Source organism: Somniosus microcephalus, chromosome 16, assembly GCF_052327205.1.
Source record: "Somniosus microcephalus isolate GS21.2 chromosome 16, FLI_Smic_1.0, whole genome shotgun sequence".
Taxonomy (NCBI): Eukaryota; Metazoa; Chordata; class Chondrichthyes; order Squaliformes; family Somniosidae; genus Somniosus; species Somniosus microcephalus.
This window is the reverse complement of record NC_141002.1, coordinates 70,291,610-70,363,698: the sequence shown is the minus strand read 5'-3', so window position 1 is coordinate 70,363,698 and position 72,089 is coordinate 70,291,610. Positions and strand designations below refer to the sequence as shown.

The window sequence follows — 72,089 nt, the reverse complement described above, 5'->3', positions numbered from 1 at the left end:
TCTAGCATTTTCCCCACTACAGATGCCAGGTTTACCGGTCTATAATTCCCTGTTTTTTCTCTACCAATTTTTTAAATAGTGGGGTTACATTAGCTACCCTCCAATCCATGGGAACTGTTCCAGAGTCTATAGAATTTTGGAAGATGACCAGCAATGCATCTACTATTTCTAGGGCCACTTCCGTAAGTACCCTAGGATGTAGATTATCAGGCCCTGGAGATTTATCGGCCTTCAATCCCGTCAATTTCCCTAACACCATTTCCCTACAAATACTGATTTCATTCAGTTCCTCCCTCTCATTAGACCCTATGTTCCCCGACATCTCTGAGAGTTTATTTGTGTCCTCCTTTGTGAAGACAGAACCAAAGTATCTATTTAATTGGTCTGCCATGTCTTTGTTGCCCATTATAAATTCCCCTGATTCTGACTGCAAGGGACCTACGCTTGACTTTACCAATCTTTTTCTCTTCACATATCTATAGAAGCTTTTACAGTCAGTTTTTATGTTCCCCGCAAGCCTACTCTCATACTCTATTGTCCCCCTCTTAATTAATCCCTTTGTCCTCCTTTGCTGAATCCTAAACTGCTCCCAATCGTCAGGTTTGCTGCTTTTTCTGGTCAATTTATATGGCCGCTCCTTGGATCTTATGCTATCCCTAATTTCCTTTGTTGCCACGGTTGAGTCACCTTTTTTGTTTTATTTTTATGCCAAACAGGGATGAACAAATTCTGTAGTTCATCCATGCGATCTTTAAATGTTTGCCATTGCCTATTCACCATCAACCCTTTAAGTAACATTCCCCAATCCATCCTAGCCAACTGACGCCTCATACCATCATAGTTTCCTTTATTTAAATTCAGCAACCAAGTCTCTGAATAAACTACTTCACTCTCCATTTTAATGAAGAATTCAATCATATTATGATCGCTCCTCCCCAAGGGGCCTCACACAACAAGATTGCTAATTAATCCTCTCTCATTACATAATACCCACTCCAAGATGGCCTGATCTCTAGTTGGTTCCTCGACGTATTGGTCCAGGAAACCATCCCATATACACTCTAGGAATTCCTCTTCCACAGTATTGTTACTAATTTGGTTAGACCAATCTATATGTAGATTAAAGTCACCCATGATAACTGCTGTGCCCTTATTACACGCATCTCTAATTTCCCATTTAATGCCATCCCCAACCTCAGCATTACTGTTTGGGGGTCTGTATACAACTACCACTAATGATTTCTGCCCCTTGGTATTTCTCAGCTCTACCCATACAGATTCCACATCATCAGAGCTAATATCCTTCCTTACTATTGTGTTAATCTCCTCTTTAACCAGCAATGCTACCCCACCTCCTTTTCCTTTTTGCCTGTCCTTCCTGAATATTGAATACCCCTGGATGTTGAATTCCCAGCCTTGGTCACCCTGGAGCCATGTCTCCGTAATCCCAATGATATCATATCCGTTTACATCTATTTGCGCAGCTAATTCATCCACCTTATTACGAATGCTCCTCGCATTAAGACACAAAGCCTTCAGGCTTGTTTTTTTAACACTCTTAGACCTTTTAGAATTAATGATTATTGTGGCCATGTTTGATTTACACCCTTGATTTCTCTGCCTTCCACTTTTGCTTTTCTCCTTCCTGTCTTTTGCTTCTATCCTTGCTTCCTTTTCCTCTGTCTCGCTGCACAGGTTCCCAACCCCCTGCCCTTTTAGTTTAAACCCTCCCCAACAGCACTAGCAAATACTCCCCCTAGGACATCGGTCCTGGTCCTGCCCAGGTGCAAACCATCTAGTTTGTACTGGTCCCACCTCCCCCAGAACCGGTTCCAATGTCCCAGGAATTTGAATCCCTCTCCCTTGCACCATTCCTCTAGCCACATATTCATCTGAAATATCCTTCTATTTCTACTCTGACTAGCACGTGGCACTGGTAGCAATCCTGAGATTACTACCTTTGAGGTCCTATTTTTTAATTTACCTCCTAACTCCCTATATTCAGCTTTTAGGACCTCATCCCATTTGTTACCTATATCGTTGGTACCTATATGCACCACGACAACTGGCTGTTCACCCTCCCCCTCCAGAATGCCCTGCAGCCACTCCAAGACATCCTTGACCCTTGCACCAGGGAGGCAACATACCATCCTGGAGTCTCGTTTGCGGCCGCAGAAACACCTATCTATTCCCCTTACAATAGAACCCTCACTATAGCTCTCCCGCTCTTTTTCCTCCCGTCCCGTGCAGCAGAACCACCCATGGTGCCAAGAAGTTGGTTGCTGCTGCCTTCCCCCGATAAGCCATCCTCCCCAACAATATCCAAAGCAGTATATCTGTTTGAGAGGGGGATGGCCACAGGGGACCCCTGCACTACCTGCCTGCGCCTACTACTCCGCCTGGCGGTCACCCATTCCCTTCCTACCTGTGCAGCCTTTACCTGCGGTGTGACCAAATGATTAAACGTGATATCGCAATGCTCCAGTATGTATCCATTCGCAGCTCCAGCACCGCAATGCAGTCTGCCAGTAGCTTCAGCTGGATACACTTCCCACACACATGGTCGTCAGGGACACAGGAAGTGTCCCTGATTTCCCACATAGTGCAGGAGGAGCATGCCACGGGGCCGAGCTTTGCTGCCATAACTTACCCTTTATTTAAATTAAATTAAATCAATACCACCAATTATACTACAATTAAATGATATACTCAAGGGCCCTTGTTTCCTAGCACTCCCCGCTACACAACAGAGACCTTAGAAACTATAACCACAAAATTAAGACCTTCTAAACTTTATAAACTATGAACCTTAACTGTCAAACTGTAGAGTAGTATAAATACTCACCTGGCCGTACTCATCCAATCAGCTGCTTCCTCCTGCCCACATCACGTTTTGAATCATGATGTGGCTCTGGAACGCCGCCGCCAGTCTGCGAGATTGGTAAGCCTTTGTAAAAAAGCCCGCGAAAGTGAGTTTAAGTACTCACTGTACCGCCACTCTCTGCTACTCCCGACAATGGCCTCTGTAAAAAAGCCCACGAAAGTGAGTTTAAATACTCACTGAGTCTCCGCTCTCACCGTTCCCGACAATGGCCTCTGTAAAAAGCCCGCAAAAGTGAGTTTAAATACTCACTGAACCTCCGCTCTCACCGCTCCTGACACAGGCCTCTGTAAAAAAAAGCCCGCGAAAGTGAGTTTAAATACTCACTGAACCTCCGCTCTCACTGCTCCTGACAATGGCCTATGAAAAAAAAGCCCGCGAAAGTGAGTTTAAATACTCACTGAACCTCCGCTCTCACCGCTCCCGACAATGGCTTCAAAGCTACCTGTATACTGTCCCATCAAACATTTTCAGGTCAGGAACAGCATGGGTAAGGTATGCAGTAAAGTTTCCTCTACACTGTTCCATCAAACACTCCCAGGCAGGTACGGCACTGGTTAGAGTCTAAAGCTTCCTCAACACTGTCCCATTACACAGCCGACTCAGATACAGCATGTGTTCAATGCAGCATACAGCCCCCTTGATACTACCCAATGAAGCATACCAGCACGGGTACAGCATGGGATCAATACAGAATAAAAATCCCTCTACATGTAAGCATCGGGCACTCCCAGGTGAGGTATGGGCAAGACTCACATGCAAGTAGAGCTCTGTTCTACTCGTCACATCAAAGGCCGAGCCTTATGGCAGATGTCCAACAAATCCAAGTAGTTGGTTAGTGCCTCACTTTGGCAAAATCATGGACTGATGGGATTCTCAGTAGAGTTCTGTACCTTTTCAATCATTGTTGAAGCTTCCTGTTCCATCCTGTCTTCGACACTGGGGGTTTTGGTCCCACCAGATCTGCTCTGTGAACCCAGATCCATTTCTCCAGTCCCGGTTTAGTGTGGTGATGATTCGACTCCTCACTGTCCACCTTCCTGTTATACTTCTCACTCAAAGAAACTTCTGATATAAAAATGATTATTAAATCTATAATCTGTAACTGGAATACAATGGGACTATTTTATAACAAAGATTATGGGCTGGAATTTGCTGAAAGAATTACGATGTGTGAATGACACCGCTATTATTAATGTGCAAGTCGGCCAGTAACTTGTGGGGAGGAAGAGATACCCCGTCAACTGCGAATTGCCACAAGTTGCTGGACAATTTGCGCCGCTCTGCCGTTAGCTCCGCGAAAACGGCATCGTGCTCTTAACCTCCCCGTGAGTTTCATGTAGTTGCTGCAGTTGCACATTAATTGCCCATGAAACTCGCCACAGAAAGTTACATCTACTAATTAGTAGCATAAGTATCCTTTTAACTATGTGAACATTGATAATGACAGCCAATTAATTTTTCTGCCTCAGAAAGTGAACAATAAGGAGAATGATGGTCCCGTCATTTACCTAATTCCCAGATGCCCTGTTGTCCTCGCTGCGCCATTATAAGCAGGCACTTCCAGTAACTTAGTTTACTCTACATAAACTTGAGGTCATCCAAAACACGTCTGCCCGTGTCTTAACTCGCACTAAGTCCCGTTCACCCATCACCCCTGTGTTCGTTGACCTACATTGGCACCCGGTTAAGCAACACCTCGATTTCAAAATTCTCATCCTTGTTTTCAAATCCCTCCATGGCCTCAGCCCTCTCTATCTCTGTAATCTCCTCCAGCCCTAAAACCCTCTGAGATATCTGCACTCCTCTAATTCTGCCCTCTTGAGCATCCCTGATTATAAATGCTCAACTATTAGTGGCCGTGCCTTCAGCTGCCTAGGCCTCAGCTCTGGAATTCCACCCCTAAACCTCTCTGTCTCTATACCTCTTTGCTCCTTTAAGACGCTCCTTAAAACATAACTCTTTGCCCAAGCTTTTGGTCATCTGCCCTAATCTCTCGTTATGTGGCTCGGTGTCAAATTTTTGTCTTTTCACACTCCTGTGAAGCGCCATGGGACGTTTTACTACATTAAAGGCACTATATAAATACAAGTTGTTGTTGTTGGCAAATAATTTTAGAGCTGAAGGGTGCAGGAGAAAGTCTAACTAACCGGGTGTGCCGCGTGATGCCGCACTCAAGCAAATTCAGGCCCTGTATTCAATTTCAATATATTTGCAATTAATTACATTTGGTTTAATTACTTACTTTAATATTAAGTTGTTCTTTCCTTGCCTTTCCTCTATTCGTAGGGACTAAACTTACTCACGGTGTCAGCCCTCACTCCAGCTCTTCCCACAGTAACTCCCACTGATGGGGTGTAACTAGGGGAGGGAACCTGTCTCCAGGTGACATCACAAAGGAGCCAGATGCCAGTCACTGAGCAGCTCAAGCCCCTCCCACCTGAGGTGTTACTGGGTCTGTTGCGTTTGCAAAGATAATCCAGAGGCCGTATGCAGAGCTCAGTTCATGTTGCTTTTAATGGCTGATCCCAAAACACTTTCTCAGGCAAAAGCAATCGAATACCTATATCCAATGTCAGACACAATACAACGATAACAGCACTATCAAACTCCATGTGCTCAGGCCAGGCAATCGAGTACCTATCACCAATGTCAGACATAACATTTCCTCCCCCCTCACAGAATTTCAAACATGAAATGTAGTGACAAAGTCCTGTAGGTGGCCAGGGCGAGAACGTGTATGGACAGGCCGCGGTGCGGACTGGTGAAGAGCAGGCCGAAGTGGGGACTGGTGAGGAGCAGGCTGAGGCACAATATCATCTTGAGGGTTGGCTGGCTGAGCCACATGTGCATCCTGCCACTCTGGGGGTAAGGCTTGGGGATTAGGTCCGTATAATCCCGCATCAGGAGGTGTTGGCACCTTCCGAAGGCGGCTGGCATGCCACCGAGAGCTGTCAGTGAGGCAGAAAGTGGCTGGTCCAAGTTGGCGGCTGATTTGGAAAGGGGAGGACCAGAATGAGGCCATTTTATTGTTGCGGTGAGGCCTGTGGACTCTGACCCAATCGGAGACTGAGATGTTGGGCGCCTTGGCCCTCTCGACTGGTCGAAGCTGTAGTGTATGTGCCTTTAAGAGCCCCATGTGTACTGTAATGCCGGTAATGGTCACTCGGGCTATATAAGCCTGTATATTGTGTTGTATCCGTTAGTTCCCCTCCAGACTTTGTTTAGTAAACACCTATCAAACCAACTCCTGTCTTCAGTGTCTCTATCAACACACAGACACAACAGTGGCGATGAAGTGGAAACGGACTTACCTGCAATTCGGCAGCACCTCAAGGACATCGATTCCTCTCGCGTCCAGAAGAATCAAGAAAGTGAAAGAAGCTGTGGTTTCACCAGCTGGCCAAGCTGGTGGCAGGTACTGCGCTAATCCTTCCTGGGCGTCAGGCTGGGGCTCCAGCGGCTGGCTCTACAGCTGGGCCAAGCAGCGAAAGCGGAGGCAAGCAGTAACATAGAAACATAGAAGATAGGAGCAGGAGTAGGCCATTTGGCCCTTCGAGCCTGCTCCACCATTCAACGAGATCATGGCTGATCATCCAAACCCTAGCACCCGGCCCCTACACCGACAGCCATCCCACCCAAGCCCTATCCCCGTAACCCCACATATTTAATCCCCCCTAACAGACGGGGAGGGAGCACTCGGGAGACGGCCGGCGCTGCAAGCAGGTCGGCGTTCAGACCTGGAGAGAAAGTCTGGCAGGAACGAGTCTCCAACTGTAAATAAATAAATAAATAAAAAGAACGGAAACTGCAGGAAACAGCGTTGTCATCGGCAGCAGCGGCAGGAAAGCGCGGGAAGCGCCATACCTTTTCTGCAGAAAAGAAAGAAAAGCGCGGGAAGCGCCATATCTTTTCTAAGATGCCTAAGTCTGGCAATATTGATGCTTTTGATAACGAGATAGAGGATTGGACCACATATGTGGAAAGAGTGGAGGTATATTGCACTGCAAATGGAATAGATGAAAAAAAAGCTTCAGTACTGCTAAATCTAATGGATGCAAAGACATACGGGCTGTTACAAAATTTAATCACTCCAGCCAAACCAAAGGACAAGAATTTTAAAGAAATTGTTGATACCCTACAGGAGCACTTAAACCCAACACCGCTGCTGATAGCAGAACGATTCAAATTCGTTAAGAGAAATCAACACAAGAATGAAAGTAACGCTGATTACCTCACCGAATTAAGAAAGCTATCAAAACACTGCCAATTCGGGGCAGGACTAGCAGATTATCTTCGAGACAAATTCGTCTGCGGTCTCTTAAGTGAAGGAACACAGAAAAGGCTGCTTTCTGAAAAGGATTTAACACTGGACAAGGCTTTCAGTATGGCTGTATCATACGAAGCAGCCGCAAGAGGAGCTGCAAAGATACAACAAAAGACACAGGACTTCGGCACCCATGAAATGACACAGGGTTTCGAGAGATGTTATCGCTGCGGCAGATCCACCCATGACCAGAGAGACTGCTGGTTCAAGGACAAAGCATGCAGGCAATGCGGAAAGATTGGACACATTGCACGGGTATGCCGATCTGGACAAAATAAGTCCACAGACAGGAAAAAAAATCAATAAAGTACAGAAAGGTACAAGTGATGACGGACAGTAGCTCCGAAGACCAGAAGAGCGATAGCGACTCCAAAAACAAGAGACTAAGCTGTCTCAAATTACATAATGTACTTGCCAAAGATATTTACCAGACCATTTGGGTTACCCTCACGATAGCAGGGTCTCCAGTTAAAATGGAGCTAGATACAGGATCAGCTCTGACCGTCATAAATCGACGGGATTACGAGCGGCTATTTCCACATAACCTTTAAAAGACACATCCATTATCTTGAAAACATACACGGGGCAGAAAGTATACCCCAAAGGAAAAATAAGGGTGCCTGTTGTATACAACAGCAAGGAAATACAAAAGTTGTATTTATACATTCTACAAGATGGTGGCCCACCGCTGTTGGGACGTGAATGGATCAGGAAAATACGTTTAGACTGGCACTCCATTCAGGCACTGACGGTGACCAGTAAGAAAAAAAACGATGATGACATCATACCTGAACGATTAAAAGACATCTTGGCCAACGCCAAAGAAGTGTTTCAAGAGAAACTAGGAACCTTGAAAGGCATCACCGCCTCAATAAAAGTGGAAGATGCAGCAATTCCCAAGTTTTTTAAAGCAAGACCGGTGCCATACGCAATTCGTCCAGCAGTCGAGGCAGAGCTGGAGAATTTGGAAAATGCAGGCGTATTATCCAAAATAGATTGGAGCGAGTGGGCAACACCCATCGTTCCAGTCATGAAGAAAGCATTGAATAATGATAAATCTGAAGAACAGAGAAAAATTCGCATCTGTGGAGACTTCAAGGGGACTGTAAACCCGGTCCTTCACACGGTACATTATCCTCTTCCGAGGATAGAAGATATTTTCGCCTCACTATCCGGAGGGAAACGTTTCACCAAAATTGACTTGGCACAGGCATATCTACAGATGGAGGTTGAAGAGGCCTCTAAAAAATATCTCACGATAAATACACACAAAGGTCTGTACCAGTATAATCGACTGGTTTTCGGAGTAGCATCCGCTCCAGCTATCTGGCAAAGAGCTATGGAGCAAGTCCTCCAAGGGATTCCGGGGACTCAATGCTACCTAGACGACATCCATGTAACAGGAGAAAACGACAACGAGCACCTTGCCAATTTGGAGCAGGTGCTCACTAGGCTGAGAGAACGGGGCGGGGCCTACGAGCAAATCGCCCCAAGTGCGAATTTTTCCAAAATCAAATATCATATTGTGGCCACATAATTAATAAGGAAGGGTTGCATAAGTCACCTGAAAAAATTGAAGCGGTCATAAAAGCCCCAGCACCTGAAAATGTTTCACAATTAAGGTCATTCCTGGGATTAATAAATTACTATCATAAATTTTTACTGAACTTATCAACTCTTCTACACCCTCTTAATGAACTGCTACAAACAGGAGTAATTTGGAAATGGAGCGAAGACTGTAAATGTGCCTTCCATAAATGCAAAGACTTAATCATGTCCAAAGAAGTTTTGGCTCATTACAACCCATCACTGCCAATCAGACTAGCGTGCGATGCATCCCCTTACGGCATAGGAGCAGTATTATCGCATAAATTCCCTGATGGCTCGGAACGGCCGATAGCTTTTGCGTCACGCTCGTTGAACTCAGCTGAGCGTAACTATGCCCAAATCGACAGGGAAGCACTCAGCCTGGTATGGGGAATGAAGAAATTCAACCATTACCTACACGGACAAAAATTTACCTTGTTGACTGACCATCAACCCCTCATCTCCATATTCAACCCTAAAAAGGGTGTTCCCATTATGACAGCGCAAAGGCTACAGAGGTGGTCCCTTTTCCTAGGGGCACACCAATACAACATAGAATACAAAGGATCAAAACAGCATGGGAATGCTGACGGTTTATCGCGCCTACCGTTGCCAACGGTAGAAGAGGCACCTACAGTAGACCGAGTGGAGATGTTCCACTCAACCATAGTGCAATGTCTACCAGTAACAAATTCTGCCATTGAAAAGGAAACGAGAAATGACCCGACTCTCTCACGAGTCTACGACTTAACGGTGAAGGGATGGCCAGCACATGGCGAACCACTGTTGCCAGCATTCTCGCAAAGAAGAGAACAGCTGTCAGTATGCCGAGGAACCTTGATGTGTGGATCCAGAGTGGTGATTCCACCCAAACTCCAGGATAAAGTGCTAAAGGAGCTTCATGAGGGGCATCTGGGTGGAGTGAAAATGAAGAACCTAGCCAGAGCGTTTGTATGGTGGCCAGGTATCGATGGAGACATCGAAGAAATGACCACGAGCTGCCTAGGATGCCAGAAGGTCCAAAGCGCTCCACCCCAAGCCTCTCTACATCCATGGGAGTGGCCCTCATCTCCCTGGCAAAGGGTACACATCGACTTTGCTGGTCCATTTATGGACTCAATGTTCTTAATCGCGGTTGATGCACACTCCAAGCGGCCGGAGGTAATAAAGATGTCCTCCACCACCACGGAAAAAACCATCACAGTATTAAGGACCATATTTGCCAGGAATGGGCTGCCGGAACAGATCTGTTCTGATAATGGACCGCAATTTGTGTCCGAAGAATTCAGGAAGTTCTTAAAAAACAATGGGGTTAAGCACTACACGTCCGCCCCATACCATCCCGCCACCAATGGATTGGCTGAAAGGTTTGTCCAGACCTTCAAGAAGGCCATAAAGGCCATGGGTAATGAAGACATAAAACTTCAGCATAAGGTGGATAACTTCTTGTTCGCATACAGGAATGCAACACATATGGTTACAAACCAAACTCCCACCATGATGTTCTTCAATAGAAGCCTAAGATGCCGGCTGGATTTGATCAAGCCCAACATCAGAAGGGACGTGGAGAACCGGCAATTTCAAGGCATGAATGAAAGGCCAACTAGAACCTTCCAGGTAAGTCAACAAGTTTTGGCCCGGGACTACCGTACCGAGAAATGGCAGCCTGGAACTATCTGCACACAACTAGGACCGCTGATGTATACCGTGGACATTGGAGAAAGCATAATAAGGCGCCATGCTGACCAAATCATAGAGTCATCCGAAAAGGGACAACCTACACCACAACTCTATATGCCGAACGATGAAGTAGAGATACCCATATCTACCTCCGATCCGGTGATACTGGAACCCGATGAACCCGACACTGGCATTCAAGCCGAATCAGCCTTGCCAAAAGAACCTACTACACCACCAGAAACTACTACACCACCGAGGCGTTATCCGGACCGAGTCAGGAAGCCTCCAGAGAGACTGACTTATAATTAATTAACTGCAGCAATGTGTATATTATTTTTCTTATAACATGTAATTAATAATTACTTAAAATATTATGTACTGGTTAGCTAAAAGGGGAGGAATTGTAGTGTATGTGCCTTTAAGAGCCCCATGTGTACTGTAATGCCAGTAATGGCCACTCGGGCTATATAAGCCTGTATATTGTGTTGTATCCGTTAGTTCCCCTCCAGACTTTGTTTAGTAAACACCTATCAAACCAACTCCTGTCTTCAGTGTCTCTATCAACACAAGCGGAGTTTCATCTTCTCCTGCTGTCTAGTGACTGTGGCTTGAGCTCGTGGAGCAGGGCTCTGAGCTAACGAGGGGCAGAGCCTGCCAAGGGGCAGCATGAGCTCACGGCCTAGCATGAGGGATGCGGGTGAGACCCCTGTAGTGGAATGCTGGGAGGCTCTGTAGTGCAGCAGTGTGTGGCGGAGGGCCTTGTCAAACGCACACCCCTGGGATAGGTGTGCTCTGAGGCCATTTTTCAGTGTCTGGTTAAAACGCTCCACCCCCCCCCCATTTGACTCGGGGTGGTAGTACATGACGGATGCCCTTGCTCTCAAGGTAAGAGGAGAGTTCCGAAGAGACCATTTGGGGGCCATTTTCTGTGGTGATGGCCTTTGGATGCCCCCAGCGGGAGAAGCGGGACTCAAGCATATCGATGATAACCCGAGAGGTGACGGAGCCCACGGCAGTGACCTCTGGCCATTTTGACTGCAGGTCATAGGTCACCACTAGGAACCGTTGATGGTGGGGGACACCATGGATCTCCCCGCAGACGTCCAGCTGCAGATGCTCTCAGGGCTGAGAGGGCCAGGCAAGGGGTTGCAGGGGTGGAGGAGCTTGGTGGCAGTCCTTGACCAGGGCCTCGATTTCCCTGTCGATACCCGGCCACCACACTAGGTCTCGGCATCGTTGTTCGAGCTTCACTATGCCCAAGTGGCCCTCGTGCGCCATGGATAAAACAGGCGCACGAAGGGCACTTGGGACCACAGTGCAGAGCCCACGTGCAACACAGGAGTCATTCCAGCAGGAGAGCTCCTCTTTAACTCTGGAGTAGGCAGACAGTTCCTCAGGCACCTTGCGAGGCCAGCCATCTCTGATGAAGGTGCACAGCTGGGAGAGGGCCGGATCCTGTTCAGAGGCCTCTTTGAGCTCCTGGAGAGAGACTGTGGTTTGGAGGGGTGTGTGCAGCATCTGGACGATATCCTGTTCCACATGTTCAGACCCGACGAGTGGGGCTGGGGCAGAGACAGTGCGGGAGAGCAGATCTGCAACAACATTGTCACCTCCTGGTGTGAACTGGAGACTGAAATTGTATTGGCGGAGGCGGTCAGACCAGCGGTGTAGACGCAGTGGTCTGTGGCCCGTGCCGGATGTCAACAGCAGGGCAGTGAGAGCCTGGTGATCGGTTCACAGGGTGAAGGCACGGCCATACGTATACAGGTGCCATCGCTCACATGCCCAGACGCACGCCAGCGCCTCATGCTCACCTACTGAGTACTTCTGTTCAGTGGGGCTAAGGGCTCGGGAGGCAAAGGCGATTGGTTTCTCCACTCCATTCTGTATCTGCGATAATACCGCCCCCACAGCTGCAGCGGACGCGTCGCAGGTGACAAGGGTGGGGCTGGCGACGTCAAAGTGAGCCAACACTGGAGGCGACGTGAGCTGCGATTTGAGGAGGCGAACAGCTTCCGTACAGGCTTGTGACCACACCCAGGGCTCATCCTTTCGCAGGAGCTGGCGCAGTGGGGCTGTGGTGGCTGAGTACTGGGGCAAAAACTTCAGGTAGTACCCAGTCATGCCAAGGAAGGAGGCAACCTGTGCTGCAGAGCTGGGTTCTGGGATGCTGTGAATGGCATCCACGTTTGACTGGAGTGGGGATATACCGTCAGCCGACAACAGAAACCCCACAAATTCGATCTCTGAAACAGCAAAGACACACATTTCGCCATTCAGTGTGAGCTTGTGTTTTGCTAGAGCCGTGAAAACTCTGTGAAGGCGTTCGTCATGAGTGAAGGTCGAGGGCCCATGCACAACGATGTCATCCAGGTAGATGGCCACCCCAGGAATGCCCGCGAGCACAGTGGACATCACCTTTTGGAAGCAGCTGGGTGCAGAGCTAAGTTCAAATGGCATCCTGGTGTACCGAAAGACACCAGCATGTGTCACAAAAGCAGTGAGGTCCCTGCTGCTGGGATGGAGGGGAACCTGTAGATAGCCCTGTCGAAGGTCCAGTTTCGAGAACAGGATGGAACCATAGAACTGCGCTGTGAGTTCCTCTGACGTGGGCAGTGGATATTTGTCAGGGATTACGGCCTTATTCACTGCTCAAAGATCAACACAGACACGTAGACCACCTGACTTTTTCATTGCGACCACCAGGTTGGAGACCCATGGGGAGGCATCAACTGGTTCGATGCTGCTAGCTTCCAGTAGCTGCTTTAGTTCAGCTGTGACCCCGTCACGGAGAACAAGCAGGATGCGGCGCAGTGGCTGAATGACAGGGGTAACGGTGGAGTCAACCATGGGCTGGTGGGTGAAGGCAGTCAGGCAGCCCAGACCCTCGAAGAGTGCTGGCCATGTTTGGCGCCACGGTGAGGCGACGTGCAGAATCGCAGACCCGCCGGTGTCCAAAAGAGAAAAACCCAGGTCAGTGAAAAGATCCAGTCCCATCAAGTTAGCTCCTTGGCGTGCCACATGAAAACAAAAATTTGGCAAAACTTTTGTTCCATAGCGTACAGTGAGGTTGACTGAGCCCACTAGTCCAATTTTCGAATGACCATACCCGCAAAGGGCAGTGGAGGGCGCAGAGAGTGGCAGGGAGCTGAAAAAGCGTTTGAATGTGTCCACATTCAGCAGTGAGACGCTGGCACTGGTATCCAACAACAGAGGGATGCACACATCATTCAGGTTAATTGTGCATGACTTGAAAGCCACTACTGGCCCAGAGCTCACGTTGTGAATTATAGGCCAACTGCTTGAGGACTGAGAGTGTTCATCTGTAACAGGGGCAGAGCAGCAGACATTGGCAAAGTGATTTTGTTTTCCACAATTGTAACAGGCTTGGCTGCGCGCGGGGCAATTCTGCGCTCTGGTAGCATGTGAACGAGATCCGCAGTTTCCACATTGTTGCCGCGGTAGCGCGCGTTGCTGCCGTCGCGCAAGCATTACAGTGTCAGGGCTGTCGGGGCCGAGGGCGCCGTCACTGGGTGTGTGTGCTAGTTTCGCTGCACATTCGGCTGCAGACTCCACTTGAAAGGCAATGTTAACTGTCTGTGACAACGACAGATCGTCGGACTCGAGTAACAGTCTTTCACGCACTCTCACATTGTTGGTGTGCTCTATTAGTTGATGACGCACCATCTCGTCTTGTAGTGCACCGAACTTGCACGAGCTAGCTAACCCCCTCAAATTAGCCACGTATTGATGCACCGACTCACCGGGGAGTTGGTGACGCTGCCTAAAAATGAATCGCCGCAGGAGGGCACTTTGTGGGGCAGAGAAGTGTGTGCTTAACAGAGCCACAGCCACATCATACGTTTGAACTGAGTCTGCTGTGCATAATGTCCCAAGAACATGCTGGCCCTCTGCTCCCAAGCAATGGGATAACAGTGCCTTTTTCCGTGCTGTACTCACATTTTCTAGTCCAAGAGCAATGAGGTAGGTTTCAAAGGACTGTAACCAGCGAACCCATGGGATCGGGGGCTCACCGGGTAGTGCAAGGAAGGGAGGAGGTGGTGGAAGAGAGATTTCAGCCATCCTCATTGCCAAATGTTGCGTTTGCAAAGATAATCCAGAGGCCGTATGCAGAGCTCAGTTCATGTTGCTTTTAATGGCTGATCCAAAAACACTCTCCCAGGCAAAAGCAATCGAATACCTATATCCAATGTCAGACACAATACAACGATAACAGCACTATCAAACTCCATGTGCTCAGGCCAGGCAATCGAGTACCTATCACCAATGTCAGACATAACAGGGTCACTTGGCCAGGCTCTGCTCCTGGTGTGCAGTCTCACTGGGCAGGAACGTAGGTTGTACAATCAGTTCTGTCTCTGACCCCGCTCCCATGGACTGATACTCCAGACAGGGATTACAACCTCACAAAATTACACCTTATGAATTCTCCCTCCCATCCTCCAAATGTGAGGTCCCACTATTCAATGGTCCCACGTCCACCTCTTGCTTTACACGCCCCAAAGTCTCCCTTTCTTTATATCAGGCAGAGTGTCTCCCAGTAGCTTTGGTAATGAGAGGCAGCTTCAGTGAATGATGTTGGAATGAGGCAGGTATATTACAACCTGTTCTGTGTTCTGAAACCAGTCTTTTCCCTGTACCAGTAAGGGTGTCAGAGGCAATAAGTGGAGGGATCATTAAGGGTATCAAGTGGTGGGAACATCAGAGCAATAATTGGAGAAGGCAGCATGGCAAATGGTGGGCAAAGCTAGCCGTATACTGGCCCGTCGAATATTTCCAGGTCAGGAACTGCTTGGGTAAGGTATGCAGTAAAGCTCCCTCTACACTGTCCCATCAAAAACTCGAAGGGTAGGCAAGGGTTTGATACAGTGTAAACCTCAATCTACATGATCCCACCACACAGCCAACTCAGATACAGCCTGTGTGCAATGCAGCGCCCCTTGGCACTATCCAGTGAAGCACACCAGCTCAGGTACAGCATGGGATCAATACAGAATAAAAATATCTCCAAATGTAAGCATCAGGCAATTCCAGTTGAGATAATGGGCAAGACTCACATTCGTGTATTGCTCTGTTCAACTTGATGCATCAAAGGCCGAGCCTTATGGCAGATGTCAAACAGCTTCCAGTAGTTGATTAGACTCACACTTTGGCAAAATGCTGGACTGATGGGATTCTCAGCAGAGGTCCGTAACTTTGCAATCATTGTTGAAGCTTTCCGTTTTATCCCGTCTTCGACACTGGGGGTCTTGGTCCCACCAGAACTGCTCTGTTCACCCAAGGATATTTCTCCAGTCCCAGTTATGTGGAGGTGTTTCGACTTCTCTCTGTCCACCTTCCTGAGATACTGCTCACTCCAAGAAATTTTTAATAGAAAAATGATTAATATTAATTCTATAATCTATAACTGGAATACAATGGGAATATTTGGTGACAAAGATTATGGCCTGGAATTAGCTGAAAAATTACCAGAGTGCAAACGACGCCGCTATTATTGATGTGCAAACCGGCCAGTAACTTGTGGCGAGGAAGTGATATTCCGTGAATTGTGAATTGACAGAAGTTGCTGGACAGTTTGTGCCGCTCCACTGTCATGACAACGGCATCTCGCCCTTAGCCAACATGTGACAATCATGTAGTTGCTGCAGTTGCGAATTAATAGTCCATTAAACTCAGCACAGAAAGTTAATCTAGTAATTAATTGCATAAGTACCCTATTAACTCTGTTAACTGTTAATGACTGCCAGTTAACCTCTCTGGCTCAGAAAGTGAACAATTAAAAGTGTGGAGTCTCATTCCTTCTGGTAGTGAAATGTTGTTGGAGATTTTTTAAATATCTAAGCTTTTCTTATTTTTCCTTTCTGTCTCTTAATTCTCTCTCTCTTAACCCGTCTTTCTTTCTCTCTCTTTCCCTTTCTGGACTTGAGTTGACTCTAATTAACCCTCCTTCTCAGTCCTACCTCTTTATTTCTCAAACCTTAAATCTCATTGGTTAAGGAGTTACACTGTTGTTCCCATCGTTCACCAAGGTCCCAGATGCCCTGTTGCCCTCACCGCGCCATTATCAGCTCACACTTCCAGCAACTTACAGGGCAAACAATTTTTCAGTGGAAGGATGCAGTAGAAAGTCTAACTAACTGGGCATGCCTTGCAATGCCGCACTGCAGCAAATTCTGGCCCTATATTTAATTTCAAAATTTTGTAATTAATGACATTTGGTTGAATTACTTATTTTAATATTAAATTGTTCTTTCTTGCCTTTCCCCTATTCACAGGGACTAAACTCACTCACGGTGTCAGCTCTCACTCCAGCTCCTCCCACAGTAACTCCCACTGATTGTGTGTAACTAGGGGAGGGAACCTGTCTCCAGGTGACATCACAAAGGAGCCAGATTCCAGGCACTAAACATCCCAAGCCCCTTCCACTCGAGGTGTCACAGGGTCACTTGGCCAGGCTCTGCTGCTGGTGTGCAGTATCACTGGACATGAACGCAGGTTGTACAATCAGTCCTGTCTCCAAATCCACTCACATCTACTGAGACTCAGCCCAGCCTCACAAAATTACCCCTTACACCCCAAAGTCTCCCTTTCTTTATATCAGGCAATATGTCGCCCACCTGCTTTGGCAGTGAGAGGCAGTTTGAGCGAATGCTGTTGGGATAAGGCAGGTATATTACACCCTCTTCTGTGTTCTGAAACCAGTCTATTCCAACAGCAACAACAACTTGTATTTATAAAGCGCCTTTAGCAAAAAATTTGACACCGAGCCACATAAGGATAAATTAGGGCAGATGGCCAAAAGCTTGGTCAAAGAGCTAGGTTTTAGGGAGTGTCTTAAAGGAGGAAAGAGAGGCAGCGAGACAGAGAGGTTTAGGCAGGGAATTCCAGAGCTTAGAGCCTAGGCAACAGAAGGCACGGCTACCAAAAGTTGAGTGATTATAATCAGAGATGCTCAGGAGAACAGAATTAGAGCAGCGCAGATATCTCGGGGGTGGGGGGGGGGGTTGTGGGGCTGAAGGAGATTACAGAGATAGGGAGGGGCGAGGCCATGGAGGGATTGGAAAACAAGGATGAGAATTTTGAAAACGAGGCATTGCTTAACCGGGAGCCAAAGTAGGTCAGCGAGCACAGGGGAGATGGGCGAGCAGGACTTGGTGTGAGTTAGGATACGGGCAGCCGAGTTTTGGATGATCTCAAGTTTACGTAGGGTGGAATGTGGAAGGCCAGCCAGGAGTGTGTTGGAATAGTCAAGTCTAGAGGTAACAAAGGCATGGATTTTTGCTCATCCAGAACTGTATGTCGGACAAACTGTCTGACAATTTAGACACTGTGGAGGGGTTGAGAGACGAGGTAGTGAGGCAGAGCGGTGTGTCGTCAGCGTACATGTGGAAACTGACGCTGTGTTTTCGGATCATGTCACGAAGGGACATGTAGATGAGAAATTCTCTGTAAAGAAAGACTTGCATTTATATAGCGCCTTTCACAACCTCAGGATGTCCCAAAGCGATTTACAGACAAAGCGATTTTTGAAGTGTAGTCACTGTTACATAAGAACATAAGAAGTAGGAGCAGGAGTAGGCCATACGGCCCCTCGGGCCTGCTCCGCCATTCAATAGGATCATGGCTGATCCGAACCTAGACTCACGTCCACTTCCCTGCCCTCTCCCCGTAACCCCTAATTCCCTTGTCTGCTAGGAAACTGTCTATCTCCATTTTAAATCTATTTAATGTTGCAGCTTCCACAGCTCTCTGGGGTAGCAAATTCCATAGATTTACCACCCTCTGAGTAAAGAAGTTTCTTCTCATCTCAGTTTTGAAAGGGCAGCCCCTTATTCTAAGATTATGCCCCCTAGTTCTAGTAATGTAGGGAAGCACGCCAGCCAATGTGCACACAGCAAGCACCCACAAACTGCAATGTGATAATGACCAGATAATCTGTTTTTTAATGATGTTGATTGAGGAATAACTATCAGCCAGGACACCAGGAAAAGCTCCCTTGCTCTTCTTTGAAATAGTTCCATGGGATCTTTTATGTCCACCTGAGAGAGCAGACGGGGCCTCGGTTTAACGTCTCATCCAAAAGACGGCTCCTCTGACAGCACTCCCTCAGTACTGCACTGGAGTTTCAGCCTAGATTTTTGTGCTCAAGTTTCTGGAATGGGACTTGTACTCACAGCCTTCTGACTCAGAGGCAATGGTGCTACAAACTACTACCGGAAGGGGCATCAGAGGCAATAAGTGGAAGAATCATCAGCAGTATCAAGTGGTGGGAACACGGAGCAATTATTTTAGGGAGCATCATGGGTAATTATGAATAAAGCTACCTCTACATGGTCCCATCAAATACTCCCAGGTCAGGAACAGCACAGGTAACATATTCAATAAAGTTCCCTCTACACTGTACCATCAGCACTCCCAGGGCAGGTACAGCACGGGTAAGATATGCAGAAAAGTTCCCTCTGCACTGTCCCATCAAACATTCCCAGGGCAGGTACAGCACGGGTTAAATACAGAGTAAAGCTCACTCTACACTGTCCCATTACACAGCCAACTCAGGTACAGCATGTGTTCAATGCAGCATACAGCTCCTCTGACACTACCTAATGAAGCATAGCAGCTCAGGTACAGCATGGGATCAATAAAGAATAAAAATCCTACTACATGTAAGCATCGGGCACTCCCAGGTGAGGTATGGGCAAGACTCACATGCAAGTAGAGCTCAGTTCTACTTGTTGCATCAAAGGCCGAGCTTTATGGCAAATGTTGAACAACTCCTCCCAATAGCTGGTTAGACTCTCACCTTGGCAAAATCATGGACTGATGAGATTCTCAGTAGTGTTCAGTACCATTTCAATCATTGTTGAAGCTTTCTGTTTTATCCTGTCTTCCACACTGGGGGTTTTGATCCCACCAGATCTGCTCTGTAAACCCAGATCCATTTCTCCAGTCCCAGTTTAGTGTGGTGATGATTCGACTTCTCTCTGTCCACCTTCCTGATTAAATGTTTCTTTGAATGAACAGTATATGTAAAAATGATGAATATTAATTCTACAAACTGTAATTGGAATACAATGGGACTATTTTATAACAAAGATTATGGGCTGGAATTTGCTGAAAAAATTACGATGTGTGAACGACACCGCTTTATTAATGTGCAAATCGGCCAGTAACTTGTGGTGAGGAAGAGATACCCCGTCAACTGCGAATTGCCACAAGTTGCTGGACAATTTGCGCCACTCCGCCGTTAGCTCCCCAAAAACGGCATCGTGCTCTTAACCTCCCCGTGAGTTTCATGTATTTGCTGCAGTTGCACATTAATTCCCATTAAACTCGCCACAGAAAGTTAATGCCGTTATTAATAGCATAAATACCATTTTAACTACGTAATAATTGTTAATGACTATCCGATTTGACTCTAATTGAGCCTCCTTCGCTGTCATTCCTGTTTATTTCTCAATCCGTAAATCCCATTAGTTTAGAAGATGCACTGTTGATCCCGTCATTCACCAATGTCTCAGATTCCCCGGTGCCCTCGCAGCGCCGTTTTCAGCTGGCGCTTCCAGCAACTTACAGGGCAAAAATCTTTGAGCTAAAGGGCGCAGGAAAAAGTCTAACTAAGAGCTCCAGCAAATTCTGGCCCATACCTTACTGGACTAATAATCTAGGTGACATAAAGTGAAATCGCACCACAGCAACTTGAGAGATTGAATTCAGTTTTTTTTTAAATTCCAGAAAACAAAGGCTGGAATCTGTAAAAATGTAATTGATCATGAAACTCTCCAAAGCCCCAACTGATTTAGGAATGTCCTTAACTCTGTGATTCCCAGTCACACATCGACGTAACTCCTCTTTTTAAACCGCTGCTCCAGTGGTTCAAGAAGTCGCCCACCAACACTTTCTCAGGGCAACTAATATGAATTTGAAAAAGTCTGTCCCTTCTATAGACTCACACGCTGATATTTCGAGGTATGTTCAGCAACACCCTCAAGTGCTCGGACTTCTTTGGCGGATCTTTTTGTTTTCAGACAACAACAACAACAACTTGTATTTATACAGCACGAGCAAATGTTTTTCCCGCGGACTCGCATCCCCGTCAGCGGAGCAGGAGTGATCGAATGATGAATCTAGTTCGGATAACTATTTGAAGCGGCGCCCCTGTCCAACCTGCATATTTGAGGACCTCTCGACAGATCAGTCATCCGGATGCTTGTTATGGAAAGCAAAACAGGATGGCGGTGAATGGGAATTATTGTCAGAGTGGTTACCACCTGTAAAGAACCCGAGGAACGAATCGGACATCCTGGGCGCTGTGTTCCTTGAATAAAAGCCGAGGGCGATACAAGAAACGAATGGAAGGCAAACGCTCGGGATGCTAGCATCACTTTCCTCGTGATGCTTCTGAATGCCTTTATTGAAAATGTCTATTCCATGGTAAGCTGTTGAATACAGTAATACAGAAACGGCTGCAGGTTACCGTTTGCCAGGAGTCACATACATTTATATCTCAGGGTTAGAATCGTGCAGGGGTTGCGGTTAGACTTATGATCGCGCTTGGACTGAGGCTGCACTTCTAACCTACTCGTTCTCTTACAGAACAACTTAAGTACGTCATTTGAAAACATGCAACGAATTTGTTGTTGAGCTGCTGGGCAGACTTGCCATGGTTTGACATGCTCCGCGAGATGGCAGGTGCAGCCAGAAAATAATTTTCCAACATGTAGGTTGCTTAAGGCAGATTTTCGGTCGTCTTTATGTTTTAGCATAATTGGTTGTGCAATATATTGTCAAAACGATTGGGAACAATGAGGGAACATCAAAACCATTAAATGTCTATTAATTTTGGCCCAGAAATTCGGGTCGGAGGCTTCCCGCGGGTGCAAGTCTCCGACCTGCACTTACCTAGCGCGCAGGCCGTTGAGCTGTGGGCCTGCGTGGGATTCTGATCCTGGGCCTCCTCCAACTGCCGGCACGCAGTGCTTGCGTATCCCAGGGGCGCAGTTAGTTCGAAGTGTCCCCTGGGATCATGTGGGCCATGGGGAGCCAATCGGAGCAGGGAAATGCTCATTCATAAGTTTGACAGGAAGAGCTGTCAAAACTTAGAAATACTACGGGCCCCAAAACATCACTAAATCTTCAAATAAATTTTTTTTAAAACACATTTTTTAAATAAACTATAAATTACATGAAATAACTATTTTAAACAATAATTTAAATTTTTGAAAAAAATAATTTTATTTTCTAACAGGGCTAAAAATAAACTTACCTTGCTTTAAAGTATTTAAAAATAATAAACCTGTGGAAAAAATGTTTTAATTTTAATTAATTCACCACTTACCTTGTAAAAAGCAGGCCTTACGCCTCCTTTTTACATGTGTAAATTCTGCAGACTTACCCTCCTGGGAAAACCTGCAAAAAAAACTAAGTTCGATGCGCACGCGCAGCCTCTCCTGCGCACGCGTTCCACCTCTTAACCCCTTCTTTCAGGGGAACGGAAGTGCCGGTTTCCCGCGCACAGTGAGTATGCACGGGGTGAGTACCCCGTGCATACTCACCCGTGGAGACCCGAAGTCCAAGCGTTATGTATGTCAACTATCTTTTATGTGAAACTGACCGAATAACAGGTTCACAGATTCGCAAATTATTCTCAAAATATTTTTTAAAAAGACTTTTAAGTTTATAAAGATCCCAGGAGGTCAGATGGTAAGAGCCCTTTCAAAACCTGGCTTGACACAGCATTAAAGATCCACACGGTGTCACATCAACCTCCCAGACTTACAAACAATTGGCAGCTGGGAGCAGAGCTGTGCAAATGCTTGTGAGCACACATATACAAAGCTCTCTTCTGTGGCCACACTGACACTTTGCACTCTGCAGCTTTCTGTCTCAACTAACAGAGCATATAACCACAGCCTTAATTTAAATAGGAGGACAGTGAGCTGTGATAAACAAAATATGGCATTGGTTATACATATCTCTAATTTGATATTAAAGCCCTTCATATTTTATCTGAAACACGTTGTCGCATTCTGCAATCTGAAACTATCCTTTCTAATCTTTTTTCTCCTTTTAGGTAAGGGTCTGACTCTGGTGTTATGCTGGACTTTGTATCGATGACTATGACTTTAGGCTGCACATTAATCCAAAAGCGGTAGTAAACCCGTACCCAGTACCTCGGATTAATCGGCATTATTAATATTAGTGGAATCTTTTACCGTATTAATTTCTCTAATCTGCTTAAACTCACATTTTGAAGTCAACAATATATCAATTTCCGGAAATATTTTGTAGTAAGTCCTTGTATATATCAAAAAACTTTATTTATGTCTAAACAATCATCTACTTCTATCTAAAGGCTTGATTGAAGCTCTTCCCTTTCAAAAATAAAATACAATAGAGAACTGTTTACTAATGAAGTTATAATAGACCATAAATGCTTAGAGCAAGATTTTTTATAAATATTAAATATGCCTGACCTGCTGAGTATTTCCAGCATTTTCTATTTTTATTTCAGATTTCCAGCATCCGCAGTATTTTGCTTTTGTGTTATTTTGATTACGTTCCAATTATATAGGACTGGTACAGTTCGTTGAAATAGATTGGTTTAAGGAATTGCCATTTTAATTCTCCATCCCATTCCCACTCTGATCTCGGCCTCCTCCACTGTTCCAATAAAGCTCAACGGAAACACGAGGACCAGCACCTCATCTTTCAATTAGGCACTTTACAACCTTTCAGACTCAACATCGAATTCAACAATTTCAGATCATAACCACTGCTCCCATTTTTTCGGACAGCAGGTGCTGGTAATGATTCTGCTGTTCATTTAATCTCTCCTGCCTTCCATCCTGTAACAGACCTTCCCTTTTGTTCTTTCCTCCCCCCCCCCCCTACTTTCCCTGCCTCTGTGCTTGCTTAAACCTGTTGCATCGATAACATTTTCCAGTTATCCAGTTCTGACAAAAGGTCACCGGCCTGAAACGTTGGCCCAGATTTTACAGTGCTTCCAACAGCACAAGCAGAGGGTACGCTGTCGGCAGCCTTCTGAAAGACCCCGCAAGTTCCGGGTTTCCACATGTGCTGCACATGTGTGAAAACCCAGAACTTGCGATCTGTCAAGTTTTGTTTGGACAGATCCACCGCATCCGCAACAAAATCACTTTCACTGGCGTAGAGTTGGGGTATTTGCCCAACTACTGCCCAGCGAACACCCATGAAATCCTTACACCTGCTCTTATCAGCATAAGGGTTAAAATAACATTTATTAAATGATTTAAACATTCACAGAGTTAAAATTAGCTTAGGTAAATTTTGGCCCGTTTTAAATTGTTTAAATTTATTTTTCAAAAAGTTAAATTTTGATTTTAGATGCTTAAAGGGTTTTAATTAATTTTGAACATGTGATCGTTTATTTTTATTTAAGTGGTGTGAAATTTTATTTATTTGGGGATTTCTATTATGCTTATGGGAATTCCGTACGTAAATGGAATCCTCATAAGCATCAGAGGAATCCCCTTTTGATTGGTTGGCCTGGCCCACATGATCCCAGGGACACTTGCGAACCACATGCACCCCTGGGATCCGTGGGCCTTTACACAGGCGGACCCTGCAGGCCCAGGACCGCAAGAGTCCGAAGATCCGGAAACACCAGATAAGTTCGTATTTTTTTTTCAGTTCCGAGGTGTACGCCAGCAGCAAGTCTCCGTCTGCAATTTCCAGGCCATTACCTCTGTTTCTATCTACACAGATGCTGCCTAGTCTGTTGAGTATTGCCAGCAGCTTGTGTTTATATTTCAGATTTCTAGCATCTGCAGCATTTTGCCTTTGTAACTTCAAATTAATAGTGGACTGCATGAGTGAATCCCAGTCAATTTACCTATCAACTGTTCAGTTGGCAGGAGATTGAATAACCGGAATAATTTGAATGTGTGTTCTGCTGACATAGGCCCAAGAAAATTGATGCATTAGAAGGGACTCACGTGACCCAGTTAACCCTTTTTAACTGGACATTAATATTTGATCCTGAAAAGGGGCATGACTCGGTGACATTTAAAATATAAAAAGCTTTCCCCCTTCTCAAGCAGTCAAAAGTCACTGGTCGGGCAGGACAAAAAACAGAAGTGATAGTGACCATAATTCGGTGAGATTTAAGGTGGTCACGGAAAAAGACAAAGACGGCCCGGAAATAAGGGTTCTAAATTGGGGGAAGGCCGATTTTAATAAGATAAGACAGGATCTGGCCAAAGTGGACTGGGAGCAGCTACTTATAGGAAAATCCACATCAAAACAGTGGGAGGCTTTCAGAAGGGAAATAGAGAGAGTACAACACCAACATGTTCCTGTAAAGGTCAAGGGTGGGACCAACAAGCAAAGGGAACCTTGAATGACAAGGGATATACAAAAATGCATTAGGAAAAAAAGGGGGGCTTTTGGCAGTTACAAAAGACAAAAGACAGAGGAAGCCCTAGAGGAGTATAAAAGGTGCAGGGGCATACTTAAAAAGGAAATTAGGAGGGCGAGGAGGGGCCATGAAATAACACTGGCGAGCAAAATAAAGGAAAATCCTAAGATGTTTTATAAGTATATTAAGGGCAAGAGGATAACCAGGGAAAGGGTAGGGCCCATTAGGGACCAAAGTGGCAAGCTGTGTGTAGAGCCAGATGAAGTAGGTGGGGTTTTAAATGAATTTTTTGCCTCTGTGTTCACTATGGAGAAAGACGATGTAGACATAGAAGTCGGGCAAGGGGACTGTGACATACTTGAACATATTAGCATCGGGAGGGAGGAGGTACTAGCGGTTTTAGCAGGCCAAAAAGTGGATAAATCCCCAGGCCCGGACGAGATGTATCCCAGGCTGTTGTGTGAGGCAAAGGAGGAGATTGCAGGGGCTCTGACACAAATTTTCAGAACCTCACTGGCCACAGGGGATGTACCAGAGGACTGGAGAACAGCTAACGTAGTACCATTATTCAAGAAGGGTAGCAGGGATAAACCAGGGAATTACAGGCCAGTGAGCCTAACATCTGTGGTAGGGAAATTATTGGAAAAAATTCTGAGGGACAAAATTAGTCTCCACTTGGAGAGGCAAGGATTAATCGGGGATAGTCAGCATGGCTTTGTCAAGGGTAAATCATGTCTGACCAATCTGATTGAATTTTTCGAGGGGGTGACTAGGTGTGTGGATGAGGGAAATGCTGTGGATGTGGTTTACATGGACTTCAGTAAAGCTTTTGACAAAGTCCCGCATAGGAGACTGGTCAAGAAGGTAAGAGCCCATGGGATCCAGGGGGCCTTGGCGCGTTGGATCCTAAACTGGCTGAGTGGCAGGAGGCAGAGGGTGATGGTCGAAGGTTGCTTTTGTGACTGGAAGCCTGTGTCCAGTGGGGTACCTCAGGGATCGGTGCTGGGTCCCTTGCTGTTTGTGATCTACATTAATGATTTGGATGAGAATGTAAAGGGTATGATCAGTAAGTTCGCGGATGACACGAAAATTGGTGGGGTGGTAAATTGCGAGGAGGAAAGCCTCAGGCTACAGGACGATATTAACGGGTTGGTCAGATGGGCGGAAAAGTGGCAAATGGAATTTAACCCGGAAAAGTGCGAGGTGATGCATTTTGGACGGACAAATAAGGCAAGGGAATACACAATGAGTGGTAGGACCCTAGGAAGTACAGAGGGTCAGAGGGACCTTGGTGTACATGTACATAGATCCCTGAAGGCAGCGGAACAGGTAGATAAGGTGGTTAAAAAGGCATATGGGATACTTGCCTTCATTAGCAGAGGCATAGAATATAAGAGCAGGGAGGTTATGATGGAGCTGTACAAAACGCTGGCGAGGCCACAGCTGGAGTACTGTGTGCAGTTCTGGTCGCCTCACTATAGGAAGGATGTGATTGCTTTGGAGAGGGTGCAGAGAAGATTCACCAGGATGTTACCTGGGATGGAGCGCCTCAGCTATGAAGAAAGACTAAACAGGCTGGGGTTGTTTTCCTTGGAGCAAAGGAGGCTGAGGGGGGACCTGATTGAGGTGTACAAAATGATGAGGGGCATAGATAGGGTAGATAAAGAGGAACTTTTCCCCTTAGTAGGGGGGTCAATAACAAGGGGGCATAGGAGATTTAGGGGGGATTTGAGGAGGAACTTTTTCACCCAGAGGGTGGTTGGAAGCTGGAACTCACTGCCTGAAAGGGTGGTAGAGGCAGGAACCCTCAACATTCAAGAAGCATTTGGATGGGCACTTGAAATGCCATTGCATACAAGGCTATGGACCAAATGCTGGAAAATGGGATTAGACTGGACAGGGATTGATGGACGGCGCAGACACGATGGGCCGAAGGGCCTCTTTCTGCGCTGTAAAACTCTGACTCTATGAGAAGGACAAGATCAAGGAAGAGCAAGAAGGAAAGATCAAAACTAGAAGGTTTTGCGAAGTTTCAGAAGTTAGACAAGTTATAAAGAATCATTGAGCAGTTCTGAAAAGCAGTTTTAAGAGCAAAAATTCAATTATCTAACCAAAGTAAATCTTGTGAAGTGTATTGCCACGTTATTTAATCTCATGCCTCCAGCCATAGTGTGATTCTTGCATATAGTATAGCAGTAGAGACTTAATAAAAACATTTGTAAGGTGGCTAAACCAGGATAAGATGATGACAACAGCCACAGATAGCAATGTAGAACAAAGAAAGTCAACAGACAAGACCACAAAACCCAATCCAGGAGCCAGGTCTTATCTAATGATGTTAAATTTCCAGCATCATTGAATCAAACTGTAAATCTAATGTTGCCAAGTCATACAGCAACTTTAGACGGGGACCATAACTTTGCTATTCAATAATCGAGAGCCCAGTTGCAGCTGAAATACGTCAATATGCTTAATGCATTTCCATAGGAACATAGAAACAGGAGGCCATTTAGCCCCTCGCGCCTGTTCCAATATTCAATGGCTGATCTGCGACCTAACTGCATATAACCTCCTTTGGCCCATATCCCTTAATACCTTTGGTTAACAAAAACCAACAATTGATCTAGCATCAATTGCTGTTTGTGGAACAGTTCCAAACTTCTATCACCCTGTGTGTAGAAGTGTTTCCTAATTTCACTCCTGAAATGTCTGGCACTTACTTTTAGGCTATGCCCCCAATTTCCTAGCGTTTAACCATTTAGAAAGTACACTGTTCTATCTTTTTAGGTCCGAAGCGGATGACCTCACATTTGCCTACATTGAAATCCATTTGCCAGTTTTGCCCATTCACTTAATCTATCGATGTCCCTTTATAATTTTATGCTTTCATCTACACTGCCTACAATGCCACCTATCTTTGTGTCATTGGCAAATTTGGATATATGGCTTTCTAAGTCGTTAATAAATACTGTGAATAGTTGAGGCCCCAACAGAGAAACCTGTGGGACACCACTAGTCATACCCTGCCAATTAGAGTACCTACCCATTATCCCTACTATCTCCTGCCACTCAGTCCATTTCCAAACCTGGTCAATAATTTGCCTTTAATTCCATGGGCTTCTACCTTAGTTAACAGTCTCTTATGTGGGACTTTATCAAATGCCATCTGGAAGTCCATATAAATAACATTCATAGACAATCCCCTGTCCACCACTTTAGTCACTTCCTCAAAAAATTCAAACATGTTTGTCAGGCATGACCTACCTTTCTCAAATCTATGCTGGCTCTCTCTGATCAACTGAAAATTCGAGGTGTTCAGTCACCCTATCCTTAATCATAGACTCTAGTAATTTCCCAACAACAGATGTTAGGCTAAATGGTCTATAATTCCCTGGTTTCCCTCTCGCCATTCCCAAATAGCGGAGTGACATGTGCAATTTTCCAATCTAAAGGAACGGTTCCGGAATCGAGATTTCCATGCCTGTAATGATTTGTAATCTTTACCCAAGTACCAATTCTTACTTCAATGCTTAATCTTATAATTATTAGGTGTTTTAGCTTAAATGTTTGTAATAACAGTTATACGTTTCATTCGGCTTCATCTTTAAAGACTCTAGCAAAAAGGAGTAACTCAATTGATAGGGTTGTACTGCGATTCTATGTTGATTGGCTTGAGGTGTAATTATTAAAATACTTTGGCCTGAATATGGAAGTTTAGAGCAACCTAAATTTGGCATTTTATAAGTGTTAGCAATCTGGTAGTCTGCACATGCAAGAAAGGAAAAATGACAATGATTGGTGTGATAGCCTTAACGTATTTAAGCTGATTATTGGAACTTCCAATAGTATATTTGGGAAAGGAGAAAAGGAAAGGAGAGAAAGAGAGGAAAGGAGAAAAAAGGAAAGAAAGGCTTGCATTTATATAGCGCCTTTCAGGAACTCAGACCGTCCTAAAGCGCTTTACAGTCAATGAAGTACTTTTCAAGTGTAGTCACTGTTGTAATGTATGTGCAGGCTGCATTTTCCATCTGCACTGTTTTCTTACAATGCACTAAAGGTGCATGAAATGGTTTGTTCATGTAAACAGTTTTGTTATTCTGTAACTGTAACCCAATCTCAGTTCCAGACATTAAGAAAATGAAATCACACTTCACCGATCATGATTTTTTACTGGTTAAACACTAATGTCATATCTAATACAAGTGAAAAAAACATGTATTTTCCACATACACAAGTCATAATGTTTTTCAATCGGTTTAGTATCAAAGACATTCTGATAATTTTAGTTTTATATCCTTTATATCAAACGTGCTGCACCAAACATTGAACACTAATGGCACAAACTGGCATTCATATGATAGAAATGTTTGTTCCTGTATCAGGACACTACCATTTGCCAACTCTACAAGATTTTATTGCCCATATTGCATTTTACTTCAGCCAGCTGAACTTTTAAGTTTCACAGAAGTAATAATTAAACACAAAAGTAAAGCATCTTTAAACAAATATTGACTATATATTTGGAATTTTTTTGCTTCAGTTAGATTATTTATTAGAGAATATTTTGAATAAAGATTGATAATTAATCATCTGGTGTTTTACACAAAAAAATCAATGCAAAATCCAAGTTTCATCAATAAGCCTTACATTCTCAAATACAAGTGTACTGCAAAAATGTCACTTATTGCAGCCATTTGTTGCTCTCATTCATTGTTATATTTAAAGTTTGCATGTTTGGACAAAGCACCAGTCAAACTGACTCTGCCTTTGAGGTTCACTTGTGGCGACTGCCACGCCTCTTCATTGCTGCTGTGCATTGCGGACAGTACCATTTTCCTTTTGGAGCTTCTGTTAGTCCAACACATCCATAATGGAACCACTCAATGGGGCACTTTGAAAGAAAATTAATTGTTGTTAGAAAAGGTTATAACCCAGCTTCATTTTACCCTGTTTTGATAGGGAATACATTTATGCACTGAATGTGCATCATTCATTCACCATGAATAGATTCCTCTTTCATTTATTTCCTATTGTAGTTTACAACCAAATGTAATAGTTCAAAACCATTAGGTAATGTAAAATACTTACATCTTGATTATCACATCCTACCATTTCACCATAGGACACCTGAAAAGAGAAGGAAAAAAATACAAATACATTTTCAGGTATATTTTCCAAACTGAGTTATTAGTGGGCTATTCAACTATTGGGACCATCAACCCAAGCCTGACTGTGCCTTATCAGGGAGCCACACCAATCAGTCTAGATTTTTGAATTGGTGTTATTTTAACACCAGCTTTATCCTGGTTAAAATAAATGATTTAACTTCTTTGCTACTGCATTTCTGGTCATTTAAAAACATTCTCGTCGATGATTAGAGCATTGTCACAATGTTTTGTGCCTCACCAAGAAATACATTTCTGATTAGATAACTCATCTACCAGGTGCCCAGCACCTTTTACAACAGTCAGTCACTTCATTGAGCTTCCACTATATTTTGATCCTACAAGTGATTGGGGGTGGGGAAGGGGAGGAATGAAGGACAAATCAAGAGCTTGAATGAAGTTGAGATTAAGATTCAATTTTGGGTCTCCACATCCATTAGTACACTAATGCATGATGGCAGTATCAGATCTGATTTATTCAACAAAATTAAACATATTTCTAGAGGTCTGTAATGGGCCCCAGATATGCTCAAATAATGGTTCTCATCCATGTGTCCAGATATTGTATATTATCTATATTAAAAAGGACACACAACCAGCCTTTTTTCCATTCTCAGTATCTGCTACAATTTAGAAACTATTACAAGTTTATTTGCTTTCAAAGTATACACTTCTGTGGATAATGTAAATTCACAATCTTTGGAAACTGCATTGAAGTCTAAAGCTAAATTACTAGCATAAAAGTTCTAGCATAACTGTACCCACCCTCTGACAATGTGTGTCTATTGCTTTTAAACGTACAAACATAACAGAACATAACGTATATTTGTGTCTATTTGTTCACAACTTTGTTCTATTTATTCCAAACTCACCTGATTGCAGATACAATAACGAGGCTCATTAGGATCATATGTCCAATCCACTTGGCTATTGGAATCCGACTCTGGTAAAGCTGGGGTCTGCTGAGGAATCTCTTGGGCTACTACAGATGATGAAGAAGAGGATGATGACGATGAAGATGATGATGAGGACTGGTGATTTGATGACTTGTTGCTGTTTCTGAGAAAAATGAATGGATATATAAAAGTTATAGACTGGCAGTCAGACTACAGATTATAGATATTTATATAGTTCACATTTTATCAATAGGTTAGCAATATAAAAAATAAAATCATCTTAGATAGACTGCTAACTAGACAGCAGAGCACAATCAAACCAAAGTTGGTATTGGTGACCACTGGTATACCAGCATTTAAGTATCCAACCTTCGGTGATATAGCACAGCTGTGTGATCCTGAGCAGAGTGCATATTACTCCTGTATACAGCATAGGAGTTAGCTAGAAGTGTAACCTCAAACATGCATAGGCAATTTTTTTTAAAAAGACATATTAACCTATATTTTAATGTTTTATTAATATTGTATTGACCAAAAGTAAGCTCAATGCAATCTTGTCCCTTCTAAGGCCAAAATCATTCAGTGCTATACCCTGTACAGGCAGTTGGGTTTCTCAAGTATTGCAAGCTTTTTTGATTCTGCAATGGCGATTCAATATTTTATCCCAAAATTGTTATTATGATGGACTAATATTCCCACAAACATTGTATTCTGGATTACCTACCTACATTTGTCACATGGACTAGTTGTTCATTTATATTTTTGTGGGGGAAAAGTACCACAGGCATTGGCAGCTTGCCCAAATAATATTAACGAGGCTCAAGGCCCAATTTAAAGCTGGCCTTAGGCCTCCCAATTTGGTTGCACACTCCGTGCATGGCACCCATTTCAGGCCTGACAACAGGCCTAAAATAATTTCACCCCGTCTACTCTAATTTCAGTTCCTTGCATCTTTTTATGTTTTTCCTTTTTAAATACTTATCCAATTCCCTTCTTACAGAATCAATGAAAGGATGAACAGTCTATTTTCTAAATAATATTAGGAAGATCAGAAAAAATATCCCTGCCAACACCAACAGAAATTATACTGTTCAATGCATACTATCCCATACAATGCATACTATCCCATACAATGCATACTATCCCATACATTAAAGTCATGGTAGGTCTTTCCCAGAAAACACCTCAACTTACAATAAACAACACTTCTGCTGTGTAAGCCACCCTTGCTCTTTCGTCTTTTCCCTCCGCTATTTAGGTAACAAAATACCAGAAACAAGAAACTCCAAACAGAATTGACAAGTAATAGAGTCCTAAAAATAATATAGTCCACACTTGAATAAAATCATTTTACACTAAGAAAGCAAGAAACAAGCAAAAACCTGAGAAAACTGAAGTCATAATTGACAAGTAAAAGTTTAAAGAAAGAATGTTTTGATGGATGGTCTACAAATATGGGCAAGTGATAAAATATCAATTTTAAATTTCTTATCTTTAAATATTTATAAATTATATCAAACACAAATGCAGTTTGTATCTTACTTTGTGTAGGAGCTGCAAATGTGTGAGCTGTACTAATACAGGATTTCAATGTAATCCTGCGATATTAGATCAGGACATTTATCATCATGGGCATTTCAAATTCAGAGAGAATAAGTACTTTAACCTTCTTTTTCTCCAATAGGAAATTGGCAAAAAAAGTTCAATTCAAGAGGTACACCTGATCCAATCCTAAAACTCCAATGAACCAAATCAAATTCCATTCCTTCCCAACATACAGGATTTTTAATCAGTACAAAATAGTTATATTGGAGTGGCAACAAACCATTTAAGTCGCTAGTTATAACTTTTAATATGATTTGGTGACTTTTTTTAATAACAGGGACCAGACAGGTACTACTAACCAGAGGCGACATGAGGAAAAACTTTTTTTTTTTTTTTTTTTTTATAAACGCAGCGAGTGGTTAGGATCTGGAATGCACTGCCTGAAAGGGTGATGGAGGCAGACTCAATCGTGGCTTTCAAAAGGGAATTGGAGAAGTACCTGAAGGAAAAAAAATTGCAGGTCTATGGGGAAAGAGCGGGGGAGTGAGACTAGCTGAAGTGCTCTTGCAGAGAGCCGGCACAGGCTCGACGGGCCGAATGGCCTCCTTCTGTGCTGTAACCATTCTATGATTATATTAATGAATTTTCATTAATTGCAGCTTAGTACAAAACAGTTTCTGATACTACAGTTAAATATAAATATAATCTAAAACTGGAATCTGGGCCCGACGTGACAACAAAGTGAAGTAGAACTGGCAGTGTAAATACAGACTATAGAGTTGTAATAGACATTATTAAAACGAACAAAACCTTTAGGGACGGATGTTATATTTGGCCATTAGGAGATTTGTTTTGGCACACAGTTGACACAGGCTGTTTTTGTTAGCCTTTATTTTATAATATATTCTAAACCTTGTTAAATAAAAACAGTAACCACATAAAAAGCAAAATAAACTGAACTCCCTAATATTAAAAAAACACTTACTTGTTTTTTCGACCACTGCGTGAATCTGTGGCTGACGTAGATAATGTCTGTGTCAGTGTAGAGGCTAGCGTTGAGGAATATCCTGTTGATTCTCTTGAGATAGAGAATTCTCGTGCAAGCTGAAAGTCATTGTTTTTGAATGCTTCATAAGTGGCCTTTATAGTAGATGTCCTCCTCCCTTCCTTCATCTTATACAACAAAAACAAAAGTAAAATCTTTGCATTTCAGAATTGTAAAGTAAGCGCATCACAAATATTTACTGCTTAAAAAAGAGACATCCTTTCTACTTACTAATATTTGTAGCAAACAGTTCTTTAAAATATTTGGGAGATTATGGCACAATAATGAATAAATCATATTTGCAATACAGTACCTGGACACGAAGATGCTACACTGGGATTGTGGGATACACAATAAACGAAAGCACAAGACCACAGCTAATATTGATGTCCTCAATTCAATAATAAAAGGTGTACACTTCTACAGTAAAATTTATTAGAGACATTTGATGCGATTCATTTTAACTAATCATTTACCATTTAACCCTATTTATGGACAAATCATCAAGCAGGTTCGATGAGACTGCATTCCTATAGCTATTTCTAACATTTGAGCTTTATTACTGTACATAATGTACGAGCTGAAAACCTTTGAAACTTCCAGCTGATTAAGAAATAAAACTCATGACCAATTATTTCTTAGCTCTCTTGATGTAGATATATTAATAGTGTTAACACCTAGCAGTCAGAATTATAGAAGCATTCAATTAGCACCATTTGCCCGATATAGGAGGCTGTCCGGGATAAACAGGTACGATGTAAGTGGTGGGGACTGTATTAACATATGTTACCAAATATGTTCACATTTCTACCAAAATAAAACCTTTGAGAACAATTTAAATTACCTGTGCTGTTGCTTGAACAGCCTGGGCTGCTGCCATCGTAATAGCTACAGCTCCTGGTCCTGCTCCTGGAGATAACGAGGTTAGATTATATGAGCTGAGAGGCTGTGATGAATTAATATTGTAGACACTGTTAGAAGTTGATGTTAAATTACTGTTACGGCACCCTGAAAAGAACAAAAAAAATACAATCAGGAAAAAGTGGGAACACATTCCATCAACTGCAAAAGTAACCATATATGATGTATCACACCATCAGATAACCCAGTTTCACTGTGCTTTTTAATAATTCTTCCGATGAACAGACTGACTGTGGCACTTTGCACCCCTTAAGAGAATGTGAAATAGAGAATGAATCAGCTTTGGTTCAAATGTTGAAAAACATTAGAAGCACGATACCATGGGCTGGATTTTCATTGAGGAGGCGGGACTACAACTTTCGGGGTTGTAGTCCCGCCTCCATCGAGTTGTAGCCAACCCACGCAATTTTGACTTGATTGACCTTGTTGAGCCCGCCCAGCGGGCTCAGCAGGCCAATTAAGGGCCACCCGGCGACAGGTGACATCACAGATTGATATTTAATCTGTCGAGACCTTTTGACAGATGAAGTATCAGCGTTTCACAGCTGTTTGAAGCTGTCAAACACTGACAATCTGTACTCCAAGTTAATTCCTTCCTCTCAGGATGATTTAGAGATCTCTCCGGAACAGAAAGCTGAATGCTTCAATTTTTGACAGATCGCGGCCATTCTGCTTTCTGTGCCGGTGAGATGAGGGACTCCCGAGACCTGAAGGAAGGAAGGCTGAAAAGGTAAGTAAAATTTCTTTAAACACTTTACACACACCAAACACACTTACCTCTGCACTCATGCACCCATCTCGACCCCTCCAGCCCGACTCGCTAACTTGGCGTGGTTTAGCGCAGTCGGGAATCCCACATTTCAGGGATAAAAATAGGGATTAGGCTAAAAACTGCCTGTTAACTACCTGTTAACAGGCAGTTAATTGGCACTAATCCCCTTCCTGCCTCGGGGAGGCGGGTCCCAGTGCGGATCGGGTACCCGCCTCCTTTGAAACTGGCATGGAGGCGGGCTGGGGGCAGGATGGGTTCGTGCCCCCCGATTTTGGGATTTTAACCCCCCACACACCTCCAATCCCGCCTCCACGGCCCTCTGAAAATCCTGCCCCATGTGTTTTGGCTTCGGGGGGGGGGGGGGGGGGGGCGGCGGTGAAAGGGGAGAACAATATTGGTACCACAGCGATGTATATACATCATCAGTCTGTACTGGTTCTAGCATTTTCTGAAGTGCACAACTGATGAGTGATTAGTTTTATTTTCTTTCTGCACTACTGTACTAAAAAGACTAGGGAGCCCTTAAAGTTGTAGTTTGAAAGTTATTAAATACAAAAAGAGTAACGCCATAAGAAAATGACAATAACTCTGATCGAAATGTGATTAGAAAGAAAAGAAATTAGACACTGGGACAAAGTTACCAAAACTGCCAAAAATAAATCCGTTGTTGCATTTTAAGACACCTTTTCCTTCCAATTTTCAACTTTTTTTAGTATTGAGCATGATGGAATGTTTTGATCTTGTTTTTTTTAAACTCGGTGGAAAACCCTAGACTACATTAAATAAACTGCGTGTGATTGTGGCCCTTTTTAAAAAATAAAAAGAGTGCAACAGTTCAACCATTTCTCCCATTTAAAAAGTGGTTTTACACAATTTCTTCACCATACCCCATTTATCTGGAACGTCCTGCTATGTGGAGCAGCAGGTTCCAGTCAGAAGATCAACACCATCAATATGTATCTACAATTTAATCACCTACAATACTACCAATAGGGAATTCAGGAGAAACCAGAGTGCTAAGAATGTGGAATGCGCTACCACAAGGAGTAGTTGAGGCAAATAGCGTAGATGCATTTAAGGGGAAGCTAGATAAACACATGAGGGAGAAAATAATAGCAGGTTCTGCCGATAGGGTTAGACGAAGAGGGCTGGGAGGAGGCTCGTGTGGAGCATAAACACCGGCATAGACCAGTTAGGCCGAATGGCCTGTTTCTGTGCTGTAGACTTGGTGTAACTCAATGTAACTGTATCTTAATTTGCATGGAAAGAAAGGAATTATGAACTTTATTTTAACATTGTTGACTTTGAATTGAATGGTTTTCTTTACATTCTTCTTAAAATAATTTACAGGACATTATTGTGCTCAATAGCTCTGTATTCCAAAAGCACAAAAATGTTTAAAAGAATTTTTGCTTTTTTCACAAATTTAGAAATTTCAGTCCAAAGACTACATATATACAGAATATAATTTACTTCATGTTGGACATCCATCAGGGTACTGAACACATTTATTGCATAAGAAATTCTCAACCATTTTGGATTAGCAACCATTTTGACATTGAGTCACACACATGGTGGCATATGCAGAAGTGATTTATCATTTAATATTCTACTAGGCTAGTCTCCATAAGTGGTATGACATAATAAACTTGGGCAGCAATGTATGGAATGATATCTCTCAGAGGACTTTGGAATCCACTTATTCTTATGGTACTCACTGATCACATACCAGCACAGCTCTCCATACAGCCATTTAATCCAAGAGCAATACCAGTACTGGATTATTTTACTTAACAAGTCCATTCACCCACTGATTGACTGAGAAAATAAACACAATGCAACCTTCCCCAATGCAGACACACAGTTTCATCTAATTGGACTGCTGTGACATGGCGAAACCAATAAAGACCAAAAATGTTTCAAATACTGTATAGTGCGGAGCTTTAAATAACCTCATGCAGGTTGATTCATAATAGGTAGCTCCATTTTGAGTTGGGCATATTTTCAAGAAATCAGAAAAATCTCCAAATTTTGTAACAAAACATGCTCTGAATATCTTAACATCCAGCTATAATTTATTATAAATCAGTAAAGTAAAAGAATTTGCATTTATGTAGCACATTTCACAATCTCAGAATGTCCCAAGCCGTTTTACAGCCAATTAATTATTATTGAAGTGTAATCACTGTTGTAATGTAGAAAATGCAACAGCCAACTTGTGTGCAGCAAGGTCCCACAAACAGCAATGAAATAAATGACCAGATCATCTGTTTTTTTTAAGGTGTTTGTTGAGGGATAAATGTTGGCCAGGATACCAGGAGAACTCCCCATCTCTTCTTCGAATGGTGCTGTGGGATCTTCCACATCCACCTGAGAGAGCAGAGTCTCAGGTTAACGTCTCATCCAAAAGATGGCACCTCCGATAGTGCAACAACCCATTCGTACTACACTGAAGTACCAGTCTAGATTATGTGAGCATAAGAATTAGGAGCAGGAGTAGGCCACACGGCCCCTCGAGCCTACTCCGCCATTCAATAAGATCATGGCTGATCATCGACCTCAACTCCATTTTCCTGCACTATCCCCATTTCCCTCGATTCCCCTAGAGTCCAAAAATCTATCTCAGCTTGGAATATACTCAACGACGGAGCATCCACAGCTCTTTGGTGCAGAGAATTCCAAAGATTCACAACACTCTGAGTGAAGAAATTCCTCATCTCAGTCTTAAAAGGCCGACCCCTTATCCTGAGACTATGACCCCTAGTTTTAGACTCTCCAGCCAGGGGAAACAATCTCTCAGCATCTATCCTGTTAAACCCCCTCAGAATCTTATTTGTTTCAATGAGATCACCTCTCATTCTTCGAAACTCCAGAGAGTACAGGCTCAATCTCTCCTCATAGGACAACCCTCTCATCACAGGAATCAATCTAGTGAACCTTTGTTGCACCACCTCTAAGGCAAGTATCTTTCCTTAGATAAGGAGACCAAAACTGTGATCAAGTCTCTGGAGTGGGGCTTGAACCCATGACCTTCTGACTCGGAGGCAAGAGTGGTACAACTAAAGCAAGGTATGCGAATCATGACATTCCATTTCAAAACATATTGAAAAGTCCTACGTCAACTTCTCTCTCTGGTAAAACACATTATAAAGGTGCCCACATTTACCTGCAATACCTGTTACAACTGTAGTTGGTTCTGCAACAATTGTTTCCCTGCTTACTTTTCCAGTCATGTAATGCTTGTGTGAGAAAATAGTTACTATTTTATAATAAAAAAAAAGTATAGTTGTAGGCTCTGGCCACTGGGTGGTGGTGTGGAACAAATGTCTGATCTGTTCCTTTATGCTGGATCATCATGTTATTTTTCTGGTTTCAGGTAAATTAACTTCCACATAAGTTATTTTTCAACAATTAAATTAAACTTTCAATTAAAAAAAAAATTCTGCTTTATCTGTCTGGACAACTTCGTCAACCCATTCCGGCATTGTATAAACAGACTTTTGTACTCCCAAAATTAAGTGGTGCTGTTGCTTTTCTAAGCTTCATCAGCCAGGTCCATTCTTCTAGGTGGTACTGCAGGAAAGTTTTATTAATACATTTATTTCTTCATCAGGCAGGCCACAGTGTTCCTCTTCATTCCACCTGCTTTCTGCTATAGCTGTCCCGGGTGTTCATGACAGCATCCTGCCACCATCACCAAGGCCAGAACTTTCTCAAGGAAGGCTGATTGCCTCAGAAGCCCCCCCGTCCCCAGTCGGGAAACCTGGGAGGCCGAGTTTGCGCAGACCCTGCCAACTTTAACGGCAGGGCCTGATTTAAGTGTGAGGCCTCGGATTCCCGCCCGCAGCCAGCCAGATTGAGAGGCTGGCTGGCTGCGGGCAGATAGGCCCGAGATGTAAGGGGTTGGTCTGGGAGAGGGATCGTGGGGTCAGCATGGTCGGGGATCATTGGGGGGAGGGGCCGGCATGGTCGTAAATCGGGGTGGGGGGGAGGGGATTGGCATGGGCTAGGTCGGGGGTGGGGGTGCGAGTCCGCCGGGGATCGGGACTGCAGGGAGTCGAGAGGGGGAGGATCAAGGCCGGCCACTGGAGGATTGTGGCTGGCCTCGGCATCATCAGTGGGGTGGTGGGGAGGCCTCATGGTGGGGATTGAAGGCCTCCCCACCACCGATCGCAAGGGGTAGGTAGAGACCCTGGATCCAGGAGGTAGGTATAAAGCCACTTAGTCCTGGATGCAGCAGTTCCCACCTCAGTTTAACGAATTGTGTGAAACCCATCCACAGGTAGTCAAGTTCAAAATGGAGGGGGAAAAAAAAAGAGGCAGCCAGCCTCATTACAATATTTAAATTAAGATACTGCCCGTTGGGAGTGGGTTGGTTGCCCGCCCCAGCCAAAACCAGTAGTGGGTGGGATCAGGTTGGGAATCCCAATTTTAACAATTTAACTGCCCCCATGCTCCAAACCCACCCATTTTTTAGGGGAAAATTCCGGCCCAAGTTTCTTGAATCTTCCTGCCGCTCCTCCTAAGCCCCATCAGGCCTTTCCCACTTTCTTGACACCACCGGGCTTCTCAAGACTTCCCACTACTCAGGACTTCCTGCCACTTCCTCTGGATTGCCAGAATTTTCCTGCCTGCTTCTCAGTGCTGTAAAGCTCCAATGGCCTTCCCACAGTTGTTTCCCCCCCCCCCCCAACCCCCATCCTGAACTGGGAAGCAGGCACTTTAGTTTTCAAAGTGCTGATTGGACTTTTAATTTATTCTCTAACTACAGTTATCTTTTGCTCAACCACTTATAACGAAAGGGTGCGAGAAGGTTAAGTGCCAGATGAGGAAGGGATGGCAAAAGAGTGGGAGAGCGGAAGGGAAAAGTGGAAATGGAGAAAGAGGGGGAGGAGTCAAAATTGGGAATGGGAAGCAACAGATGCCATGCAACTCACTCCTTTTCTATTTCTTTAGGTGAAAGCTAAAGAGACAGAGAGAAGAACCATGAAAATGAACGAGACAGGCAAGAGAGAGGCCCTATGCTCCAACTTACCATGGAGATCCAGAATTGTCTAATATTAATTTGTGCTTGTACTGTCCACTCTGTGCTCTGATACACATAGTCAAACAATGACACTGCTCCCAGACAATAAAACAATTCTCTTTTCATCAGCCACTTATAATGAATCATCATCATCTAGAATAGTAAAAGTGATATAATTTTATTTGGTTACTCTAAAATGATGCTATTGTTTTAGCCGGTAGAGAATCAAAATTACCTGGCGTATTTTCTTTTGAAGCATCTGATGTAAGTGTAGATAAAAGAGCTTCTGATTTGAATTTCTTCTCTGGAATATGGTCTGTAGCATGGTGGGTGGATGGGTTATATTTCCGTTCTGCAAAAATATTTTAAAAAAAATCAAATATACAGATCAGCAGCATTTACCAACATTTTCATTTAACCAATAACAGCGCATTCTGTTTGAAATGGATCAAAAACAAAAATCTCTGAAGCAGCTGAGTAGAAATACAAGACAACAGTGCAATGGTAGCGACGATGGTGCTATAGTGAGTTTTAAAATATTAATGCAAGAAGTGAACATAAGCTGCAAGGTGCCATTTAATCTTGGTGACTTTTTCCACCATTGTGTGTGTGTATATTTCGTATTTTTTTAATTCATATTTTTCGAAGTTAATGAAGATGACATGTTAACTGCTGGGGAATGGAGCACTTTACCACCCGAGCCACCCAGTGTCTGCACTGAACACTCCCAGATCAGGGACAAGCTGCTTGGTTTAAGTGCTTGATCAAAACATTAATAACCATATAATAATTGTATTTATAGTCTTATAATGTGTACAAGGAACATGAAGTGAATCAGCCCAATAAAGCTGCTTGTAAAGGGCACTACTCAGCACTTACTTTCTAATGGAGTGTGAGAGTGAGCATGGTGGTTATTAACTGGCTGAGGTGGATTGTCCAACTCCAAAGACCCTGAAAGAAAAAAAAGGGAAAAACAACCAATTAAATGATTTCTTAACTATAGAGACCTGATAATGGATGCTAGGATTCTACCCACTCAGCTCCAGATAACCCTGCAAGCAAATGCCATACAGGTTATGTGGTCCTAGCTGCATAAGCGGCAAGACATTTACCAGTATTCTGTGCTGGTAACTGTCATAGTTTTACCCAGCTAATTTTATTAGTACCCCCCAATACACTTGGGGGTCCCTAAAATTTGACTCTTGCCAACGTGTAGGGCAACTGTATAGGCAGATAATGTAAGTTTCATATTAGGCAAATGAAAATTCTACTGGTATTGATTTTTCAGTAATTTGGTTTTAATTAAGTGTGGTGTTGCTTTCCAAATGTCAGGCTTCCGATTGACCAAAAAGGTCAGTTAGAAATGCTATATATACCTTGTAAAGGTGCACTATCCCTTATCCGAAACCCTTGGGGCCAGATGTTTGTCGGAATTTTTCGGATTTCAGAACGGATAATAATGCTTATAAATGGACAAGAGTCAGCCGTCGGGTTTACCCTACAACTACACCATTAGTGATGGATGCAAACCTGGCTAGGTAACCAGATTACTGTAAAGAAATAGTTAACAGCAATGTTTCCTCAAAGTTGCACACGGCCACGCAGTAATCTGCAAACTCCCGTGCAAGCTGCTCAAGCTTTTACACTGGAAATACCGAGACATGCTCCACGAAAAAACTTTCGGTTTTCAGAGCTTTTCGATTTTCGGAATTGCGGATAAGGGATAGTTGACCTGTACTGGAATTACAATCATGGCCTCTTCTGTTCAAATTTCCCTAACAATGAAAAGAATCTATGTTTATCTTGTCTATTCCCTTTATCACTGAACGGCCTCGATCAAATTCCCCCTAATTTTTGCAATTTAAGAGAATACGATCCTCATTGCTGTAGCTTTTCCTCATAAATCAGACCTCTTGTCCCTGCTATGATCCTGATAAATCTGCATTTACATAAATTACATAGGATATATGGCACAGAAACAGGCCATTCAGCCCAACCAGTCCATGCCGGCGTTTATGCTCCACTTGAGCCTCCTCTCATCTTTCCTCATCTAAATCTTTCAGCATAACCCTCTATTCCATTCTCCCCTTAAATATATCTATACTATTCACTTCAACCACTCCCTGTGGTAGCGAGTTCCACATTCTCACCACTCTTTGGGTAAAGAAGTTTCTTCTGAATTTCCTATTGGATTTCTTGGTGACTATCTTATATTGATGGCTTCTAGTTATGCTCTTCCCCACAAGTGGAAACATTCTCTCTGTATCTACTCTATCAAAACCTTTCATAACTTTAAAGACCTCTATTAGGTCACCACTAAGCCTTTTTTCAAGAGGAAAAAAAAAAGACCCAGCCTGTTCATCCTCTCCTGATATGTATACGCTTGCATTTCTGGTATCATCCTTGTAAATCTTCTATGCACCCTCTCCAGTGCCTTTATATCCTTTTTTATAATATGGCGACCAGAACTGTAGTCTAACCAAGGTTCAATACAGGTTTAGCATAACTTCCCTACTTTTCAATTCTATCCCTCTAGAAATAAACCCTAGTGCTTGGTTTGCTTTTTTTTAATGGCCTTGCTAACTTGTGTTGCAACTTTTAGTGATTTGTGTACAGGAAACTTTCTGGCATCCGGTACTGACGGGACCGAGCTGGTGCCGTTAGATCAAAACTGCCGTATAAACCAGCGGCAATGTTAAAACATACAGAGCTTTTCAGCTCCGTGTGAATCAACAAACCCTGTTGCTTAGCAACAGCTTCAAAACAGTCGGCTGTAGCTGCAAGCGTCTCTAGCTGAAGCTGTTGCTTAGCTACAGACCTTGCAGAGCCTGACTGGAAAAAAAAAGCAACGCGAAGCAAAAAAACTTATAGAAAATGGCTCCTGAATTTTGCCGGTAGATAGAGCTTTCCGGACTTTCGGTTAAACAAAAGTTTCCTGTTTTGTACTCCGAGATCCCTTTGTGCCTCTACCCCACCTAGACTCGCACCCTCAAGTGATAAGTGACCTCCCTATTCTTCCTACCAAAATGTAATACCTCACATTTATATGTGTTGAACTTCATTTCCAATTATTTGCCCATTCTGCAAGTTTATTAATGTTCTCCTATAATTTGTTGCAGTCCTCCTCAGTATTGACTATCCCCACAATTTGGTGTCATCCACAAATTTAGAAATTGTGTTTTTGATTCCAAAGTCTAAATCGTTAATGTAAATTGTGGTCCCAGCACTAATCCTTGTGGAACACCACTACCCACCTTCTGCCATTGTGAATAGCTACCCTTTACTCCCACTCTCTGCTTTCTGTCTTGAAGCCAGCTAGCAATCCATTCTGCTACTTGTCCCCAGACTCCGCATTCTCTGACCTTATTCGTTAGTCTATTATGTGGTACCTTATCGAAGGCCTTTTGAAAATCTAGATAAATTACATCTACTGCATTACCATTGTCTACTCGGTTACTTCTTCAAAAAATTCAATAAGGTTTGTCAAGCAAGACTTTCCCTTTTGAAATCCATGCTGACTATTCATTATTATACTTTTTGTTTCTAGATGTTCTTCTATTCTCTCTTTTAGTAGGGATTCCATTATTTTTCCTACCACCGATATTAAGCTGACTGATCTATAATTCCCTGTACATGTTCTATCCCCCTTCTTAAATATAGGTATTATTATGTTAGCTTTCTGCCAGTCCTTTAGCACTACACCTTTTTCTAACGAATTATTAAATATGTGTAGTAATGCCTCTGCTATCTCTTCCCTAGATTCTTTTAAAATGTGTGGATGCAATCCATCCGGACCAGGGGTTTTATCCTCTTTGAGTTTGATTAGTTTATTTAATATATCCCCTTTATTTTAAATGCACTTACCTCATTACTCATCTCATCATCCAATGTCATGTCCACCTGTTCTATCTCCCTGGTAAATACCGAAGCGAAATAATGATTTAATATTTCTGCCATCTCCCTATCGTTACCTGTGGTATTGTCCTGTCTATCCCTTAATGGCCCTCTCCCTACCTTCCTTTTTTTTAAATTAATGTGCCTGTAAAATATTTTACTATTTTGTTTTATGTTCCTTGATAATTTAATTTCATAGTTGCTCTTTGCCTTCCTAATTGTTTTTTTGACTTCTCTCCTAATCCCTTCCAATTCTCTCTCATCATGCACTCCTCTGCTGTCTATGTACTTAATGTATGCCTCTTTCCTTACCCTTATCCTCTATTGTTCCCTTATGTCTTTATTCATCCATGGATTCTCATTGGTATTTAGTTTGTTCTTTCCTTTTAGCGGAATATATTTTTCTTGCACTCTGCTGAACACCATTTTAAATGTCTCCCATTGTCGTTCTACATTGCTGTTTGCCAATATTGTTGCCCATTTTATCTTCCCAAGTTCTATTCTCAGCCCCTCAAAATCAGCTTTTCTCCAAACTATTAACCTGTTTTTTTGTCATACTTATGTCCTTCTCCATTATCATCTTAAAGCGTATTATATTATGGTCACTATTGCCTATATGTTCCCCTATCTCTTATCTGCTCTGGCTCATTCCCCATAACTAGATCCAATAGCGAATCCTCCCTTGTTGGGCTTTTTACATATTGGGTTAGAAAGGAGTCCTGTAGACATGTAGGAACTCCATTCCCTTATTCCCTTTACCTACCTCTTCTGTCCAATTAATATCAGGGTAGTTGAAATCCCCCATGATTATTATTCTATGTTTTTGCTCATTTCTCTAATTTGTCTGTATATTTCTTCCTCCATCTCCCTTCCACTATTAGGTGGTCTGTAGACTACGTCTAGTAGTGTGATTGATTCTTTATTATCTTTTATCTCTATCCATATGGATTCTATTTTTGTCTTGCTGATATCTACATTTTTTTCTACTGTCATTGTCATCCCTAATAAGTACCACTACTCCACCTCCCCTTTTTCCCTCTCTATCTTTTCTAAATATGTTATACCCTGCAATGTTTAATTCCCAGTCCTGATTTTTCTGTAGCCATGTCTCAGTAATCCCTATGATGTCTGGTTCCTCCCAACGCATGATTGCCTCCAGCTCCCATTTTATTACAGGCACTGTGTGCATTGCTGTAGACAGTTTAATTCATTTTTAATAGGATTTCCTGTCACTATGTTTAACCATCTTTTTAGACTCCTGTTCTATAACTCTATTTGCTCCCCTGCCGTCAATGTCCGCCATGACTTTATTCTTTCCCATGCTCACTTTTCCTGTTTTGTTTATATTTAGGCTGCTTACGTTTCTTGTAGATCCCTCCCCCTTTCTTACTAGTTTAAAGCCTTTGCCACCTCCCTATTTACCCTTTCCGCTAGGACACAGGTCTCATCCCGGTTCAGGTGGAGCCCGTCCCATCGGTACAGCTCCTTCCTGTCCCAGTACTGGTGCCAGTGTCCCATGAAAAGGAACCCCTCCTTCCCACACCAGCCCTTTAGCCACGTGTTAATTCTCCTGATCTGTCTGTTTCTATGCCAATTTGCACGTGGCTCAGGCAATAATCCAGAGATTATTACCCTCGAGGTCCTGCTTTTTAATTTAGAGTCTAACTCCTGAAACTCTTTCAGCAGGATCTCCTCCCTGTCCCTACCTATGTCATTTGTTCCAACATGGACCATGACAACTGGATTTACCCCCTCCTTTTCCAAGTTCCTCTCCAGCCGCCGTGATATAGCCCTTACCCTGGCAACACGCCCTTTGGGATTCTCGTTCATGGCTGCAGAGGACGCTATCTATCCCCCTTTCCAGGACTATTATATTACACCTCCTATATTGAGGAACTCAAAACTGCACAGTATTACAGACATGGCCTAACAATTGTTTTGTGTAAATCTTAATATCCCATTTTTCTCCTACATAAACTTGAGCTCATCCAAAACTCTGCTGCCCATATCCTAACTTGCACCAAATCCCGTTCACCCATCACCCCTGTGCTTGCTGACCTACATTGGCTCCCGGTCCGGCAACGCCACAACTTTAAAATTCTCATCCTGGTTTTCCAATCCCTCCATGGCCTCGCCCCTCCCCATCTCCGTAACCTCCTCTAGCTCTACAACCCTTAGATCTCTGCGCTCCTCAAATTCCGGCCTCTTGCACATCGCCGATTTTAATCTCTCCACCGTTGGCGGTCGTGCCGTCGGCTGCCTAGGCCTTGGGCTCTGGAATTCCCTCCCTAAAACTCTCCCCCTCTCTCCTCCTTTAAGATGCTCCTTAAAACCTACCTCTTTGACCAAGTTTTTGGTCAGCTGTCTAACATCTCATGTGACTCGGTGTCAAATTTTGTTTGATAACGCTCCTGTGAAGCACCTTGGGACGTTTAAATATGTTAAAGGCACTATATAAATGCAAGTTGTTGTTTTAATCTGTCAGTCTATTTTTAAGGATGATACATCTGCACACCTAGATACATTTAGAAATTTATGGTATACTTTTACTCTTGTTCTAAAATGTATGATCTCATAAACTTTGGCATTAAGCTGCATCTGCCACTTATCTCTTCATTGCTCATTGCTGGGAAAGCCAGCATTTATTCCCCATCCCTAACTGCCCTTAAGGTGGTGATGGTGAACCACCTTCTTGACAACTAGGCCATTTCAGAGGGCAGTTAAGAGTCAACCACATTGTTGTGGGTCTGGAGTCACAGGCCAGACTGGGTAAGGATGGCAGATTTATTAGTGAACTCGGTGTTTTTTTTAAATTCCAGATTTATTTAATTAACTGAATTTAAATTCCCCAGCTGCCATGGTGGAATTTGAACTCATGTCTCCTGATCATTAGTCCAGGCCTCTGGATTACTAGTTCTGTAACATAACCACTATGCTACCGTTCCTGGTTTTTTATATAGTGGTCTCAACACTTATCCTGGGGACATCCCATTAGCTATTGCCTACTAATCTGGGAAACATCCAATTACTACAATCCATCGCTCCCTCACCTTTCAATCATCCCTCTATTCAAACAGCTACTTCTCTTCATCCAAACACATGGTCCACAAATGAACACTACAATTATGATCAGCTTGTGATACAAGGATTAGTACAGTTCACAAATTGTCTGCCATAATTAACATTTTCTGCAGGGGATTATGGATGTCTCTATATTAATTCCTCTCATGATCCTTATAGTTTCCAATAAGATTAATTAAGTTTGTTTTAAAGGCATCTAATTGCCTCTGGCAGCTTGGCCTAGCCAGATCAACTGTAATCATTTAATTTAGTGAGCAGTGAATGAAGTCCCCAGGTTCTTTTTCCCGTAATGCTGCAATGAGTGATGTGCATTGTCCCATTGACACACACAAAACTGGACACTGACCAGTTATCTTTTAACCCCTCCCACCCCCGTGCAGAACAAATTTTCCAGCCACCTTCATTGCCACTTAACCCCATCCCACTAGTCTCTTTCCCACTTACTGAGCAAAGTTAAGCGTGCTGCCATGGGAATAAATCTTTAAAGTAAATGGGGTATTTGACATTTCTAAATATCCCCAATTTGGGAACAACCCCATCTAAAGTGCGAATTTAACTTGGTCAACAGAAAGTTCGCTATATTTTAGCATCATAATGGCTAAAAGTTTAATACCTTTGAAGATCTAAGTCATTTATTTATGTTTTCACATATTCAAAGGAAACCACTGAAGCCGTTTTAAATTGGTTTTAATTTGTATTTCTTTAGACCAGACTACAGACAGCACTGTCCGTGCACTAGCTCCCTGCATATATACTGCTAAAACTAACTACCAACTACCGATTTTTGAAGTCGGAGCCAGCAACATCATCAGGCCATGACGTTTGCATGTAAAGTAGACTCCCACCTGCCTGGGATGGACTGCTCTCCTGGACAAGTTTTATGCCGAGTAAAAATTACATTGGTAGGAATGTGGCGCACAACCCACTACCCACCCCGCCACCATTGTAACTGCTCAGCTCGTGCATGCCACGCGGGCTGGATTAAAATAGAGGGCAAGAAGTTAATAGCGACTCTGACCAGGCTGTTTGAGTGCGGTGGGCAATACAGAAACCAGAACAGATGGATTCAAACAGGGAGTGGCAGGCACAGAGCTGAGTGCCGATGACATATTCAAGGGCCTTAGAGAGGAAAAGGAATTTGGTAATGGGTATTAGTTTAAGAGGACTTAAACGAAGTCCAGTCAAGGTGGGAATTTTAAGGAGGAAGTTGATGGCAGCCGTTTTCAAAAGCAGAGAAATGATGCTCAAGAAGAGAGAGAAGTTGATGTTGGCTTGGAATGAGCGGAGGACCGTTAGTTGAGTGGCAATTTTCATAAAGGTAATGTCTCATCAGGGCTGGGGGAGTATCTAGAGAGTGTTGCAGGATGGGAGTGTGGGTCGCTGGGAAGGCAGGAGGCCAGAAAAGGCAGTCAAGTGGATAGTCTCTATCTTGTGAATGAAGAAGCCCATGAGCCCCTCGCACTAAGTGTCAGAGGTGAGATTGGAGTGCGTGGAGTTGGAGGAGGCAGTTTGTGATTGGAAGAGAAGTTTGGATTATCCATGCCCTCGAGGATGATATTGGAATAGTGGAAGGTTTTGGCTGTAGAAGAAAGGCAAAATCAGTTAAGATGGTCAAGTCAGAAGTAGATAAGGCCAGTCACAAGCCATGAGCACTCTAGCCCTCAGACCGGAGGTTGTACCACAAGAGGCAGCAAGGTTTGGAGACAGGCGAGGAGAGTTTTTGCAGAAGTGGACATAGGGACAATGGTGGTTGGCAGAACAGAGGAGAGGGGAAAGAGAGTTAGTAGTTTCACACTATTACATTAATTTTCAGCAACTGGCACATAGGAGAAAAGTAAAAGAATTACACATTTATATTCTGAAAATTGTTATATTTTGGGTTAAAATGCCTTCATCCACTAAAAATTTATACAACATAGTTTAACACCTTGTTGGATACGAAAAAAACACATTTTAACTGCATCTGGTAGGATAGTCACTCATCTTATTATCTGTATAAAATCACACTATCAAATTAAATTTGCATTTTACTGACAACTACTGGCAATTTACAATATTACTGCTGTTACCTTCATTTCTGAACTTAGCTTGCAGTCTGCCAGGAACATCAGCTTAATACTATTAATGTTAACTATAAGATCTTGAAATCTAGAATTAAAGTACAATCCTGTAATACATTAATGTACTTACTCCTTTCTAATATTTCTGTAATTCCAGCATTATCAGCTTCAAGCTCCATTTTAAATTTGGCAAGTTCTTGGTCCAATTTACGTAGATGTCTATCCACCTGGTTAATCAAAATACAAAACCTAATAAATAGATGAAACTATATACCTACAAATTAAAGTTCTTTATTACAGTCCCTACCACTTACCACGGTTTACCGTGGGCAGCCGCATATAATCGGACAAATGCCGCTAACCATTTGCCATTTCCACTGAAGTCAATTACAAAAGTGCTGCTTATAACACATGCTGGCTTTTTTGGACAATTCAATAATCTTTTCCCGCATTGTTATCATACTGTATTTGTATTTAAATCACTCCATGGATCATCCGGTGTCTGGTTTCTCTCAGGTCTCAGCATGAAAGGCTGGTATTTAGAGATTCTAAGTAGATGGGAATCATATATGTATAAATTCAAGTGTAGCCATTGACCAACTAATCTTACCCATGATTCCCTGTGGGTATGGAAATGTTAAAGACTGTTTGAACGTAGCCGTGAGGACAGTCAAAAGCTCGGATAACAAACAGCCACAGGCTGCGAGTGAAGGTCAAATTGTTAAATAACATTATAATGCTAAGTAGCAATTAGAGTTCGCTTAACAAAACTAATTGCAAAGATATTTAAAAGATAATTAGTAGAAAGAACATAAAATGAGAGAGATCATGGGAGCTAAGGTATCCATCTGGTAGATTAAAATGAGATAGTCTCGACACCGTCAAGACTGGTGAAACAGCGTTGACATGGGCTGGGTCCTTGGTATAGAAAGGCCTTGTACTGCTTGAAGCTAGAAATAAGAGAGATTAAGATAAATTCCAATGAGGTGAAGAACGTATAAACAAGATAACACTGAACAGGGTAGAGTTGTTGGAAAATTACTGAGCCAGGAGTCAAGATGCTACCCTTAGTCTGAGTGACAATGGTATTTTAACTATTAGAACCAATTAAGAAATGGGTTAAAACCTTGATACTCGAAGAACTTTACACAGACCTACTGCGAGAACAAAGGAACAGACTGAAGACGACGTCACCTGTGTCCGAGAGGTTACAGAGACCAAGGGCTGCGAGCTACTCCTTAAACTATCGCCTGTTAAGTATATAACGCTGCAAGCTTAATAAATCTTGATCTATTGCTCAAACATACTGGCTGCTGCCTATTGGTGTCTTGTCCAAGAACTCAGAGATCATTAAGATCTTACAGGGTTTTATTAAGTTAGATTTGGTGGTCATCGGGGTTGGTATCCAGTGATATACAAACATGCAACCCATCTAGTTCTTAATATATTTCTGATTTTATTTAGTAGTAAGTCTAGACCTTCAGCATATTCTCATAATCCATTTTTTTTAAAGACTTTCCAGACTGCAAAATTTACCTGTGAATGTGTGAAAATGATTAAATGCAATCACATCAATGGTATCTCCAATTACTAATTCAGTCTTGTGATTGGATCAATGGCATGTAATGATGGTTGGATATTTACCTCAAAGACGCTGATAAAAGACGATACACCGTCCAACACAGTGGGCTAATCCCACTAACACGCTCACTACAAGTGCTGGGGACTGTATTTTGTTTGACGTGTAGAGGAATGTGAAAAATTGCTGTTAGATTGAGGAATATGAAAATTTGTTGGAATCATGTTCTATGAGAAACAACTCAATACCACATCCTGTTCCTGGGACTAGGGACAGGGTCACTGGCAAGGCTTGGAAGCTAAGCAGAGCCAGGCCTGGTTAGTACCTGGAGGGGTGACCATCAGGGAAGACCAGGTGCAAAAGGTCACGGAAGGAGCCCCGAGGAGGGGCGGTTGGTGAGAAGGTCACAGAAGGAGCCACGGGAGGAGCGGCTGGTGAGCAGGCCCGGGCGGTGGGCTGAAGATTGTCGGACAGGAGGAATGGTGGAAATGGAATGGCGGCGCGCACCGACGCAGCGGCTTTGCTTCTCCCAGTCATGGGAGCTTGCAAGATCACATTTCGTTGTTCATGTACTTGTGCAATGACAATAAAAGTTGAATTATTATTATTGAATTATTACACCTACCATGCAGGACAGTAAATAATGAAAAAAAACACCAAAGGTTTGTACAGATAGCTTAAAATCTGTCACATCTCTTAACTTTTTCCAGTTCTGATGAAACCTGATCAACCCGAAACGTTAACTTTGTTTCTCTGGCCACAGATGCTGCCTGGCTTCCTGAGTATTTCCAGCATTTTCTGTTTTTATTTCAGATTTCCAGCATCCGCAGTATTTTGCTTTTGTCTTAATATAAAGTATGGCTTTAGTTTTGGAGGGAGAGGAGTGTTACTGAAAGCACACAACAAATTCCCTCAAGTCTCAGAGTTCTGCTAATGTGTAGAGCATCCCTCTTCGATTGAGTAACCACTTTTTTTCCCCCTCAGCCAATTCCTTATTCACACCAAAGTTTTACCTTGAACTCCAACTGATTTCACTTTCAGTAGTAACCTTTTGTGAGGAGTTTTATCAATTTGGAGATTAAAGTGCATAATATTATATGATTTTCCACCATCCACTATGAGTGTCACTTCCTCAAAAAAAAGTCAAGGCAGTTAGTCAGACAGGATCTTCCCCTTCTAAAACCATGATGGGTGTAATTTACTCGATTATTTTCATAGAGGTAGTCCTTAAGTTTTCTCCTGATCGTCATTTGCAATATTTTTCCAGATATTAATTAGACAGATGTAGATGTTTGGGTTATATTTGTACCTTTAAAAAAAAAAATACTGTGACGCCTACTCACCAAATCGTAAATTTGGTTTGCTAACTGGACTTTTTCATCAGCATCTTCCAAGGCTTTATAATAGTCCTATAAAAAAGGAGATTCAAGAAATTAAATACTCACTTATTAAACTTTAAAGGAAAAAGAAAATGGCAAGAGCAGTTTCTTTCTTTGCATGGTTACCCTAGCACTGGCACAAACTATATTTGTCTTCAATTATCATCCATACATATTATTTATTATTGAATTTGTTGCTACCATTCTCTTACAGCAGCTCCAAAATACAAATCAAAAAGCACTACTGAAAGCAAATAGAGTCTGTAAATTTTACATTACACAAAGCAAAACCATTTATGGTTAAGCTTTAGCAATTCACATGTTCCATTTATTTAAATATTTTCAGTATTTTAAAATAATGATTGGTTGCTGCCGCACATTTTCTGTGACATGCACCGCCAAAGGTCATAAACCATATAATCTCCTCACATTAAGCCAGCTGGAGGGTTAGTACTATAGATATAGGGTAGAATTTCCATGGGGGTTCCCCAATTTCCCACCGTAACTTAACAGAAGATAGACATAAACCCCAGAGAAATGACGTAAATGGCTGTTTTGCCATTTCTCTGGGATTTCCTCTGATCTTCCGCCAGTTACAGTGGGAGATTGAATGAACCCACATGGAAACTCTATTCCATATTCTTTAAAGGTCAGAATTTGTGTTAGAAGTACTTCAGAATGCATTTTTGGCCAGTAATCACTTAATTAAAAAGTATAAACAAAATGCTCCCTGATGGTCCAGCAAGTTTATCTAGTGACCAGCTGAGCTATACAGATCAGGAAGGCCCCAGGTTCAGTCTGTGGTGACCAACCTGATCTCAGCTTGGCCTGGAATATAGGCACTAGAATTGACTTCTGCACTCCCTGGTTAGAGAGGGGAAAATAGGCTAGCCTTCCTGCTCCTAGTCACAATCTAGTGATCCTTGATGGAAGTGTAAGCATATGGATACTGCATAAGCACAATATTAGGCTTGATTGCAACAATCGACATGGTTGAATAGCCTACTGACACTTGCCATCAAAGCTCACTAATTAATAATGGCTATTTAGGCAAAGTACCAGAGGGCAGGCAGTAGCTATAGAACGTCTTCAGAATAGGATAGGGAAGGGAGAAAATTGACAAGAGGAGGAAAAAAAACACACAAAAACAGGAAATCTTTTTAATAAAAGTAATAGGATTTTACAATAGCAACAATAAAATAATCAATGAGTTTACATTTTTTGCAAGCAGTATTTAGTACTGTCAACTACTCAGTGAGAGAACAGTGATTGAATAGTACAATTTGCTCACTTGTGTGTTTGCATAACCCAATCGGAGTTACTCCAATGTTATGAATTGGCACAGATTTACAACTGATACTTTATTCATAGATAGGTAAAAAACTAACCCAACTGTACTTGCCTTCTTGATTGCTTCCATCTGTTCCTCTCTCCATTCTGGCTTGTTTTTTTTCGCATTGACAAAGAACTCATTCACCCTTTGTTCTAACTGATCCATTGCATCTGTGTGGAGAGGAAAGGAAATCAGCTATTTTCACAATATGCATGACGGTATGTGGAGTTGCCAATCTAGCACAACATACAGGTTTAAATTACTTCAATATTTTTGATCTTTCATCACTGTTGGGAATAAAAAAGATGGAACAGGCTCTAATTGAATTTAAAGTCAAACCTTGTGAGGACCAAATTGATTTTTCTTATCTGAATTCATCTCATTGAGCTTGGAGCAGCTCTGTTGATAATGGGGCTTAAAGCAAGTCTCTGGAAAAGCCCCATACTGCTATAATTTTGATGATGATTACCGATTTTTGAAATTGGCCAACGCATCTCTACAATCTATGCTAATTAGGAAACCACACAAGGATTCTACCACCTAATGGCAATGAAACACTTCCTTTTTTGTGTTCCGTCCCCCTCCCCACTTATTTTATTCTTGGATTGTACAAGAATTTATACAGTTTCTCAAGTCATGGTAGGATACTGTGTATCAGAGTACATGGTGTTTTTTAGGTTACGCAGCATCCATCAACTATATTCACAGGAACGCTTCAACTAAGGATTACTCAGCACAATTAGGATGCAGTTAGAAATAAATGAGGTTTAATGTAAAATGGGACAAGTACTTAATGCAGCACTCACTCAGTGCCCATACTGCCACGGAGCATCATCTTCTTCAAGGAATATTAATCAATAGCAACTTGCATTCATGCGCAGTGTTTTTTTTATTATTTTGCCCTCTTAATGTTTTATTTCACATTTATTAGATTACTATTTAGTTTCTTTTCTCATTTCTTCTGCATTGTTTGCATTTTGTTTAAAAAGATGTCTGAAAAGGGACCTAAGAGGTGTATAAGATACTTAAGAGGATCACAAGATAATTACAGATGAGGAAGGCCATTCAGCCCCTCAACAAGACCCTAAAGACTCCCCATTGCAGCATCCAATTGTTTGTTAAACAATAGATAAAGTAAACCTGGAAAAATACTTTCAGAAATGCCAGTGCAGCACAGGTTCAAGGTTGCGAAGGCAAAGTTTAGGACAAGTACAAAAAAAAATTCTTTACACACCTGGGGAACAACAGTTGGAATGGGATGCCAGCAATAGTGATTGAACATCATGACACCACAATAATATACGAAATACCTATAACACTAACGAGAAGATGGTACTCTAGAGAAATGAAATATATAGTCCAAAGGGCCTTCAAAAAAAAAACGCAACTGATCAAATTTTTTTTTTTTTTTTAAATCACATGGTCTGTTTATATAAGTGGTTGTGAATTACTGATTGTTACCACAGTAACTGCAAATCTGAAAAAAGTTATGAGTTCTTCCGATTGAATTTTACCTTTTTCTGCATTTCAGTAAACCTTCCCTTGATTATAACCATTTATTTTCTGATGTATGGGTTCCATAGATCAGTTGCAAAAACTTAAGGACCACTGCATAACTAGTTTCGTTAGTTTTTTTCATCCTAGTTTCACCTGATACTTTCACCGGATGTTTACCTAGTAAACCCAACATATTAAGAGTGAAAAAATTACCCAAAATGATGAGCACCTGCTACTGCATGTAGTCTGCAAGGTTGTTTTTAGATTCTTTCAAACTGTTTGCAGATCTGTGTTTTAATAACAAACACTGTTAATTTGAATTGAATCAGCCTCATCAGAGGCTCTTAACTAGGGAGGGGTGAAAATAACTAATAATTGAGATTTGAAAAAAAATAGCTCACGGCAAAACACCACTGCTCGTTATATAATGCAATTTATTAAACTAGTCAGGAAGAGCAAGCCTTCAGAATAACTCTGATCAGTGGGAATAATAATAATGAAAAGTACGTAAACAATGTCACAACCCATTTAGCTGGACAATTTCAAATTAATTCTGCATTTTGAAGAGTTTATTGCATTTTATTTTAAGTGAATCTGCTCACACACCACCAGACATTGTTAGCAGTTAGAAACAAACTTTTATTTAATGTGCATTAAAATGTTCTAATTAGACTTATAAGCAGCTGAAATAAGTCAAACTCAAATGTTTATACTCATATCTAAGCAGCAGTGAGCATGGGCTTATAGCAGAGGAACTGTGGTAGGTAATTATACTGTGGCAATAAAGTTAATTGAAAGTCAAATACTTTTTAAAATCAATAAATTTTACTTACTTTCAGTTATTAGATTGTATTGATAAAATTTAAATTGCATCGATTATAGTACATTACTTCCATTTGATTTACTTTTGTTATTTATTAGTTAAGATTTACTCAGAATTTCATGAGACAAATTCTTAAATATACTCTATTACCTCAAATTAGAATGGCAAAAACTGCAAATAAACTTACAAGACCAGTCTGATGGTTGGCCATATAAACATTTCATTATTTAATATGTATGCACAAGTGCAATATCTAAACAAACTTACAGTATCTCAAAAGTTACTTTTAAATGTGTGAATGAAATGAAACACTGTAGGCAGCTAAACGACATCATGAAGAAACTGCTGTGACATTAGCAGTTACAAGGACATCAAAATTTATTACGCAAGGACAGATCACAGGCTACCCTCCACATTCTCACTCCTAACCAGAGTGCATGCATCGTTCCACGAAAGTGGAGTAAAATCATATTCAAAGTTTGTACAATCAATTATTTATGAAATAAAAACAGATCCAAGTGTGAGCTGCCTACTTTCTCAGAGGTGGACCTAGCGCTGGACGCTGTTGCTATGGTGCATGTTGCTACGACTCTTTAATGCCACCGCAAAGAACAAAACCAATTCATGACAGCTTAAAAATCACTAAAAACAGCAACTAAATTTTAACAATTGCAAATGATCGGATTATGTCTAAAAGCCTACTGATACCTAAACCCAAAGTAAAGCAATGTTTGCTCAACTTTTCTTGACATGCGATTAACTGCAGGTTGTAATTTATAATTTTGCACTCTGCAAATGTTAAAGAAGCCCTTGCGGCAGGCGGGGAGGGAGAGAGGGGCTGATTTTTTTTTAAGTGTGCGGGGCCCATGGCTCTCGCAAGCACTGTCAACATAAAAGTGAGATGGGCAGGGAGGGAGTGAGTTGTGCGGCGCTGACATGACTAACGTGGCGCTGCATACTCTGTACTTGCAGGTCCATCTCCCTCATTTCCGTAAACCTGTCGCGGAGATCCATGGGAAGTTGTTCGATCACTGTCCAGAGAGAGAAAAAAAAACACACAAGCGTCAATGGAGGGGCGGCTTCTTTTTCCGTCCGACATTTTCTCCTTCAAATCAATTTTTTTTTTTTTTTTAAAAATCACAACTTCACGCCAATGCCTCGCGCTCAATACTCACTCTCCAAGTAATCCTCCAAGTACAACATGTTGAATAAAGTGTGGATTTTAAACCGGACAGTTTTTTTTCCTCTCTTTAAAATGGTTCCAATATGGCGTCTCAAGCCAGAGTCGCTCGTTCGTTAAAAAAAAAGACAAGAGGAAAAAAAATATCCACGGCTGCTCGAGCGCCCAGCCCAGCCCCGCGCGCTGAATACTCGCTCGCCGATTGGATGAACCGCACGGCTTGTATTATGTCGTCATGGGCTGACAGACCCGCCCACCACCCGGCTGCGCCAGGAGCATGCCGGGAGATGTAGTCCGGGTATTTTTTTGTTGTTTGACGCGGGAGGTTGGCGGCTTCGGTTTTTTACCGCTCGGAGTCCCTGCTGCTTCGGCTCTTGCTGAAGAGATCGTTCGGTGGAAAATGGTCCCGAAAGCGCGGTTTAAGTTTCAGCTGGCTCGGCATCCTTTTGTTAAATTTGGTTATTGTATCAGTTCCTTTTGGTTTTTTTAAAAAAAGAAACGCATTTCCGTTTCCGATTGTATCGCAGCCTGCGCAAGCAGGCAGGCGCGCTCTTTAATTTGTATGCGTACTCGCGCCTACCCTGGCAAATTGTCCATACACAACAACTCAGCTGTTACCGTTTATTCGTGATCCATTGCGCAAAAATAAAGCCTGCTGAATCTTGCTGCACAGAAGGAAGTCATTCGTCCCATCGTGCCTGTGCCGGCTCTTTGAAGGAGCTTTCCAATTAGACCCATTCCCCTCCCTGCTCTTTCCCCATAGCCATGCAAATGTTTCCTTTTAAAGTATTTACACAATTCCCTTTGGAAAGTTATTATTGAATCTACTTCCACCACCCTTTTAGGCAGTGCATTCCAGATCATCATAATTCACTCTCCGAAGCACCTAATATGAACACAGTGCTTTTTAAAAATGCTGTTCCTCGTTAAGACTTATTAAATGACCTGTTTTTAATGTAGTTTTGAAATTCAGTGAAATATTTCGAATGGATTTTCTGGGAACTAATTAAACTTAGCTTCATACCAGACACACAGTGTAAACCCCAAAGACTGAAATGTCAGCGTTGGATCGGTGGTAGCACTCGCGTCAAGTCAGAAGTTTACAGGTTTAAGCCCTACTCCAGAGACTTCAGCATATAACCTAGGCTGACACTTCAGTGCAGCACTAAGGGAGCCTGTGCTATCCGAAGGTGTCGTCTTTCAGGTGACACATTAAAACAGGGCCCTATCTACACTTTCAGGTGGACGGAAGAGATTTCATGGCACTATTTGAAGCAAAATGGGAGTTCTCCTGGTGTCCTGGCCAATATCTGTGTCTCAAGCAACATCACAAAACCAGATTAACTGTCATTGCTATGTGCAAACTGTCCATCTCATTTCCTACATTACAACATTGACTACAATTCAAAAGTACTTCATTGGCTGTATAATGCAATGGGATGTTCTGTGGTTGTGAAAGGCACTTTATTGATGCAAGTTCTTTTCTTTTCCTTTCTTCCCAGTAATTTGCATCTAACATAGTATACTGTATTTGCTCTTCATTGTAATTTGTTTTACCAACATGAAGTGTATGTACTGTCTATTTTAAAATGTCACCTTTTTCTGATTACTGTTATATTTAGGCTGGATAATGTGTGACACAAGATTTGTAAATAAACTAAGCATTTGTTCTAATACTTTTGTTTGAAAATATTTTGTGAACAAATGACAAACATACAAGAAGTTATGAAATAAAAACAGAAAATGCTGGAAAACACTCAGCAGGTCAGGCAGCATCTGTGGAGAGAAACGGTTCACATTTCAGATTAATTAAGTTATCAACTCCATTTTTTCTGTCACAACCACCCTACCCCCCATCACTATCTGCTTCCTGTTTTTTGGGGTTTACACTGTGTGTCTGGTATGAAGCTAAGTTTAATTAGTTCCTGTTTAATTTGGTCTTAGCAAAATATTGTGACCCCAATTAGGATATATTTACACTAAGATGGACTGCAGTAAGTGATATGGGACTTAGCTAGTATTCTTGCTGGCCTAAATCAGGATAGTAACGGGGGAAGAGGAAGGACAACATATCCAAAACACATTTTAGGCCACAGGTTAGCTCATTTCAGCCAAAACATCTTCACAGCATGTTTTAAAAAAACTATGTCAGCTTGCAAGATCACCTTGATCGATAAACATGCAAAGTTATCAATGGTTTGTGGTGACAATCCTCATAGGCAAGATTGGCACAATATCTTTCAAAAATGTGGAAAATGTTATGTTCATAAATAAATAGACGTTTTCATTATGAACAGCTAGCTTGAGCTAGTCATTTATTCAGCCATGTGGACTAGTGTACAGGCATCCATCTTGACTACTGCCTTGTGGGTAGCCCCCTACTAAACATACAGCTCCACCTAGTGTACCATTCTAGAATGACATGTTACTGATCATTACATCCCCCTTTCTTTCAGGTTAAACAAAATCAACTTTCAACAACAATGATAAAGATGATATCAGTAACACTTTTGTTTTCTTTGTACTCAAAGATCTATCAGGCTTTTTTACTTCACGTGTGGATCTTCTCAGCACAGGTAAGTCTGATGTGTTTTCATGAGAGCCTGTATGTGTGTTTGTGTTAGATTGTTCTGGTGGTGAGTGACAAGATTCAGTTGCGGCATTGTCATCGATTTGCTCTGGGATAGTTTCTTGTGTTTTCAGGAGGGAACGGCGGTTCCTCCTGAGAATCTGTCCTTCCTCAGTTCTAACAGTGTATGACCTTGGTCCTACTTCCTCAAGAACTGTAGCTTTCCTGTTCCATGCATCTGGATCCTCAATCCTGACAACATCATCCCTTGTCAATGGTTTCAGAGTTTTTGATGACTTATAGTGTGATTTCTGCTTTAACAGTTGAAGTCTCTGTCTTAGTTCCTTACTCTGCTTTTCTTTTGCACAGCAGGGTAGCATGGTGTGCAACTTGTGACCCATTAGGAGTTCAGCAGGTGAAGAACCAGAGTCTAAAGGGGAGGCTCGGTAGCTCAGCAGGGCGAGATAAGGATCAGACTTGCTTTCTGTTGCTTTCTTCAGTAGCTGTTTGAGAACTTGAACACCTTTCTCTGCCTTACCATTCGACTGAGCATACAGAGGACTGGATGTGATGTGTTGACAGTCATAATGTGCTGCAAACTGTTGCCACTCCTTACAGTTGAAGCATGGACCATTGTCTCTAACGGCAATCCTGGGAATTCCATGTCTGGCGAAGATGGATTTAACATGCATTATGACACTGCTTGCTGATGTGCTTGAGAGCAGCGCTATCTCAGGATAGTTAGAATAGTAGTCAATCACTATTAGATAGTCTTTACCATTCAAATGAAAAAGGTCCATACCAACCTTTTGCCATGGTGCTGTTGGTAAGTCAGCTACTATCATTGGTTCCTTTGCTTGTTTGTTTTGGTGTTTCTGACATGTCTCACATATGCCTATCATGTTCTCAGTGTCCTTATTTATGCCAGGCCAATAAACAGTGTCTCTTGCTCTCCTTTTGCATTTTTCAATTCCGAGGTGTCCCCCATGAATCCTTTTGAGCATGTCTTGACGTAGAGCCTGTGGAATGACTATTCTGTTCTGTTTTAGTAATAGTCCACTTGCGACACTTAACTCTGACCTGATGTGAAAGTACTTTGGACAGGAACCTTTTGGCCAACCATGATGAATGTTCTCTATTACTGTTTGTAACGCTGTATCTTTTACTGTTTCTTCTGCTATTTGCTTTGATTTTGTGTCTGACATGGGCAGCGCAGCAGTGACCATACTCACATGAACATCCACGTCTTCCTCAGTAGAGCTCACATGACTCATTGTGGGTGCTCGGGATAGTGCATCTGCTAATACTATGTTTTTGCCTGGTGTGTAGATCAGTTCAAAGTCATATCTTTGCAGCTTCATCATGAGTCGTTGAATCCTTGGAGACATCTCATTCAAATTTTTTTTTATGATGGCAACCAGTGTGCAGTGATCTGTCTCAACTGTGAAGATGGGAAGTCCATATATGTAGCCATGGAACTTTTCTAGTCCAACTACCAAGCCTAGACATTCCTTTTCAATCTGGGCGTATCGACACTCCGAGTCAGTCATAGACCTGGAGGCATAGGCAACAGGCTTCCAATCTTCACCCTCTGCTTGTAGCAAGACCGTGCCTAGGCCATCTTTTGATGTATCCGTTGACACTTTGATTCTCTTTGTTGGGTCAAAGAAGGTGAGTACAGGTGTGGTTGTCAGCACTGTTTTGAGGTTCATCCACTCTTGTTCATGTCTTTCTGTCCATGCGAACTCATTTGTTTTATGTAGCAGGTCTCGCAGACAGGCTGTCTTGGCTGACAAGTTAGGAATGAACTTTCCTATGAAGTTTATCATCCCCATGATGCGTAGCATTTCTTTTTTGTCAGTGGGTCGGGGCATTTTGAGTATGGCGTTCACTTTTTCCATATCTGGCTCTATTCCTTTACCAGATAGATTATCTCCTAGGAAAGTGACTTCCTGGACGCCAAACTGACACTTGGCTTTGTTGAGCTTCAGTCCATTCCGGCATATGCTCTGTAGCACTTTAGTCAGTCTCTCATTGTGTTCTTTCAGTGTGGAGCCCCAGATGATGATGTCATCAACATAGACCCGAACTCCTTCCAGACCTTCAATTATGTGTTCCATCGCTCTATGAAAGATTTCAGATGCCGATATTATCCCGAAAGGCATTCTGAGGAAACTACCTGCCAAATGGTGTGTAGAAGGTACAGTATTTGGTGCTCTCCTCATCCAGTTTTAGTTGCCAAAATCCTTGTGAGGCATCAAGCTTTGTGAAGTATCTGGCACCTGACATTTCACTGGTGATTTCTTCTCGCTTGGGAATCTGGTAGTGTTCATGTTTTATGTTTGCATTTAAGTCCTTTGGATCCATGCATACTCTTAGATCATTGTTCTTTTTCTTTACACATACCATGGAGTTAACCCAGTCTGTTGGCTCTTCGACTTTCCTGATGACTCCTAGTGTGGTCATTCTGTCCAGTTCATTCTTGAGCCGGTCACGCAGGGGTGCTGGAACTCTCCATGGAGCATGTACCACTGGCTGAACATCCTCCTTTAGCTGGATCTTGTAAGTGAATGGTAGAACTCCAAATCCTTTGAACACATCCTGGAAATTACTCACTGCAGAATCCACCGAGTCATCTGGTCTGCTTATGGCACAGTTTATACGGTAGACTCTGTTGACCAGTTCTAAGTCCTCACAAGCTTTGTCACCTAGTAGTGAATCAAGTCCTTCAGCCACAACAGAAAACATGAGATGATGCACTTTGTCCTTGACTGTCACTTTAAGTGTGCATACAACTAAGCTATCTATTTTCTGTCCATTATAGTTCTTCAGTAGTACTGACTTTTTCTGTATTTTGGGCTTTTCTTTCATATTTTTAATGTCACTCATACTAATTAAGTTTGCTTTTGCCCCAGTGTCTAGTTTCAATGTAACTAATGCTCCATTTACCTGCAGTGGCATCATCCATTTGTCTTCTTTTACTGCATTAACTTTATGTTCAGCATTGTCCTTTCCTGAGGGCTGCACATTTTCTGTATCCTTTTCGATATTGTCACATGACACCATTCCTACAAAAATTGACTTGTTGCCCTTTCTTTGTTTTTACTTTTGAAAAGCATTGTTTGGCAAAGTGATTCTTTCCATTACATTTTGTGCACATTTTGCCAAACGCTGGGCATTTTCTTGACTGGTGCTGGTAACCACAGCATTTACAATTAAAAATTCCATCCTCCGATTGCTTTGCAATTCTGTTCTGCCCATGTTTCTTCCCCTCGTAGGACACAGCACCGAAAGCAGCACCATCACTTACTAAAGTCGCATTATTATTAATTTCACTGAAAGTCTTTGCATGCTGTTGAGCTAGTTCACTGGCATGGCATATTTTCACAGCATCCTCCAATGTTAGTTCGGTTTCTCTCAACAAACGTTCCCTGACCTTTTTATCATGAATACCAAACACAATCTGGTCACGAATCATGGATGATTTCAGTTCAGAGAAATTACATGTCTGTGCTTTCAGTTTCAGATCGGTCACAAAGCTATCAAAAGTCTCATTTTGCTGCTGTGTCCGTGAACGGAACACGTACCTCTCCTAGGTCTCGTTCTTTTTTGGAGAACAATGTGTATCAAACTTCTTTAGCACATCGTCCATTTTTTCTCTGGCCATCCTCTTGATCAAATACAAATGCATTAAATACCTCTATCGCCTGCGGGCCTGCAACCGTGAGCAGTAATGCTATTTTCCTTGTGTCTGGCTTCGTACTGAACCCGATGGCAGCAATATAGAGTTCGAATTGTTGTTTGAAAGTCCGCCAATTGCAGTCGACATTCCCCGTGAGTTTCAAACCCTCCGGTGGCTTCAAATTCTCCATGTCGCATTTCACAATATTCAGCAGATATTACCAATCCTGGTACCATGTTATGTTCATAAATAAATAGACGTTTTCATTATGAACAGCTAGCTTGAGCTAATCATTTATTCAGCCATGTGGACTAGTGTACAGGTATCCATCTTGACTACTGCCTTGTGGGTAGCCCCCTACTAAACATACAGCTCCACCTAGTGTACCATTCTAGAATGACATGTTACTGATCATTACAGAAAATTATTCATCTTTAAGACCAAATATATCAACATTTAGGAGTGACCTATCAAAATATGTTACATTTTTAAACCAACACAATTGATTGTCACTCCTAATGCATATGCTGACAGGCCTGGAACATGGTGTATGTCATGATGTCATTGATGACTTATCATGCAGTGTATATTTAAGGTCAACTTTTAGAATGTGTAATTCAATTATTATAGGTGAAGTAATGAATACTTTGTGTTGCAATTTAGCAAGCAATCTATTGGACCACAAATATTTTCCTTGTGCTAGTCAGGACAGCTTAAGACAACAAAATGTCAGAAATTGCTTAATGTCTGTGGGCATATAATATCATGGATGTGGGATTATTTTTAGCATATTTTATTGCCACCATAGCACTATTTATTTTTTTAGTACTGCAGCTGTTCTTTGAATCTCAAAATTTAATTAAGACTTTCTGTAGTTAGAAACACCATTGGAAGAATTGCATCAACACACAGTAGCCAAATAACAGACAAAACAGTGGTATGAATTTTTTTCAAGGTTTTACGAATTAAGTTTATGCCTCCATCTATCTATCTGATTTAAATATCCAAATAGGAGGAACAATAATAAATCAGAACAGGTAAACATGCAGATTATCTCTGTAAAACTGCCAAAGTAAAATCAGTTTACATGTAGATAATGTCAGTTGAATCCATCTGATAGAAAGGATATCATGTGCACATATAAGCAATGAACATCCTGTGTTTTCAAAAAAATGTTGCATCATTTTCATTCACAAAACAGCCATTTCTGTTATGTCGTCCCTGAGTACAGCGGCTGACTGAAGGAGAATGGAGAGGGTTGGGACACACGCAAGTGGGAAGCAGCAAGAGACCAGGCAAAATGACACTGATGTTCCAGGAACTGGGAAGTGGATTCACAGTCAGTCCAGGAGTGGAGAAAGACCCAGAATTCGCCTGGATCCAGAGTTGACCTGAGAGTGGACACAAACTGGCCACTTTTTTTTCTTGTGGTCTTCATATTTCACTGTTTCATGTTGAATAGGTGACTGATCATATGACATTGTTCCCACAGATGCATTAGCTCATTGAAAATTGACACTGAAGGCAATCATAACACTTAAGACAGTCAGATATTTAGATATTGATAGTTATTCTCATTTTTGGTTATTTCAGCCTAAGTAGGCTAGTTTCAAACTGACTGGAAGCAAATATGAAAGCAACCAATGCTGTCATACATTCTAATTTCCCCCTCTAGCCCAGAAATTCGGGTTGGGGGCTTCCTGCGGGTGCAAGCCCCCGACCTGCACTTACCTAGCGCGCCGGCTGTTGAGCTGTGGGCCCACGTGGGATTCCGATCCTGGGCCTCCTCCAACTGCCGGCGTGCAGTTAGTTCGATGCGTCCCCTGGGATCACGTGGGCCATGGAAAGCCAATGGTAGCAGGGAATGCTTCATTCATAAGTTTGACAGGAAGAGCTGTCAAACCTATAAATACTATAAGCCCCAAAACATCACTAAAACTTCAAATACATTTTTTTTTAAATCACATTTTTAAAATAAACTATAAATTACATGAAATAACTATTTTAAACAATAATTTAAATTTTTGAAAAAATTAATTACATTTTCTAACAGGGCTAAAAATAAACTTACCTTTCTTTAAATCATAATCATAATCATAATCATAATCAACTTTATTGTCATTGTTAGTGCACAAGTGCAGTACAACGAAATGTAGGCTTGCGGCTCCCGAGAGTGTACATTTAGATTAAGACATTTAAACATTCAACATTCATTTGGCTTGTAATACATTAACATAAACATAACCATAATAAAGTGCATTGGCAGATGTGCAGGCTTTAGAGTTTATTTGTGGAGTTCAGTAGGATGACAGCCCTGGGAAAGAAGCTGTTCCTAAATCTGGTCGTTCGGGTGCGAATGCATCTGTAGTGCTCCCAGATGGCAGGAGGGCGAACAGACTGTGGCTGGGGTGGGTAGGGTCTTTGATGATGGTCCGTGACCTCTGTAAACAGCGTTTCTGGTATATGTGCTCTATGGTCGGTAGCCGGGTATTTAAAAATAATAAACCTGTGGAAAAAGTGTTTTAATTTTAATTAATTCACCACTTACCTTGTTAAAAGCAGACCTTGCGTCTGCTTTTTAAAAGTGTAACTGCTGGAGACTTACCCTCCCGGAGAAACCTGCAAAAAAAACGTAAGTTCGATGCGCACGCGCTGCCTTTCCGGCGCACGCGTTCCACCTCTCAACCCCTTCTTTCAGGGGAACAGAAGTGCCGGTTTCCCATGCATGCACAGTGCATGCACGAAACTGGCACTTTCGTTGGGCCTACGCGTGAGTACTCACGTATTGGGACCCGAATTTCTGGGCCAGTGCCAAACCATTGATGCTGGTATATAAGAGTTGCTACATTGAAAGAACAAATATATGCAAATTTAATGGCTCATGAAGTTGTTGCTTGTTGAACAAATTAAGTCAACCTAATGTTTGTTTTAATGCTTCTATGCGTTTTTTGTTGACAACAGATGTTATATCAGTTTTGTTGACCCAGAAAACTCATTTAGACATGGGAAATTTGTTGCTCTGATTTTATTACCTATCTCCAGAGATTTCAACAGATGTCATCATAAATAAATGCCGAATTTACCAACTTCTTTGCAAGTTTCCAGTGATAATAATGTTCTTAGCTATTTATTTATATCCTAACCTTGCATTTATCTCAGTGATTATCATATCACGTTTGTTATAGTTCAGGCTTTTTGATACTATTTCTGTTCTAATGGGTGTACCAGACTACCCAAAAATAGTTCCTTACAATCCGGTAGCATACATCTTAAGTGGGATAGCCTGAGGCTAGCACTTACCGTATTTAGGAATAACACTGCACACTGGAATTTGAATAGTTTTCTCATTATATTTTCTGTCTCTTGAAAGACAGAGAATATGACACACAGAATATTCATCTGCACAACTGTTGCAGATGATCCAAAAATCTACCCTAATGTGTATGAATGGAAAGAAGCTATGTGAATTTACCTCTGGAAAATGAAGCTTAGAGCAGGCAATAGAAATTATTGACAGGTTAACGGACAGAAAAAAACAGCCAAAATTTGGTATTATAAAGCATTGGGTCAACATACAGCATACCCAGAAAAGATTTTTGCAGTTTTGTGACAGCACTTTGGTGAAAATATTTCAAATAACACACCATTGACTGACTTTTATCCTAAATGAAACCATTTCTATGGTGAATAAATGTTTCTCACACCTGTGACTGATTGGGGCAGAGAACGAGGGGGGGGGGGGGGCTGCTAGTGTACTAAAAGAAAGGTTATAACAGAGCTGCAGCAATTCAATGCACAACCATGTGAAACCAACTGGGTTTGTAGTGAAAAGTAGAAGTGCCTATTCCCCTTCATGACTTTAATTTTATCTGGGCGGCAAAGATCTGGATTTTGCAGTAGACTCTGATAGGAATGTATTATAAGAAACACTCCTAATATATGCAGGCATCTGAAGTGCTGCTTTAAGATTCTACAGTGTGTTCTATAATCATGGTTGCTACATAGCCCTCATTATGCCTTTGTGTGTTGCCGTGCATGGCTGCCTCAATATTGTTATAAGCTAGGGCTGAAGAAGATAGCCCTGATCTTCTAGAAACCATCCTTCAAACTTCTTCAAACAGCCTATGAACTGAGAATTCTCTTAAGATGAAGGCATCATGACTGTTGCTGATAAGTGAGCATTGACCTGCATAGACTCCAGAATCAATTCAAATTTAAGCTGAGGCACAACTCCGTCACTGCCACACTCCTGAAGCAGAGCCTTCAAAGGCAGTTTTCCTCAGACATTTCCAGGTAGCTGTGTCAGCTGCCTTGATAAGGGCTGATATGAGCAGTCCATCTCTGGTGCAATCGAACCTGCCTCACATCCCTGCTTTTATCCTTTTTTTCCTTGTTATAAGAACAGAGAAAGAGAGAAAACCCCTTTGGACCCATATCCAGAGATTTTATTGTAGCAATAATAAATGTTGCTGGTAAAAACCTGGGCAAAAGCCTCCAAAAATAAACAAAGTGGCAAAAAAATGGACACATATCTGTCACAAACCCAAAATTAAAGTCTACTTTCATGTTGCTTCACTTCTAAACACTGATTTTGTCAGTCCAGAACGCGCCTGACTCCGATTCTATGTTTTATGCGGGAAATCTAAGTACACAATGCATTCCTGCAAAAAAAAATCAGGGAACCAGTGATTTTCTTATTAAATTGAGGCTTATGACTATTTTAGCTGACAGCGCTTTAGACAGCCCAGAAGCTCGCCAGAGGATGATGCATGGCACACAATAGATGGAGATGCAATAAGAGTGATCTTCGCCCCATTCCTTAGCCTGGATAGTGGCACCATTGGCTATGTGACCAGAAATTTGGTCCTATGTTATGTATGTCTGATTACTGTATTCCTTTCAGTATCTTGTTGTGCCTTTTTGCTTCTGTATATTACTTCACCTAAATTATTCCAGCAAAAGCCTGAACGCCTCAAGCAGTACCACAGCGAATAGTATGTTGAACAGGGTTGGGGCAAAAACACAACCTTGTTTGACATGGTTAATGACTACAAATGGTGATAGCATGTGACCTTGGTCTATTACTGAGACCAGGACATCCGAACTTTAGAAGAATCTCCCACAGTGCATCGCGATTCACAGAATAGAATGCCTTTATCAGGCCAACAAAAACCACAGAGATTCTGATGCTCCTCCTTACACTTTTCCTGGATTTCCGGGCTGAGAAAATCATGTCAGATGTTCCGCAATCAGCAAAATAAAAGCTTTTGACATCCGAAGCCAAAATAGACAGTAATTCTGCTCACATTTATTTTTGTAAGAATAATCTAAAAACACAAAGATTGGGAGCAGAGAGCGGAGCGGGAGCGGCTGTTTACAAAGAGCGGGAGCAGAGAGCGGAGCGGCTGTTTACAAAGAGCGGGAGCAGAGAGCGGAGCGGCTGCTTACAAAGAGCGGGAGCAGAGAGCGGAGCGGCTGTTTACAAAGAGCGGGAGCAGAGAGCGGAGCGGCTGTTTACAAAGAGCGGGAGCAGAGAGCGGAGCGGCTGTTTACAAAGAGCGGGAGCAGAGAGCGGAGCGACTGTTTACAGAGAGCGGGAGCAGAGAGCGGAGCGGCTGTTTACAAAGAGCGGGAGCAGAGAGCGGAGCGGCTGTTTACAAAGAGCGGGAGAAGAGAGCGGAGCGGCTGTTTACAAAGAGCGGGAGCGGAGAGCGGAGCGGCTGTTTACAAAGAGCGGGAGCAGAGAGCGGAGCGGCTGTTTACAAAGAGCGTGAGCAGAGAGCGGAGCGGCTGTTTACAAAGAGCGGGAGCAGAGAGCGGAGCGGCTGTTTACAAAGAGCGTGAGCAGAGAGCGGAGCGGCTGTTTACAAAGAGCGGGAGCAGAGAGCGGAGCGGCTGTTTACAAAGAGCGGGAGCAGAGAGCGGAGCGACTGTTTACAGAGAGCGGGAGCAGAGAGCGGAGCGGCTGTTTACAAAGAGCGGGAGCAGCGAGCGGAGCGGCTGTTTACAAAGAGCGGGAGAAGAGAGCGGAGCGGCTGTTTACAAAGAGCGGGAGCAGAGAGCGGAGCGACTGTTTACAAAGAGCGGGAGCAGAGAGCGGAGCGGCTGTTTACAAAGAGCGGGAGAAGAGAGCGGAGCGGCTGTTTACAAAGAGCGGGAGCGGAGAGCGGAGCGGCTGTTTACAAAGAGCGGGAGCAGAGAGCGGAGCGACTGTTTACAAGGAGCGGAGAGCGGAGCGGCTGTTTACAAAGAGCGGGAGCAGAGAGCGGAGCGGCTGTTTACAAAGAGCGGGAGCAGAGAGCGGAGCGGCTGTTTACAAAGAGCGGGAGCAGAGAGCGGAGCGGCTGTTTACAAAGAGCGGGAGCAGAGAGCGGAGCGGCTGTTTACAAAGAGCGGGAGCAGAGAGCGGAGCGGCTGTTTACAAAGAGCGGGAGCAGAGAGCGGAGCGGCTGTTTATAAAGAGCGGGAGCAGTGAGCGGAGCGGCTGTTTACAAAGAGCGGGAGCAGAGAGCGGAGCGGCTGTTTACAAAGAGCGGGAGCAGAGAGCGGAGCGGCTGTTTATAAAGAGCGGGAGCAGAGCGGAGCGGCTGTTTACAAAGAGCGGGAGCAGAGAGCGGAGCGGCTGTTTACAAAGAGCGGGAGCAGAGAGCGGAGCGGCTGTTTACAAAGAGCGGGAGCGGAGAGCGGAGCGGCTGTTTATAAAGAGCGGGAGCAGAGCGGAGCGGCTGTTTACAAAGAGCGGGAGCAGAGAGCGGAGCGGCTGTTTACAAAGAGCGGGAGCAGAGAGCGGAGCGGCTGTTTACAAAGAGCGGGAGCAGAGAGCGGTATGATGAAATATATGCCTTCATCAGCCCCTGTGTTTTACCTGCTTTGTATTGTGTGTACCGCCCCCTTTTTCCTATTGTGTGTATTGGCTACGCCCCTGTCTTTTGTCATATAAAGGTCTCAAGAGCTGTATGAGTCATTCTATCAGACGAACCCGATGTGGAAAGACCTGCAATGTTCTTAGTGATTAAAAGCCTTTAGTTGTATCCTTTAAACTCCTTGGCCTAGAAATTCAGTAACGCGCCGCCAGCTTTGCGGCCAGTTACCGCCTAAAGAGGGCTTCTGCGCCAATACAGGAGTTTGCACTGATATTCAGCGCAGCGGTAATGGCGGCGGTAGCCGTTAGCGCTGCGCCGGCACCGATGACGTCATCGGTGTGCGCAGTGCCCCGGTTCCGCCCCGATACCGGCCCGATCCCCATATTTAGTTGCGGCCGCCTCTTCCGCAGCGGCCGCAAACAGCGACCAGAAAACGGGGCCGTACTGTAGCCTTAGTGGGGTGCTTTAAGGTGGAGGTGCGGCCGGCCGCTTTTTTGGCGGCCGCCTGCCCGCACCTCCTTCCCCGGCCTCCTCCACCCCCCCCCCCCGCGGCATTGCCGGCTGCTTTCCGCGAACCTGGCACTTCTCCGTGGTGCCGGGCTCATTTGCCGGCACTATCCAACGGCAATCTCCCCGTTGCAGGCACCTCCCCCTTAAGAGAAGGAGGAGGCCTGCAGTACCGCAGCCTGCCGCTCCGCAGCGGGTGGCGCAGCGGCGCCTAGAGCGCTGAAATTCAGTTTCAGCGCCCCAAGCGGGGGCGGGCACACCCTGGAATAGCGCCCGGTTCCGACTTGGGGCGCAAAAAGTGAATATCTGACTGTCCCAAATGGCTCCGCGCCCAGCGCTAACTTTTGGGCGCTAGCCAGCTGGCGGGGCCATAGTGAATTTCTAGGCCCTTGTCTTTGAGTTATTGATGGCACATCAATTTTAATCACTAAAACACCAAGATGGATCGACTCCTGAAACCAGAGCGCTTGGATCTGGACCCCCATGCCTCAGACGCAGCCACACAGTTCGGACACTGGTTCCAATGCTTTGAATTTTTCATCGCAAACTCATCCACCGCCATAGCAGCCGCAACCGCCACCAGAGACGTGAAACTGGGAATCCTGCGAAACTGGGTGAGCCATCGGGTCTCCCCTCTCATCCAAGATGCCATCAGCTACGGGGATGCCTGCACCATTCTGAAGGCCCACTACGTGCGGCCAATAAACGAGGTGTACGCCAGGCATCTTCTGACTACTCGCACACAGCGGCATGGTGAGTCACTAGAGGACTTCATGCTAAGCTTAAAAGTACTGGGCAGAGACTGCAACTGTAAGGCCGTGTCTGCCATCGTGTACACGGAGGAGCTGATCCGAGACTCCTTTATTGCGGGCCTCAGTTCAAATTACATTCGGCAGAAACTGTTTGAAAAGGAGGGACTGGACTTAATTCAGGCTATGGGTATAGCGCGATCGCTGGATATGGCCCAGAGAAACTCTGAATCCTGTTCCTCAGGCCACGCGGCCCACTCCGCCTCATGCCCGCCGTGGGGGCCGCCATCTTGGAAGCCATCTTCACCTCCCAGGTCTCAGGCCAGCCCAGCACCATCGGAGCCCCAGCCCCCACCCAGGAGCCCCACTACTGCCGCGATGCATCGGGGCCCAAAATGCTACTTCTGCGGCCAGGACAAACACTCCAGGCATCTGTGCCCAGCAAAGGACACCACCTGTTTTAAATGCGGGAAGAAAGGACATTTCAGCAAAGTCTGCAGAGGGAACCCCACCTCCAACTCCACCACCGCCGCGTGCGCGCCGTGGGGGCAGCCATCTTGGACACCATCTTGTCCACCCTCATGGAGTCCACCATCTTGCCCCGACAACACGGACCTCCAGGACCCACT

At 43.0% G+C, this 72,089-nt stretch overlaps 1 protein-coding gene across 3 annotated transcripts; it reads right to left on the bottom strand.

Annotated features, from left to right (window-relative positions):
- Positions 1-29,043: 29,043 nt before the first annotated feature.
- On the bottom strand, positions 29,044-57,555 carry ing3 (inhibitor of growth family, member 3). 3 transcript variants are annotated; one of them, XM_086009206.1, is made up of 12 exons: positions 57,086-57,555; positions 56,870-56,941; positions 53,660-53,760; positions 52,222-52,287; positions 49,430-49,526; positions 41,144-41,215; positions 40,500-40,616; positions 34,390-34,553; positions 33,486-33,673; positions 30,932-31,118; positions 29,983-30,021; positions 29,044-29,785 (listed from the first exon to the last, which is right to left on the bottom strand). In XM_086009206.1, the coding sequence occupies exons 1-12, from the start codon at positions 57,111-57,113 to the stop codon at positions 29,669-29,671; spliced, it is 1,248 nt and encodes a 415-aa protein (XP_085865332.1). In that variant the 5' UTR covers positions 57,114-57,555; the 3' UTR covers positions 29,044-29,668. The 3 variants fall into 3 exon arrangements, with proteins under 3 accessions (XP_085865332.1, XP_085865334.1, XP_085865333.1); XM_086009208.1 differs by lacking the exons at positions 56,870-56,941; positions 57,086-57,555 and adding an exon at positions 56,444-56,844; XM_086009207.1 differs by lacking the exons at positions 56,870-56,941; positions 57,086-57,555 and adding an exon at positions 55,301-55,379.
- Between the last annotated feature and the right edge of the window lie 14,534 nt (positions 57,556-72,089).

Excerpts from the sequence above, each read along its gene's own strand:
- ing3 (XM_086009206.1), bottom strand. The coding sequence starts at position 57,113 with ATGTTGTACTTGGAGGATTACTTGGAGA. Across the intron at positions 52,288-53,659 it reads AGATGGAAGCAATCAAGAAG|GACTATTATAAAGCCTTGGA; the intron begins GCAAGTACAGTT and ends CCTTTTTTATAG. Across the intron at positions 41,216-49,429 it reads TACAGAAATATTAGAAAGGA|GGTCTTTGGAGTTGGACAAT; the intron begins GTAAGTACATTA and ends TTTTTCTTTCAG.